The sequence below is a fragment of the Bombina bombina genome, chromosome 7 (assembly GCF_027579735.1).
Source record: "Bombina bombina isolate aBomBom1 chromosome 7, aBomBom1.pri, whole genome shotgun sequence".
NCBI lineage: Eukaryota > Metazoa > Chordata > Amphibia > Anura > Bombinatoridae > Bombina > Bombina bombina.
Genome location: NC_069505.1, coordinates 599,647,972 through 599,720,060, shown reverse-complemented (window position 1 = coordinate 599,720,060; position 72,089 = coordinate 599,647,972). Strand labels below are relative to the sequence as shown.

Here is a 72,089-nt window from a genome sequence, read left to right as displayed (position 1 = left end):
CCTCTTCCCACGGGGCTGAGGCTCTGGGAGGGGCAACTGCCGACTCTGACGAGTTCTCCTTGGAGATGTTGTGGGAAGAGTGGAAGGAAGAGTACTGGGACGACCAAGGTGAGGAGGAGAAGATGGCTGAGGAGGAGAAGATGGCTGAGGAGGAGAAGATGGCTGAGGAGGAGAAGATGGCTGAGGATTAGAAGATGGCCCGGCAGGAGGAGATGGCCCGGCAGGAGGAGATGGCCCGGCAGGAGAAGATGGGCCGGCAGGAGAAGATGGCCCAGCAGCAGGAGGCCCAGCAGCAGGAGGCGGACCAGGAAGCAGACCAGCATGCGCCTCCCGGAAAAAATTAAACATCTCTTGGTGTAGATTAATGATTCTGTTTTGCCCTTGTTCTATTCTATTAAGTATGTTTATTATTTGGTTTTGTCCTTCAATTATTTGGTTTTGTCCATCAATAATTCGAGTTCGGCCTTCAATATTTTGTATCCGGGAGTTACGCATCTGGTCTATGTAGTCCAGTAGAACCCGCACCTCCGCTATTTCCTCTTGTTGTGCTTGGCGGGGTACCCGTGCACGGCGGGGTGCCCGTGCACGGCGGTGTGCGGGTCCTTGAGGGGCCTCTGGTTCCGCGGCCTCCTCCTCTGCTTCCGGGGCCTCTTCATCTGCTTCCGTGCCCTCTTCGTCACGGGGGGCCTCTTCCCTCCGAAGTGGAAATTCCTCCCCACCACTCTCATCCCGGGGAGATGGAGGAGGCTGTATTTGTTGTGCTGCCTCCTCCCCAGACTCTGTATATTTGAAAAAGAAATAAATGTATATATTAGCATATTTCCAAATGAAGCTTTAAATGACTTAGCTTACGATACAATTACAAATGCAGAATAATTAATCCACTTTTAAATCTAACAATCAGTACGATTTCCGCATTTTGTAAAACGTGTTTGTGATATCTGTGGTCAATCTGAATGTTTTAGCGCGTTTGTTTTCAGTCTGTTTAAATGCACACCTAACCTATAGCCTAGATACTGATGTAACCGCAAAGTAATTGTGAATGGTTGTAAACAACGTTATAGCATTAATCTGATCCTTAAAGGGACATGAAACCCAATGTTTTATCTTTCATGATTTAGAAGCATACTTTTATAATCAACTTTCTAATGTACTTTTCTTATCTAAGTAGCTTCATTCTCTGGATATTCTTTGCTGAAAAGCATATCTAAATATGCTTAGAAGATGCTGATTGTTAGCTGAATATAGCTGCCTCCTGTGATCGGTTCACCGTGTGCATGGCTATTTCTTCATTAAAATATATCTCTTGAATGATTCAAATTAGGTAATATAAGTACATTAGAATGTTTTGTAAAATTGAATTCGCTACCTTAATCATGAAAGTAAAGGTTTGCGTATAGTGTCCCTTGAAATACATTCGTATGTGAATTTAGTCTTAAATGAGCTTACCGTCAGATGAGAATGGCAGGTTCCCGGTATCAATTCCTCCGATACCGACTACATCCACCTCGGAGATGCTGGGCCGCAACATTTCCTCCCATCGGCAGTACTCGATTTCCAGGGCAGGTCCGCCACCGGTTCCTGCGGCATGTCAGGCCTCCAGGCTTAACTTTTTCTTGAGATCCATCTTACAGTCCCGGTATCAATGTTTTATAGAGTCCATATCTCTATTCCGGCCACCCACTGCATTGACTGCATTCCTTATCTCATGCCAGAGCTTCCTCTTCTCAGTCGGGGTGGTCTTCTGGTGCTGCAGCCTCCTATACCTGGCCATATAGGCCTCGACGAGGGCCTCCTTCTCCTCCATCGAAAACCTCGCCTCCCTAGTCGCCTTGGCCTTCCCCTGTGACGATGCCCTCTGTTTCCCGGACTGTGAAGCCCTACTCTGTCCGCCACTGGGCCCAGCCACTTGTTCATCTTGAACCAAGTGGCTGGGTCCACCCACCGCTTCCACCCCCGCTTCCTGCCCCCCTTCCTGCCCTGTTCCTCTCCCCCTCCTCCCCCCTCTACCTCTCCCCTGCCTGCCCTCCATCTGTTCCCTAAACTAAACCCCAAATAATCAAACAAAAAGTGAGTGTGATGAAATGAAAGGGGTTCAAAATAAAGAACTAAAAAGACAAAATAAGTGCTGAAAGTGTGAGAGGGATCTAAAAAAACAAAGAGGGTAAGGAGTATTTAAATAAACAAAAAGAGGAAGACTAAAAGGAGGATATGTAAAATAAATGTAACTAGGGGATGGGTATGGGATGGGTATGGGGTATGGGATAAGAGTAAATGGGATGAAAGGGAATGGGACTACAGGGAATGGGGTATGGAGTGTAGTATGAGGGGGTATGGGTTATGGAGTGTATGTAGTGTTATTGATAAGTGTATGAATGTATTGAATGTGTTTGCGTGTAAATGTGTTAAGTGTACAGAAAAATCACTCGCTCGCTAACTCACACTACTACTAATTCTCACTAACTCACACTACTACTAATTCTCACTAACTCACACTCCCACTAACTCTCAATAACTCACACTAGCACTAACTCACGCTCCCACTAACTGACTCTCTCACACTACCACTAACTTTCACTAACAACTCCCACTACCACTAACTCACTCACGCTCCCACTAACTCCCACTAACTCACTCACGATAACACTAACAACTAACTCTCTCACACTAACACTAACTCACTGACAATAATGCACAAACTCTCTAATCTTAAACCTCCAATCTCCAAAGACCCACCAGCAACACAGTCAAAGAAGCCATGCTTGTGTGGTGCTTATATACCCTGTGTAAATGTTTAATGATGTACCTATTTGCGTTGTAAATTGTGTTCATGTGTACTTTATTAGCAATTATTATTTGTGCAATGTGTATTAGGTGTGTGAATTTGCGCATGCTCATTTTGAGTTAGTATTTGTGGAATGTGTAGAATGCGATGATGTCATAGTGCTCGTTTTCTATAACATTGACCAATAGTATTCTGTTTAAATGTGAATTTGCGATGGTGTGTTATTAGTGAAGTGTTGTATATGTATGTTTGTCCTAATATATAGTGATATTGAATGCGATTATTTTGCTAGTGTATGTATATTTTTTTTTTCCTTGTTGCTATTTAGCGTATTTCCGCATCTTAAAGTATATGCGTATTCCCTGTATTAAGTTTTATTAAAAATCCCCCCGCTTGTGAATGTGTAATGCTTGTGTGCTTTGTTGAGTGATTGTTGTTGTGACATTTGCGGCGTGTTATTGTTGTGCATGATGTGGTATGCGTCATATGACCGAGCTGTGCGTATTTCTCGCGAGATCGAATGTTAGGTGAAAAAGCTATTTATTTTGCTTTTCCATTGATCTCTATGGGAGACTGTCTAACGCGGGCAGGATTCCGCGTGTGAAATACACGCGTTAGGAGCATCGTTAGATGGTCTCTTTTGAACTCTAAATACCGGAGTCAAACAATGCCGTGCGTTAGACATAAACCACGCGTAGCGTTAGCAGCCCATCTACCGCCAAACTCCAAATCTAGCCGATAGTTTGTATATCTAAACAACGCTTTCTATCTATTTTTTATTTACATTCTTTACATTGCTTTATTATTTCTTCTAATTGCTGTTCTATTTGTATTATCCATGCAATTATTAGATATACTTTATCTTATTTAGTTGTGAGAACACTATTTCATTATCTCAATATTATTAATTTGAAATACTTTGAGCTAGCTGGTCATTTATTTTTTATTGATAACAATATTGTTTTCAATAGCAATTGATGTAATACTATTATAATTTTTTAAAAACAATGCATAAGATAGTAAAAAAAAGTTACTTGAAGAACTATCGACTAATTATAAATCAATATATTTGATTTATGTTATATAAGCTACGTTACCTATCTATCTCTGTTTTATATATATAATCCATTGCATCCTTTTTTTATGAAACAGCAGTGCTACCAATCTAATGGATGTAACCATTATATATATATATATATATATATATATATTTTTATTTTATTTTTTAAATTAAACCATATTGATGTAGTCATTAAAGTTTGAATCTAAATACTGGGAGCTAGCTGCTCATTTATGTTTTATATTTTTTTTTATTTATAACTAAAAACAAATCGATTATTACATTCCATGCTTCATTAGACTGACATTCTAGCTTACTGCAATAAAGTTAGACCAATTTTATTATAATATCTTATATGTAGTATATGTAATAAACCACTGCTAACTATACACTGATAAAAAAATTTTTTTTTTTAATTTATGTTTTAATAATAGCAGTTCTACAATTAAAATTATTAAAATCTATTTAAAAATTCATATTCCTTATAATTTGTTTTTGAAAGAAAACAAGAATCTATGGCCTAGATTTGGAGCTTGGCGGTAGCCGTGAAAACCAGCGTTAGAGGCTCCTAACGCTGGTTTTAGGCTACCGCCGGTATTTGGAGTCATTCAAAAAAGGGTCTAATGCTCACTTTTCAGCCGCGACTTTTCCATACCGCAGATCCCCTTACGTAAATTGTGTATCCTATCTTTTCAATGGGATCTTTCTAACTCCGGTATTTAGAGTCATGGCTGAAGTGAGCGTTAGAAATCTAACGACCAAACTCCAGCCGCAGAAAAAAGTCAGTAGTTAAGAGCTTTCTGGGCTAACGCCGGTTTATAAAGCTCTTAACTACTGTGCTCTAAAGTATACTAACACCCATAAACTACCTATGTACCCCTAAACCGAGGTCCCCCCACATCGCCGCCACTCAATTACATTTTTTTAACCCCTAATCTGCCGACCGCCACCTACGTTATACTTATGTACCCCTAATCTGCTGCCCCTAACACCGCTGACCCCTGTATTATATTTATTAACCCCTAATCTGCCCCCCACAACGTCGCCGCCAGCTACCTACAATAATTAACCCCATATCTGCCGAGCGGACCGCACCGCTACTATAATAAAGTTATTAACCCCTAATCCGCCTCACTAACCCTATAATAAATAGTATTAACCCCTAATCTGCCCTCCCTAACATCGCCGACACCTAACTTCAATTATTAACCCCTAATCTGCCGACCGGAGCTCACCGCTATTCTAATAAATGTATTAACCCCTAAAGCTAAGTCTAACCCTAACTCTAACACCCCCCTAAATTAAATATAATTTTAATCTAACAAAAATAATTAACTCTTATTAAATAAATTATTCCTATTTAAAGCTAAATACTTACCTGTAAAATAAATCCTAATATAGCTACAATATAAATTATAATTACATTGTAGCTATTTTAGGATTTATATTTATTTTACAGGCAACTTTGTAATTATTTTAACCAGGTACAATAGCTATTAAATAGTTAAGAACTATTTAATAGTTACCTAGTTAAAATAATAACAAAATTACCTGTAAAATAAATCCTAACCTAAGTTACAATTAAACCTAACACTACACTATCATTAAATTAATTAAATAAAATATCTACAATTACCTACAATTAAACCTAACACTAAACTATCAATACATTCATTTAATACAATATCTACAAATAACTACAATGAAATAAACTAACTAAAGTACAAAAAATAAAAAAGAACTAAGTTACAAAAAATAAAAAAATATTTACAAACATAAGGAAAATCTTACAACAATTTTAAACTAATTACACCTACTCTAAGCCCCCTAATAAAATAACAAAGCCCCCCAAAATAAAAAATGCCCTACCCTATTCTAAATTACTAAAGTTCAAAGCTCTTTTACCTTACCAGCCCTGAACAGGGCCCTTTGCGGGGCATGCCCCAAGAAGTTCAGCTCTTTTGCCTGTAAAAAAAAAACATACAATACCCCCCCCCAACATTACAACACACCACCCACATACCCCTAATCTAACCCAAACCCCCCTTAAATAAACCTAACACTAAGTCCCTGAAGATCTTCCTACCTTATCTTTACCTCACCGGGTATCACCGATCCGTCCTGGCTCCAAAATCTTCATCCAACCCAAGCGGGGGCTGGCGATCCATAATCCGGCTGAAGTCTTCTATCATCCGGCGGCTGAAGAGGTCCAGAAGAGGCTCCAAAGTCTTCAACCTATCCGGGAAGAAGAGTAGATCCGGACCGGCAACCATCATCTTCCAAGCGGCATCTTCTATCTTCATCCAATGAGGACCGGCTCCATCCTGAAGACCTCCACCGCGGACCCATCTTCATCCGGCGACGTCCAACTGAAGAATGACGGTTCCTTTAAGGGACGTCATCCAAGATGGCGTCCCTCGAATTCCTATTGGCTGGGGGGCTTTGTTATTTTATTAGGGGGCTTAGAGTAGGTGCAATTAGTTTAAAATTGTTGTAAGATTTTCCTTATGTTTGTAAATATTTTTTTATTTTTTGTAACTTAGTTCTTTTTTTATTTTTTGTACTTTAGTTAGTTTATTTCATTGTTTTTATTTGTAGGAATTGTATTTAATTTATTTATTGATAGTGTAGTGTTAGGTTTAATTGTAGATAATTGTAGATATTGTATTTAATTAATTTAATGATAGTGTAGTGTTAGGTTTAATTATAACTTAGGTTAGGATTTATTTTACCGGTAATTTTGTTATTATTTTAACTAGGTAACTATTAAATAGTTCTTAACTATTTAATAGCTATTGTACCTGGTTAAAATAATTACAAAGTTGCCTGTAAAATAAATATTAATCCTAAAATAGCTACAATGTAATTATAATTTATATTGTAGCTATATTAGGGTTTATTTTACAGGTAAGTATTTAGCTTTAAATAGGAATAATTTATATAATAAGAGTTAATTTATTTCGTTAGATTAAAATTATATTTAATTTAGGGGGGTGTTAGGGTTAGACTTAGCTTTAGGGGTTAATACATTTATTAGAATAGCGGTGAGCTCCGGTCGGCAGATTAGGGGTTAATAATTGAAGTTAGGTGTCGGCGATGTTAGGGAGGGCAGATTAGGGGTTAATACTATTTATTATAGGGTTAGTGAGGCGGATTAGGGGTTAATAAATTTATTATAGTAGCGGTGCGGTCCGCTCGGCAGATTAGGGGTTAATAAGTGTAGGCAGGTGGGGGCGACGTTGTGGGCGACAGATTAGGGGTTAATAAATATAATATAGGGGTCGGCGGTGTTAGGGGCAGCAGATTAGGGGTACATAGGGATAATGTAAGTAGCGGCGGTTTACGGTGCGGCAGATTAGGGGTTAAAAATAATATGCAGGGGTCAGCGATAGCGGGGGCGGCAGAATAGGGGTTAATAAGTGTAAGGTTAGGGGTGTTTAGACTCGGGGTACATGTTAGGGTGTTAGGTGCAGACGTAGGAAGTGTTTCCCCATAGCAAACAATGGGGCTGCGTTAGGAACTGAACGCGGCTTTTTTGCAGGTGTTAGGTTTTTTTTTTCAGCTCAAACAGCCCCATTGTTTCCTATGGGGGAATCGTGCACGAGCACGTTTTTGAAGCTGGCCGCGTCCGTAAGCAACTCTGGTATCGAGAGTTGCAGTTGCGTTAAAAATGCTCTACGCTCCTTTTTTGGAGCCTAACGCAGCCATTCTGTGGACTCTCAATACCAGAGTTATTTTAAAGGTGCGGCCAGAAAAAAGCCGGCGTTAGCTACGCGGGTCGTTACCGACAAAACTCCAAATCTAGCCGTATGTTTTATAAAATTTATAATCACAAATACTGTGAGCTATCAGAACATTTCCTATTTATTTTGCATACGATTTTACATATTTCAAATTTTAAGATCCATTTATTTCAAGTGGGAATAGGACTGTATCCAATTTTTATTTACAGTAATTTCATTTTACTATTTAAACTTACTGTGTATTAAAATTTAAATTAAAATATTAGTCATGTCTTCATGGATTACAGCCAAAAAATTTTTAAATTCCTTATATTACGCTTATCCATGTATTTTATCATTTCAGTTTGTAAATGAAAATAAAAAAATTATAATGCCACATCCATATTCAGTATACTCCCAAATTTATCTAAATTGTTTGCAAATATTGTCTCATTTAAACGGAAACAACGGTTAATTTAAATTTTCACGTTTCAGATGCAGCATGTAATTGTAAACAACTTTCAAATTTACTTAAATTTACATAAATGCGCACATTCTCTTATATTTACACTTTTTGAATCACCAGATCCTACTGAGCATTTTCAAGAATTCACAGACTATACGTATATCCATATGTGATTTGCTGTTTGCTATCACATGGTACAATTAAAATGGGAATATACATAACTTCGGAAATTTATTATTAAAATTTATTGTACTCATTTGAAGTTCTGACTAAGTGCTATTGCATTGTCTTGTAATCTTGCATATGTTGATTATGCAAATGTAATGTGTTGACTGGTCCTTTAATATTCTTATGTAATCAAACAGAATATATGTTAGCAATGTTTAAAATTAGAGATTATATTATCTTAAACATAAATACAAATTATTAGAACAATGGTAGTTGATGCAGCCTTTTGGAGATCAGTTGACTCTATCAAAATTACCTACTCTAAACCTCTATGTAAAAAGTTAAATATACATGATATCAGCACATCAATATTAACTAACTAACATTTTATTTATTAAATTTTAATTTTACAAAATTTGATTCTTTGTTTGAATAATAAAAATAGCAATTTCTATCATTTTAATACTTATTTACAATGAACTGATTTATGCTCAAAGGATACCTTTTTTAACACATTTATTTATCTGACTCTTATCAGTGTCTTTTTATAAAATGTATTCAAATGAAGGAGATATAAACTTAAAAGGTGGCCTATAGATAAAACTTTTTGTCGCTTAATCAAGTAATTGAATTTATTTCCAAACACATTGGTACACTGAACACAATAGAAATTAAGGATCAATAGTCATTTGATCAGGCTGATGGAATTAAAGGGACAGTCAACACCAGAATTTTTGTTGTTTTAAAAGATAGATAATCATTTTATTACCCATTCCCCAGTTTTGCACAGCCACCGCAGTTATATTAATATACATTTTACCTCTGTGATAAACTTGTATCTAAACATCTTCTGACAGCCCCCTGATCACATGACATTTTATTTATTATCTATTGACTTTCATTTTAGCCAATTAGTGCAGTGTCTGCCACAATTCACAGTCATGCTCACAATGTTATCTATATGGTTTACAGGAACTAGCTCTCCACTGTTGTGAAAAGCAAATACAAAAGCATGTGATTAGAGGTGGCCTTCAATGGCTTAGAAATTATCATATGAGCCTTCCTAGGTTTAGCTTTCAACTAAGAATACCAAGAGAACAAAGCAAAATTAGTTATAAAAGTAAATTGGATTTTTTTTGGACTTGACTGTCCCTTTAATTTTACATGTCCAATAAAATTGAACATGAAACACAGTAGATTGCCATTATTTACAAATTCAAGATAAGTAAAAGCATTTACTTTTAATTTCAGATTAATATTAAAAAATTCTAACAAAAATTTGATTTTTTTTTTTAAATTTACATTATCACTTGAAATATGTCATAGCAATCATAAAATCACTAATGCATATATGTATAGTCTGTCAATTCTTGAACATGCTCAATCTGAGCTGGCGATTCAAATTATTTTTATATTAAAAAATATGCACATTTATCTAAAGTACATTTGAAAGTGGATTAAAATTACATGATGTATCTGAACCATGGACATCTAATTTCACCAGAGTTTCCCTTTAAACACAGATGTAAAATTGTTAAACATTGTAAATGTGTACGTTAATTTTAAATTTTTAATTTCAAAAACAATTAAATTATATATAATGTAATAATTAACAAAATGTATATAATATATATAATTGAACACATTGAAATATGCTTTTGAGGAGTGTAAATATGACTATTACATTTTAAAAAAGAAAAAAAAATTGTATTATATATATATATACTATTGGATCATCTTTAAACTATTAATACAATTAAATGTAATGTTTTTTTTTTCTTTTATACAACTCTATTAGAATCAAAAAATGGCTGCCCAAGGAACAAATCAACAAAGAAAAACCTTGATGGAAATGTGCGATGAGGAGGTAGCTGAATTGGTAATATACAAATTTTAAATTTCATAAAGAAAATAAACAATATTAGGATATTTAATCACTTTGAATTAATAATTTAAAATTATTTTTACTTTTAAACAAATCTGAGGGCTCTATATCTCTCTCTATATATATATTTATATATATATATATATATATATATATATATATATATATGGATCCATATATACAAATATATTTATATATATATATATAAATCTCTATTAAAAACATCTATATCGATCAATATTTCCAAATATATACCTCTATATATTGATATATAAATATATATATATATATATATATATAGATAGATAATTATTATTTATATATATATATATTTTTTTATAGAGATATATATATGCATTTATTTATATATATATATATATATATATAGACATCAAAATAAATTTTAATGTACTTGACTTGTTCTGATTTTTATTTTGATATCTGAATAATTGGAGCGATAAGTTATCAACGCACATACATTTTTAATAATATGATTTTGTATAAAATCGAAGAATGATTTTTATACAAAAACTATATACAATTTTAAATATTTTTTTAGCCATGAAATTAACATATGTGGGACAATATGTCAATATGTTGTTTAGAAAGGTAATTGCTTACAAGTTTTTCACAATTAAAATCTTCATTTCTTTCTAAGGCACACTCGATCCTAATTAAACCTTCAATAGTCAATTATCAAAATTAATTATTAACAAATTTCAAAGTTAATGCAATTAACAGAATGTGAACAGTCTTCATATTTAATTACAATTAGATTCAATATATCCTAATGAGCATGTTAAAGAAAAATTGTGTATGCATTTGTGAAAGGGTGATGTCTGTCACATGCTACTTATAAGTATTTGTAATCCGATGTTGACTGTCCAAATTCTTAATTTTCTGAGTGTAAAAAGATCAGACAAAACAATAATTATAATAAGATACATAATAATCATTTGATTTTCATATTCAATGCAAGTAAATAGTATTGTTAACTTGTATTTGTTGATTACGGAAATCAATTTATTTTTATGTAACTTAGATCACCGTACCAAAGTGCTTGTGTTCTCATGACAGTGTAAGAAATTGTACATTAAAAATCTAAATATTATCATGATATTTTGAAGATTAAAAGCAGGAATGATTGTGCCTACTGCGTAAAATGACATTGTTAGGACCACTTCAATTGGTACACCTTGTCAGTTTGTACATTGTAAAGTTATTATTACTGTATTGTATAACTCAACTCATGTTTTTATAGTAAATAAATATTAATTTTATTTTTATCTTTTTTAATTCAATTTTTTAACGTTATGTATGAAAAGATGTTGTTCTTACGGTAACGGATGTGCGTGGATACCTTTTTTTTTTTATCTATCGTGTTATCAAATTATATATATATTTATAAATATATGTATATATTTCTATATTTATAAAGAAATATATAAAACAAACTATATATATATATATATATATATAGCAATATAAATGTATTATTGTTTTTATCAATATATATATTTAAATTTAATTAAATATATATATATATATATATATATATTTATATATATAAAATTAAATTGTTTTATTATCCAATTATTTTATTTAAAAAATAATCTATATATATTATTTATTGTTTAAGATGCGTGATTTCTTGGAAAAAAAGAAAAGGGAGACAAGCCAAATAGATGTCTCACAATCCCATCTATTCGATCCTTTGAGGGTTTTAACGAATTCTGAAAATGAAAATACCACTGAGTCGGAGTTACAAGCTCAAAGCACAGAAAATAATGAAGATGAGGAAAGACTGCAAAATCGTGATTGGTGTATATGTGGAAAATGTGAATTAATGCCTACCCTCATAGAATCATTTTGTTGCCGGGAAAATGATGATATAGCATGTCACATACCTGAAGGGAAATCATGCATTTGTAATCATCAATATCATATCCAAGAGACCAACAGTTCCTACAACATGTATATGATATAAGTTATAGTAATGTGCAAATGAGACCAGCAGCTGTCGATGTCATTACTCAAAGGTAAATATCTATCAATATATTTGTAAAATATGTATATGTATAGATCTCTTTCTCTCTCTCTCTCTCTCTCTCTATATATATATATATATATATATATATATATATTTATAAATAAATCGAAATATATATAATCATTCAATACATATCAATATATACATATAGATTATTATATATATATATCTTAATTATTTTTCTTTTTCTTTAAGCTAGATTTAGAAAAATTAAAATTAAAATTCTATGTTTATTTTAAAATTACAGAGAGACACATATATTAATAACATATATAGATTAAATGTTTAACTAGTAACTTAAAAATACACACACATAAACAACAATGTTGACATTTCAATTAAGAAATACCCTTTTATGAAATACTATAGAAGCTTCCAGTCACACACAGAAAATAAAATTTCATGTTGATTCTATTTATCCGTGCAAGAAAATAAATTTTAATTTTTGCAAGATTGAATATTATTATAAATCTATTTTTTATTTTTTATAGAGCTTATAGAAAATTGGCATATAGAGGTTTCTCTACCTGGATATATGGCCGATTGGGTCCCAAAAACAGAAGGCCAATACCTTCTTGTGTGGTGAATAGCATCCGGAGGGCTTTTCCGGCCCCTGATAACATTTATGTGGGCTTTCACTACCCTGAGGATGATGGACCAGCACTAGATATGATCTCTGACTAATTGTTTTGTGTTACAAATCAAACATTGTTTAATTTAATTTTTTTTTCTTTTTTAATATTTTATTTCTTAAAAATATTATATTTATATTAGTACTCAAAGTTTTCATTTTTAAAATTATTTCTTTTTATTTATTTTTTTGTTTTTAAGATTTTTTTTTAGTAAAATAATAATACTAATAATCATTTTATTTTACCCCAATTTTTTTTTTTACTTTATTTAAAAAAAAAACAAAAAAAAAAAACAGTGAAATAAAAAATATTTTAATGGACATCAAAAATGGTTTTAAAAAATCAACAACATTTACATCGACAAATTTGAATGCATGAAAACTGTAAACCTTATGTCCGTTTGAAACCCAATTTTATTGTTAAATAAAAATTGTTTTTTTCAATGCTATTAAAGAACAAAATCAAGAATAAACTTTTAGACAATAGTATACAATTGTGTATGGTTCATTGCTACAACATGTAATATATATACATTGGTGTTGTTAAATTTTTTCTTTAAAAATCTCCATTTGCAGGATAAAAACCATGAACTGTCAAAAAGGAATTTTTTAAAATTCAAAAACTAAATTGTAAACTATAAATTAGACAAATATTTAACAAATAAGTATCCAATTTAAAATAAAAAAAAAATTTAATTTAATTTTTCTTCAAGCCAAATCTAGATGTATGCTTCTGAATAAGTAATTTTTTGTCCGGCCTGGGGGTCGATGCGATGTTTGGTGGCAAGAGCTTGTTCTTAGACTCCTAGGTGTGAGTGGATTTTCCTTCCACTAGATCCAATACTTCTTTGTTCATTTGGTATATGTGATCTAGGTCCATGTCCTCGTACACCGGACGAACCATCCACTCCTTTTTACTTTTTGGGAAGTAGGGCAAAAATTTTAATTCACCGTAACTAGCACTTGTCGGAGTGGGGTTCTTTACCATTGCTTGTACACGATGTGAATTGCGATTATTGGCGAGTGCTGCCAATTTGGTCCGTGCCTCCATACCGTCCATCTTGAAATGTATCCTTTTCGGACGATATTTCAAAGCAAAACTGTGGAAAACTTCAAGTTTTCTGGTGTGGCAGAACAGATTAAGATGGCTTATATCTTGGATGGTTTGTGGATTAGTAATAATTTTTTTCTAATTCGTGAAAGGATTCTGATTGTTTTGTTAGCCACTTCCTTTCCCTTTCCTGATCGCACTGCAATTCATCATGATGACATCCATTTTGAATTCCATCTTCCGTCCATGTACGGATATTCAAAACATGATAAAGACAGGACTTCCATTTCTTTATCATTTTTTCTGTATCTCCCTCGCATGAAACACTACACGACCATAGATGGTTAGCTATAGATGGCACCCATTTCGAAAGTTCGGCACACGATTTTTTTTTGCTGACACTGTGCAATTTCTTTTTTAGGCTTTTGGTATAGTGCCATATATCATACTGATGGTCAATGTTTTTGTATTCTTCCCTTATGATTTTCCTGATACTAACGTGTCGATCTGTTGCTACAACCACTGTTAGTAGTCCTTGATTGACAAGGCTATTTATGGCACGTCTGAACCCTTTGGCCTCCATAGCCACTGAAGATGTTGTCTCTGTCACTTGGACAATTTGGATATCCAAAATTTTTTTAGTAAGATCCTCCATCATTGTGTATACACAATATTTAGCCGAGAATCCAGGGCTATCACACTGCCCATCGCCTGATACACTGATCGTTTGACCTTACAATAGAGAGAAATTTTTTCGACATTCTTCTTTCCAGAATGTATCTACTGTTGGAAACAGGAAGTTTTTCTGATAATTATAAAAAGTTTGTATAGATAAAAAGATGATTCCAAAATATTTGAAAAAATCGGATATCTTTTCAAATTGATTTCCAGTAAACAGTAGTGATGAGCAAGCCAAGATGTTGCCTAAAGGTTTACGGCCGATGGTAGGTTGGCTGCACCACAAAGTGGAATTGTGTCCATTTTCACATTCACCCGTGACTATCAGCATAGTACCAATCTCTCTTTTTTGGATGGACATCATCGGTGAATTGCAATTTTCGTCAAATCTACACGGTATTAGTTTGATAAGTTTATCAAGACATCTATCGAAAACTATGTATTTTTTTTCCATCACTATATCCAAGTTGCTCACTTCTTCGACAACTGAAAATTCTTCCTGAGTTTCCTCAGTTGTTTCTGGCAAATATGTCGGATCCTTTGAAGCGACATCCATTTCTTCAACTGCTGACAAATCGATATTTTCGTTGCTCGGTTCAATTAAAGACATGTCCACAATTTCATCAATTCTAATTCTCCTGTTTAATGTATCACTAACTTGTGGATCATTATTAGGAATTGAATCATCAATGCTACTCAATGGATTTTCAACTGTTGCATTAGTAGAAGCGTCATTACCTGAAGCTAAACTTGCATGCAGACTATTCTCTGTGGACATGTCTCCCATTGTCCATGTGTACTTATCCACAGACTTGAAGTAATCTCTAGTCGTTGTCCCTTTAACTTTATGTTTTATTAGATTGCCAGTTTGAACATTTGAACTTAAAGTTCCGTAGAATACATCAAAACTTGTTGCATTTTCTGATGTTTCTATTGTTTTTGTATTGGTGAAAGAATCTGATTTACTTACATTCAGCTTATGACCACAGGCATGACATACCGGAATTCTAACTTGGTTTTCAAGAATGAATGCAGTGGAGGTAGATGGTGTTGAATCAACTATAGTCAACGGTATTATTCGGGGATCTTGTCTGGAAGTATGCAAATCTGTTTCCAAATGAGTTATTCTCGATGGAAAAATGGTTGGAGCAGCATCTGGTTTTAGTTTTTTGTTCACTCCATGAGTATAATAACAATCACTATTAAAGTGTATTGAACACATTCTATACTTTATAGTCTTGTTTGTGTCATATATCCTTTGTACCATTTGTTCAATATTCTCTGGTGAATATTGATTAGTCTGTTGTAGCCAAATTCGTATTTTATCGTGTGTCTTTGGAAACACGTGGAAAGTTATATTTGGTTGTACCCTCCCTCTGCGAGTAGAACTGCTACATCCAATTACGATGCAATCCGGCATCTTGTTAAAGTTGAATCTGTAATAAATATTAATTTTAAATTTATAATTCATTTATAAATAATCAATTTGAAACTTATTTATTTTAAAATAGTTATTTTACATTTTTGTATTCAATCAACATTCAATAATAGAATAAATAGTGATTATTTTGATATAGAATTACATTTTTAAACCATTGATAATTTACTTCAATTAACAATTAAACATTATTTATATATGTTAAATTTTGAAATCAACATTTAATACTAAGCAATTTACAGAATAAGGGTCTATGCTTTTTTCTATAGTTGATTACTGTAACATTATATGCTTATACATTTGTGTTTGGCTGATGGCTGTCACATGGTACTGGTGGATCTTAAAAAAAAACGAACTTTTAGAATGTAGGGCCAATCTATTTAAAGTGAGTTTGAAGTTCAGAATAAGTGCTATTGTATTGTCTTGTTAATTATAATTGTTTGATTATTAAAATGTAATGTGCAGACTGTTCATTAAAAAATACAATTTATATCCATCAATTATCGTTTTTTAAATTATTACATAATGAATTATTTCATAGTTCAAATTTTTTTTATTTTAATATAAAATAGATAATTATTCTATTTGAAAGAATATCAGAATTATTAAAATGATTTATTAAAAATATATATATATATATATATAGAATTCGCTAATTAGAGACAAATTAAAGAATTAATATAAAGGAATAGGCAAAATGAGTGAATAGAAAATAAAAAATACACTACCGAGATAATGAGAGATAGTTAAATGTTAAAAATAATATAAAAAAGATTAGTGTAAAAAAAAATCTATAGAGAGAAAAAGGTTTGACTTTAAAATAGAGAATAATAGAGAGTAGATATATTGAAATAAACTGTTGTTAAAGATAATAAATGTTTGATGATATACATAATGCTATATTATATGTAATATATAGATATAGAAATTGTTTAAGAGAGGCACCCAACCAGGGCCAAAACTACAGGGTGGGAAGAGGTCGCAGGTGCGACTGTGGCCCAGTGGGTGGGTGCCCTGCATCTTACCCAAAAAAATAAAAATATTTTTTTTTTGTTTTTATTTAGATTTTATTTTTTTAATAAATAAATTTAAACGACAACTGCCTGAACTGGTATCATGTGTAGTTGTCATGAATACAGATGTTAGTATTCCTGTTTTACAAATTGCTGTTTATGTGTGTTAGTGAATGGTGTGTGTGTGTGTGTGTGTGTGTGTGTGTGTATGAATGTGTGTGTATTTATGCATGTATGTCTTTTTGGGTATGTTTGTTGAAATAGCAAATTTCATACCTTGTTACTACAGCATGGGGGGTGGTAAACAATGTGTCACTATACAGTACCACTATATACAGTGTGGTGGCTGGACAATTTCACAGACTACTGTGTTCACTTTATAAAATACTGGGCGGGTAGTGTCAGTACAGCCATCTCAAGGGCATATTACAGACTGTGTCACTAAATTAACATATACAGTACTGTGTGGTTAAATAGTTTCAATATAGGGGGTCAGATCGTCTCACAGACTATAGGGAATAGGGTACATCCTTTTTCAGACATGTAATATCATTCACATTTTTTAATGTGATAAATGTAAAATATAAAAATAAAATATGTATTAAATTCACCTTTTTTTTTTTTGGGTTGATGGGTGGTGGTGGTTGGCGGTGCCCTTCTTCGATTATTACACCTGGCCCCTACGGTCTCTAGTTACGCCTCTGCAGCCAACTGATAGGAATATACAAAATTTAAAAATAGTTTATAGATCTTAAAAAAAAAAAAATTAATAGTTATAAATATAGGGTGGTTAAAGAGATGGATAAACACGGAATTGAGTTAGCTGAGCATAGTGTGAGTGAGATTTAGAAAAAGAGATTGAGAGAGAATAGAGAGAGGGGAGAGAGAATAGAGAGGAAAGAGAGATCTCGAGAGAGAGAGAGAGAGAGAGAGAGAGAGAGGAAAGAAAGAGGGGAGAGAATAGATACAGGAGTGAGAGAGATAGAGCGGAGAGGCGAGAGATTTTTGGCAATTGAGAGAGAGTAAAGATAGATGAGAATGAGGCGACAATGTAAAGGTTGATATATATATATATAAAATTGAATTAAAGATATAGAGAGAGATGAGTAGAGAGAGAGAGATAGAGAGTAGAGAGAGATAGAGAGTAAAGAGAGAGATATAGAAGAGTGAGAGGAGATAGAGATAATAGATAAAGTAGAGCGAGCTGAGAGCGAGAGAAATAGAGAGAGAGAGAGGATAGAGAGAGTATAGAGTTGAGAGAGGAGAGAGAGAGTATATAGAGAGAGTATAGAGAGAGATATAGAGAGGAAACACAGAGAGTGAAGATAGTAAAGAGAGAGTTTAGTGCGACAGAGAAATCGAGACATATATAGAGAGAGAATAGAGATAGGAGAGAGGATATTGAGAGTATACATAGAGAGGGGAGAGAGTATAGAGAGGAGATTGAGATTAAGAGAAATAGAGTGTGAAGAGAGAGTAAATAGAGGATAGAGGAAATAGAGAGGAGACAGAGAAAGGGGAGAAACTATAGAGTGGATATTGATATTGAGATAAATTGAGATACAGGAGAGCGGAGAGAGATATATAGAGAGAGAGGTAACAGAGGAGAGAGAGAGAAAAAAATAAAGAGAGAAAGAAAGTAGATAGCTAATAAAAATGTATAATAAAGAGAGAGGAGGGAGATGTTATAGAGTAGAGAGTGTAGAGATAGAGACAAATATATACATAGATAGAGAGACATTGAAATAAAGTTGATACAGTATAGTGAGGGGAGAGAAAGAGAGAGAGAAGAAAGAGAAGATTGAATGGATAGATTAGACAGAGGTGAGTGAGAGAGAGGAATAGAGAGATAGAGGGAGATAAAGAGAAAGAGGAGGGATAGTCAAGAGAAGAGAGAGAAAGAGAGAGGAGAGAGTTATGAGAGAGTAGAGAGAGAGCGAAAGAGAGAGGATACAGAGAGAGGGGAGAGAGAGAAAGATAGAGAGAGAGAGGGAGAGAGGAGAGAGAAGAGAGGGAGAGAGGGGAAAGAGTAGAGAGAGGAGGGTAAAATAGAGAGAAAGATGGATATAGAGGAGGGAGAGAGAGAAAGAGAGATGTAGAGAGAGAGAGATGAGAGATAGGAGAGAGATTATAGAGAGGAGAGATAGATTTATATATTTACATAAAGATTTTTATATATAGAGAGCGGAGAGAGTATAGAGAGAGAGAGAGATAGAGAGATAGAGTGGAGAGTGGTGAGAGAGTAGATAGAGCATAGTGAGAGAGAGATAGAGAGATAGAGGAGAGAGAGTTTACAGATTAGAGAGAGTAGAGAGAGAGATAGAGATTATAGAGAGATGATAGAGAGAGTGTAGAGAGAGAAAAAAAAGGATATAGTAGAGAGACGGTATTGAAAAAAGATAATAGAAAGAGAGATAGAGAAGAAAGATAGAAAAGAAAGAGAGAGAGGAGTGAGTATAGAGAAGAGAGTGATATAAACTTTGAGAGAGAGGTAGAGATAGAGAGTTGAAAGAATATAGATATAGAAAAAGAAATAGAGATAGACTACAAAAAAGAGATATAAAGAGATAGATTTAAAAAAATAGGACCGTTATATAATCAATAAAATTAGTTTGTAATTTATAACAAATACAAATTAAAAAGAGGGTTGAAAAATTGATCAAGCATAATCGGTGATATAAACATGTTTAAAAATTATTAAAATGATAAATAAAGATAAATTTGATCTTGAGATAAAAAACGTGTATATATATATATATATATATATATATATATATTTCAAATGATATATAAATTATACATGATATACATAAAGTAAAAGCGATTGAAGACAGAGAACAAAGAATTATGTATCTCCATTTTTACTATTTGAAAAATCAGATCAGCTAATTGAAGATGCTTTATAATTTTTTATATATATATATATGTATATAGAGATATATACATTTATATATATATATATATATATATATATATATATATATATATAAATAAAAATCGATTTGTTCTATATATATATATATATATATATATATAAACAAATATATATATATTTATTTAAATTTTAATGTAAATTTATATATATGTATAAATATATATATTGTATATAATAGATGTATAAATACATATATAGATTTAGATACATATATATATATATTTCGAATTATATCTCTATCTTTATATATATATATATATATATATATATATATATATATATATATATATATATATATATATATATGTGTGTGTGTGTATATATGTATATATATATATATATATATATATATGTATATAGTTATATGTATATATAATTTTGATATCATTGTCAGTAACAATTCGTTGATATCTATAATTTTGATTTATACTTATAGAAATATAGATCTATATATTTAGAATTGCAAGTGATCTCAAATTGAACTTTGAAAGAGTATTGAATTACGCGGTGAACCAGGACAAAAGAATAATGCTAGCAATGCATTCACTGAAGCCAACGAGATTATAAAGTGTTATGGCCTTGAAGAATGTGCCGTTGCTTAGCAACCTTATCTATGGCCCTTCTTTCTGAGTAGGACAAAAGAAGCAATTTTACATATCACACTCAAATTGTAAAACTAAAATTTATCTTTATATTTTTTGAGTGCATAAAAACTAGTAAGAAATGATATTTATAAAGAATAAAAGTGTGCATACATTATCCAATCGTGATAATGTACATGTCAAATCATTGATATGTTTTAATATTATTACATTTTTAAATCAGAGTAATATATGTTATAGTTATTGATTACGAAAATGTCAATATTTGTATCAAATCGAAGACATACATAATTGACAATAAAAGAACATGGAGTTTATTGCATTGATGTAAAATCTTTTACTATTTAAAAATTGCTGATCGCCAAAAAAAAACATATATATTGCGTTTTTTTTTTTTTTTTTAATACATTTATAACATTATACTTACTGATTGCCATATAAAATTGAATTGCAAACATAAAAATACCAAAAAAAATGTATGTATTGCAAGATTGAGATATAGATATATATATTATCGATAGTATATAAATAAAATAATGTCTATATATCTAACATTATATAATTATATTTCAGACTGTGATCAAATAACAGAATTAATATTATTACAAATAAATACCTCAAAATTAATGCAGAAAATACAGTAAAAAAGTCACTCTGGAGATCGTTATAGATGCTGCTGCTTTTGCTTGCTGCCGATAGTGTAACATAGACTAAATACAATGTTGCAAGATACAATTAGGAAACGAAAGACACGCAGGCGCAATAGCTTGGACTAACGGAACAAGCCACGCAAGCGCATATTGAAATCCAAGTTGAAACGCATGCGCAGATTGATTTGCCCGCGGGAGCGCGCTCCAGTAATATGTAATCGAGCGTGAGGGAATGGTCTATAACGAAAGGACCTTTCAAGCCGGAAATCATGGATGGGAGGAGTTGGACCTGAAATCGGAGCTAAGTATTATTTGAAAATAAAAGATAACAGCATGATTTAAAAAAAAAATAAAGATTGCAGTTTTTTGTGCAAGCGTATTGACAATCAAAATATTTGATTAGAAAGAGGAAAATTGACAATCACTTTAATAACTTTATTATAGTAGCGGCGACGTTGCGGGTGGGGGATTAGGGGTTAATAATTGTACAATTTATTATAGTGTTTGCGAGGCGGGAGTGCGGCGGTTTAGGGGTTAATACATTTATTATAGTGGTGGCGATGTCCGGTCGGCAGATTAGGGGTTAATAAGTGTAGGTAGGTGGCGGCGACGTTGGGGGGGGGCAGATTAGGGGTTAATAAATATAGTATAGGTGTCAGCGATGTTAGGGACAGCAGATTAGGGGTTCATAGCTATAATGTAGGTTGCGGCGGTGTCCGGAGTGGCAGATTAGGGGTTAATAATATAAAGTAGGTGTCAGCGATAGCGGGGCGGCAGATTAGGGGTTAATAAGTGTAAGATTACGGGTGTTTAGACTCGGGGTTCATGTTAGGGTGTTAGGTGTAGACAGGGCCGGATTTACATCTCAGGAGCCTGTAGGCACAACAATCTGAAGCGCCCCCCCCCCCCAAAAAAAGAGGAAAAAAACAACTTTAGGAAAAAAAATTATTATTATTTAGGACAAATAAAAATAAATATTAGATTAAAACATTAAAGCTTAAGGTAACAAGGTAAGTACAGTATTACTTTTAACTCTGTGCAAAATCACAATAAAGAAAATACAATATGTAAACTTACAAACATAAATTAACAGGTCATAACCTCTACAGTGCGCTCTCGTGGGCTAAAGAGGTATGAGTGAGTACACCTGAGGAAAGTGCTGTAATACTTTGAAATCAGTGCAAAATCAAACTAAATCACATACCTTTAAATACAAATAAAACACAGAACTAAATAAATGCCGTGTCTTGTAAGTTTTAAAACATCTACAATAATATGTAAACTTAAAACATAAATCTAAGGGTCATTCTAAGCGGCATTGTTTTGATGCCAGAAGTGTCCAGTTCTCAGCCAATGTATGTATATATAGTCTACGGGCTTGATTTAATTCTTTTGGATATGCTTTTTAAATGATTCAAATAGGTTACAAAAATCACCACAGACTATAATGGTAATTGTTGTAGATAAATCTTTTGAAAACTTTTTCTAACAGATTTAAATGATTTGAAAAGAATATCCAAAAGGAATTCAAATGAGCCCTAAATCTGGTATGAATTGGCATGATCATTTTAAAGTATGAACTTCCACTTTATCATAGCAACTTAGACCAGAGGGACTGTCAGTACCAAAGACAGCAAGGTGTCAAACAATTTGTAAACATTTTAACAAATTACTATAGTTGAGCTCCCAGGGTGGGAGGGGGGCAACTGGTACCAAAATCACTACAGCTCATTGTAGTGGTTATGGTGCTTAGATTTAACCTTTAAAGTGCTGTTACCTTTTAAATATCAACCAAAATACTATGGCCTAGATTTAGAGTCCTCCTAACGCTGGTTTTAGGCTACCTCCGGTATTTGGAGTCACTCAAAAAAGGGTCTAACGCTCACTTTTCAGCCGAAACTTTTCCATACCGCAGATCCCCTTACGTCAATTGCGTATCCTATCTTTTCAATGGGATCTTTCTAACTCCGGTATTTAGAGTCGTGTCTGAAGTGAGCGTTAGACATCTAACGACAAAACTCCAGCCGCAGGAAAAAAGTCAGTAGTTAAGAGCTTTCTGGGCTAACGCCGGTTTATAAAGCTCTTAACTACTGTACTCTAAAGTACACTAACACCCATAAACTACCTATGTACCCCTAAACCGAGGTCCCCCCCACATCGCCGCCACTCGATTAATTTTTTTTAACCCCTAATCTGCCGACCGCCACCTACGTTATACCTATGTACCCCTAATCTGCTGCCCCTAACACCGCCGACCCTATATTATATTTATTAACCCCTAATCTGCCCCCACAACGTCGCCGCCAGCTACCTACACCTATTAACCCCTAATCTGCCGACCGCAAAGCGCCGCCACCTACATTATAGCTATGTACCCCTAATCTGCTGCCCCTAACACCGCCGACCCCTATATTATATTTATTAACCCCTAATCTGCCCCCACAACGTCGCCGCCACCTGCCTACACTTATTAACCCCTAATCTGCCGAGCGGACCGCACTGCTATTATTATAAAGTTATTAACCCCTAATCCGCCTCACTAACCCTATAATAAATAGTATTAACCCCTAATCTGTCCTCCCTAACATCGCCGACACCTAACTTCAAACATTAACCCCTAATCTGCCGACCGGAGCTCACCGCTATTCTAATAAATGTATTAACCCCTAAAGCTAAGTCTAACCCTAACACTAACACCCCCCTAAGTTAAATATAATTTAAATCTAACGAAATAAATTAACTCTTATTAAATAAATTATTCCTATTTAAAGCTAAATACTTACCTGTAAAATAAACCCTAATATAGCTACAATATAAATTATAATTATATTATAGCTATTTTAGGATTTATATTTATTTTACAGGTAACTTTGTATTTATTTTAACCAGGTACAATAGCTATTAAATAGTTAAGAACTATTTAATAGCTAAAATAGTTAAAATAATTACAAAATTACCTGTAAAATAAATCCTAACCTAAGTTACAATTAAACCTAACACTACACTATCAATAAATTAATTAAATAAACTACCTACAATTACCTACAATTAACCTAACACTACACTATCAATAAATTAATTAAATACAATTCCTACAAATAAATACAATTAAATAAACTAGCTAAAGTACAAAAAATAAAAAAGAACTAAGTTACAAAAAATAAAACAATATTTACAAACATAAGAAAAATATTACAACAATTTTAAACTAATTACACCTACTCTAAGCCCCCTAATAAAATAACAAAGCCCCCCAAAATAAAAAAATGCCCTACCCTATTCTAAATTACTAAAGTTCAAAGCTCTTTTACCTTACCAGCCCTGAACAGGGCCCTTTGCGGGGCATGCCCCAAGAAGTTCAGCTCTTTTGCCTGTAAAAAAACCCATACAATACCCCCCAACATTACAACCCACCACCCACATACCCCTAATCTAACCCAAACCCCCTTAAATAAACCTAACACTAAGCCCCTGAAGATCTTCCTACCTTGTCTTCACCTCACCGGGTTCACCGATCTGTCCAGAAGAGCTCCTCCGATGTCCTGATCCAAGCCCAAGCGGGGGGCTGAAGAGGTCCATGATCCGGCTGAAGTCTTCATCCAAGCGGGGCAAGAAGAGGTCTTCCATCCGATTGAAGTCTTCATCCAAGCGGCATCCATCCGGAGCGGAGCGGCAGCATCCTGAAGACCTCCACCGCGGACCCATCTTCATCCGGCGACGTCCAACTGAAGAATGACGGTTCCTTTAAGGGACGTCATCCAAGATGGCGTCCCTCGAATTCCGATTGGCTGATAGGATTCTATCAGCCAATCGGAATTAAGGTAGGAATATTCTGATTGGCTGATGGAATCAGCCAATCAGAATCAAGTTCAATCCGATTGGCTGATCCAATCAGCCAATCAGATTGAGCTCGCATTCTATTGGCTGTTCCAATCAGTGGGTTGTAATGTTGGGGGGCTTGGGTATTGTATGTTTTTTTTTACAGGCAAAAGAGCTGAACTTCTTGGGGCATGCCCTGCAAAGGGCCCTGTTCAGGGCTGGTAAGGTAAAAGAGCTTTGAACTTTAGTAATTTAGAATAGGGTAGGGCATTTTTTTTATTTTGGGGGCTTTGTTATTTTATTAGGGGGCTTAGAGTAGGTGTAATTAGTTTAAAATTGTTGTAATATTTTTCTTATGTTTGTAAATATTTTTTTATTTTTTGTAACTTAGTTCTTTTTTATTTTTTGTACTTTAGCTAGTTTATTTAATTGTATTTATTTGTAGGAATTGTATTTAATTAATTTATTGATCGTGTAGTGTTAGGTTAATTGTAGGTAATTGTAGGTAGTTTAATTAATTTATTGATAGTGTAGTGTTAGGTTTAATTGTAACTTAGGTTAGGATTTATTTTACAGGTAATTTTGTAATTATTTTAACTATTTTAGCTATTAAATAGTTCTTAACTATTTAATAGCTATTGTACCTGGTTAAAATAAATACAAAGTTACCTGTAAAATAAATATAAATCCTAAAATAGCTATAATATAAATATAATTTATATTGTAGCTATATTAGGGTTTATTTTACAGGTAAGTATTTAGCTTTAAATAGGAATAATTTATTTAATAAGAGTTAATTTATTTCGTTAGATTTAAATTATATTTAACTTAGGGGGGTGTTAGTGTTAGGGTTAGACTTAGCTTTAGGGTTTAATACATTTATTAGAATAGCGGTGAGCTCCAGTCGGCAGATTAGGGGTTAATGTTTGAAGTTAGGTGTCGGCGATGTTAGGGAGGGCAGATTAGGGGTTAATACTATTTATTATAGGGTTAGTGAGGCGGATTAGGGGTTAATAACTTTATAATAATAGCGGTGCGGTCCGCTCAGCAGATTAGGGGTTAATAAGTGTAGGCAGGTGGCGGCGACGTTGTGGGGGGGCAGATTAGGGGTTAATACTATTTATTATAGGGTTAGTGAGGCGGATTAGGGGTTAATAACTTTATAATAATAGCGGTGCGGTCCGCTCAGCAGATTAGGGGTTAATAAGTGTAGGCAGGTGGCGGCGACGTTGTGGGGGGGCAGATTAGGGGTTAATAAATATAATATAGGGGTCGGCAATGTTAGGGGCAGCAGATTAGGGGTACATAGCTATAATGTAGGTGGCGGCGCTTTGCGGTCGGCAGATTAGGGGTTAATAGGTGTAGGTAGCTGGCGGCGACATTGTGGGGGGCAAATTAGGGGTTAATAAATATAATATAGGGGTCAGCGGTGTTAGGGGCAGCAGATTAGGGGTACATAGGGATAATGTAAGTAGCGGCGGTTTACGGAGCGGCAGATTAGGGGTTAATAATAATATGCAGGGGTCAGCGATAGCGGGGGCGGCAGATTAGGGGTTAATAAGTGTAAGGCTAGGGGTGTTTAGACTCGGGGTACATGTTAGAGTGTTAGGTGCAGACGTAGGAAGTGTTTCCGCATAGCAAAGAATGGGGCTGCGTTAGGAGCTGAACGCGGCTTTTTTGCAGGTGTTTTTTTTCAGCTCAAACAGCCCCATTGTTTCCTATGGGGGAATCGTGCACGAGCACGTTTTTGAGGCTGGCCGCTTCCGTAAGCAACTCTGGTATCGAGAGTTGAAGCTGCGTTAAATATGCTCTACGCTCCTTTTTTGGAGCCTAACGCAGCCATTCTGTGGACTCTCAATACCAGAGTTATTTTTATGGTGCGGCCAGAAAAAAGCCAGCGTTAGCTACGCGGGTCGTTACCGACAAAACTCTAAATCTAGCCGTTGGTAAACAACATGTGAACCAAAATTAAAGGGATTAAATCCCTTTTCAATAAGAACAGTGGAGATTAGTATTCATATTTGTAAAATAAATGAGGTAGATCCCAAACTTGCAGAGTCTTAAAAGCTGAAGATAATAGTTCAATGCTACAGCATATGCTTTCTTCTTGATTTCTGCTCTGCAAAGGTATCAATAATATCTTCACAACCCAGATTTTTCACAAGTTCTCCTTCAATAGCCAAAAGGGAGAGTGCGTTTAACCTTTCTTGAGCCATTGAACCCCGCAGATAATTTTTTACTCGTCTTAAGGTAGAAAACGACCTTTCACCAGAACAATTAGTTGCAGGAGATGTCAAGAAAAGTCTTAATGCAATGTGTACATTCGGATATAGGTCAGATAAGTCTTCCTCATGAAACAGTCTGCATAGTCTTGACAGTGGGATAGTTTTGCACTCAGACTCCATTAAACACTTTAGATGTCCGCTCAGTTGGATGCACTCTTCTGTTATGTCATCTTCTAAGTCATCATTAAAATATTTTAAAAGATTAGCTGCACTTGTAGAAATTTCTGGCAGTGTCAAATTGTGAACCTTTTCAAGAAAACTGAAACAATTAAAAAGTGCTGTGTAAGACTCACTTCTTCGCCCTAACTCAAAAAGTATTTCGTCCATAAGAACATTAAAAGTATTTATGCGAAAAACGTCTTTTCCAGTCTCAATTACATAGCTCTCTTTACTTTCATCAAATCTAGGGTTGTGTTTCTTCTTTCGTTTAATGTCATGCTGATACTCCTCAATTTCACACATTGCCTTAGAAAGCTGTTCATAGTGTTCAAAATTGTATCTTAAGTTTCTTATTAATTCTGCAAGAGAGCTGTACATTTGAACGACTGTTCCCAGGTCAATATGGACACTCTGCAACTTCATGCTGACTACTTTAAATCTCTTCAGTATAATTCCCCACACATTTGTCATTATTGCAGTCTCCAGACGGTTTAAAAGATTAAAAATACTTTCAGCTTCATTTCTTGTTTTTTTTTCTCTCTTCAACATTATCTGCTATTTGTTCAAGGGCTTTTAAAATGTCCACCCATCCTTCTTTTAGAGCTTGGCATGCATCTTGTCTTGCTGACCAGCGTGTTTGGGATAAACTCTTGACAACAGGTGTTCCAGGGCTCAGACAGGACATCAACACACTCCAACGATTAGTGGAAGCTGTAAAAAAGTTATACAACAGTTGCAAAGATGAAAAAAATGTAGATGATTCCTGACAGCACTCTGCAGCAACTGATGCCACAAGGTTAAGAGAATGCGCTGCACATGGCACATATAGGGCTAATGGATTTATGTTCTTAATCCGGGCTTGAACACCGGAGTATGCACCTGGCATGTTGCTTGCATTGTCATAAGATTGACCTCGACAATCCTTTATGTCAAGACCACATTTTTCTAAAGTGCTCAATATGATATCTGTAATTTGTTGAGATTTGTGTCCTACGTTTGCTATAAAACCCATGAACCGTTCCACAGCGATACCATCAGGTCTAATGTACCTTAAGATAAAGGTCAGTTGGTCCACATGAGATATGTCAGGTGTAGAATCAACGCTTATGCCATAATATTTAGCTTTTTTTGCTTCACTCACAATTTGTGTGATCAATGCATCACTTATTAATTTTATTTTTTCTTCATAAACTGTTTTAGAGAGGTACGATGTATGTCTACTCCCTACTTTTCCATATTCTTTTAGATGTTGCAGTAAAAATGGATCAAACTCTGAAACTAGTTCCAACAAACCAAGGTAGTTGCCATTATGTAGACTACCTAACTCTTCATCAGTACCACGAAACGGCAATCCACGTGTAGCAAGAGTTTTAACAGTGGCACATACACGTTTTAAAACATTCCTCCAATATTGCCTCTCTTCTTCCATCTACTCCACCATTAGTCTATCAATTCGTCCTTTGGCACTTCCTCTAACTTTTAGTGCAACAACAGATGATCTGTGGTGCTGTGAAGATTCATGTTTATGAATTCTCCCTGCAGCATTTACCCAGTCATTAAAACCAGATGAACTTGAAAATGCATTGAGTTGATCACCAAAAAGTAGATACTACCATTGTTTTCTGAATAAACCAACCAAGATCTCTTTTGCAACTCTCCATTTTCATCTTCCTTTTAAAAAGGTCTTCTGTACAAAATCGAACATTATCTCCATACACTCTTTTTGATTTGCTGAAGTCTACACTAGTATTTTGCTGTATTCCATGAAGTGCAATATGATCTCTAATTTCTTCGTTAATAACCCACATGGCTGGGTCACCAGAAAATGGAGCTGGTGTACACATATCCACTTCAACCACAGGTTCAGAACTAGATTTTGCTTCGCCAGATTTAGACACAGAAGATGTACTAGGTGTTTGAATGGAGTCATCATGCATTTCAACATCTTTATTAACATCACTGTGCATCACATGTTCTTCAACAGTGTCATCACTGCATTTATCTTCTTCTGCAATCGATACATCAGAAGATTTTGAACCGCTTGGACCACCAAAATAAGACTGTATTTTTCAAACTTTTGATAAGAGTTGATCTGTCTTTTTTTGTTTTTCTTCTCTCAGTCTTTTAAACTGATAGCCACTCTTTTTCTTTTTTGGTTCACTCATGGCTGGCACGTGCAATTTGCCTAAAAAAAAAAAAAATACCAAATGGGTATGGTAAATGGAGGCTTAAGGCTTGGTCTCAATTTTTTGTTAAAACATTTTGTAATGGTCTGACTAAAAATGGGACACCTGCCCTGCCACCAACAGCCCATCCTAATATAATATGGGCACAGCTTTTCTTCCTCTTTATAGCGCAAATTCTTAGGGGCAAAAATTACTTTTGAAATTTTGCACCCCTAAAAATGTTGTGCCTGTCCTGTGCACCCTCCTCTACGCTGATGCCATTAACCCAGTGGCAGCCAGAGCACTGCAACACAAACCCACTTTTATTATTTGTGCCTTTCATGTTAGTACTTGGTAGGCTAATTTAACCCTCATCAAAAGGACACAAATACATTGTTGATAGGGAATGCCTGGCAGACTTTCCAGCAAATGAAAGGTTAAAACTATAAGGTAAACATTTTTCTAATTTACTTCTATTACCAATTTTGCTATATTCTCTCTGTATCCTCTCTTGAAGGAGCATCAGTGCACTTCTGGAAATTAGCTGAACACATTCGTAAGCCAATTTCAAGAGACATATATATGCAGCCAACAATCAGCAGCTAGCTCCCAGTCCCTGAACCTATATAGATATGCTTCTCAACAAATGACAACAAGAGAATAAAGTAAATTATATAAAATAAGTAAATTGGAAAGTTGCTTAAAAATGTATTCTCTATCTAAATCCGGATTGAAAAATGTTGGGTTTCATGCACTCTCAGGATAGATAGAATATGATATATATATATATATATATATATATATATATATATATATATATATATATATATATATATATATATATATATATATATATCAATGTAAAAGCCCTACATGACTGAAAACTGGAGCTCACCAGAAATAATAGTTTATCATAGACACTTAAAGGGACATAATACTCATATGCTAAATCACTTGAAACTGATGCAGTATAACTGTAAAAAGCTGACAGGAAAATATCACCTGAGCATCTCTATGTAAAAAAGGAAGATATTTTACCTCACAATCTCCTCAGCTCAGCAGAGTAAGTTTTGTGTAAAAAGTTATACTTCACCTGCTCCCAGCTGCAGGTAAAAATAAATAAATGAAGAAATGAACAGCAGCCAATCAGCATCAGCAGTGCTGAGGTCAGGAACCTTTACTGTGATCTCATGAGATTTGACTTAACTCTCATGAGATTTCATTGTAAACTTCCTTTACCTGATTGGTGAAATAATATGAGAGTGCACGAGGCTCATCCCTTCAGCTGTCCTAGGACATACATTCTAATATGCTGCTTAGAAATCCTTTACAATGGGAGGTGGCTACTGAGGAACTTTTGAGGTAAAATATCTTTCTTTTTTACATAGAGATGTTCAGGTGATATTTTCTAGTGAGCTTTTTACAGCTATGCTGCATCACTTTCAAGTGTTTAAACATTTGGGTATTATGGCCCTTTAAGGCCCTGAGACCCTTTATACAGAAGTTCAAAATGTATGTGCATATAGTGACTGCACAGGTGGAATTAGTCACTATCACACTATCACATTTTATGTTTGCCCTCACAGCACCCTTAAAATCAATAAGGGTGGTTATAACATAGCAGATTTGAGTACAAATGATTCACGCTATTTTATATAATCAGCTTATCTGATTCAACAAGTACTTTAATAAAGCAGACTTCCAATTGTAAAGGGACAGTCAAGTCCAAAAAATCTTTTATGTTTCAAATAGGGCATGTAATTTTAAACAACTTTCCAATTTGCTTTTTTATCTCGGTATTCTCAGTTTAAAGCTAAACCTAGGAAGGCTCATAAGATCATTTCTAACCTCTTGAAGGCCGTCTCTAATAACTTGCTTTTTAAATTTCCTTATCACAACAGGGGAGAGCTAGTTCATGTAACCAAATAGATAGCATTGTGATCATGCCCGTGGATTGTGGCAGACGCTGCACTAATTGGCTAAAATGAAAGTCAATAGATAGTAAATAAAATGTCATGTGATCAGGGGGCTGTCAGAAGATATCATAGAGGTAAAAAGTATATTATTATAACTGTGTTGGTTGTGCAAAACTGGGGAATGGGTAATAAAGCAGGGATTATCTATCTTTTAAAACAACAAATATTCTGGTGTTGACTGTCCCTTTAAAATTAAATTGTACAAAAAAAGGCAGCGAAAGCAATCTTTTAGAGCAAATAAAATATTTTTGCAATACAACTTAAACCATAAGGCCTTTTTATGGAGATACACTAACACACATACACCTATTATTGCTATATTTGTTGTAATTAAAGCTACACCAAAAATTAATATACACGTAAAGGGACATTAAACCTAAAAAAATATTCCAAGATTCAGATAGAGAATACAATTTTAAACAAAATTCCCAGAATTATTTTATCTAATTTGCTTCATTCTTTAGATATCCTTTGTTGGAGAAATAGCATTGCACAGGGTTGAGCCAATCACATGAGGCATATATCTGCAGCCACTAATCAGCAGCTACTAAGACTATCTAGATATGCTTTTCAACAAAGGATATCAACAGAATGAAGCAAATTAGATAATAGACCTAAATTGGAAAGTTGTTTTCAATTGTATTCTCTATCTGAATCATGAACAAATAATTTTGGGTTATGTCCCTTTAACTTAACTCAAATGGCCATATAATTGAAAACTTATCAAAAATGGATGGAACATTACATATACACCTTTTTAAATGTATGTATTGCAGATATCTCTGGTAATTTATTTTGTTTATTTATTAATAGGAGCTCCCAGGACAGGACTTATTCAGCATCTTGGGGTTACATTTTGTACCCCACCCTCACTGACAGGAGGACAAGAAACATTTTTGTGGTTTAAACCTAGTGATGTCGCGAACATAAAATTTTACGTTCGCAAACGGCGAACGCGAACTTCCTCAACTGTTCGCGAACGGGCGAACCGGGCGAACCACCATAGACTTCAATAGGCAGGCGAATTTTAAAACCCACAGGGACTCTTTCTGGCCACAATAGTGATGGAAAAGTTGTTTCAAGGGCACTAACACCTGGACTGTGGCATGCCGGAGGGGGATCCATGGCAAAACTCCCATGGAAAATTACACAGTTGATGCAGAGTCTGGTTTTAAGCCATAAAGGGCATAAATCACCTAACATTCCTAAATTATTTGGAATAATGTGCTTTAAAACATCAGGTATGATGTTGTGTTGATCAGGTAGTGTAAGGGTTACGCCCGCTTCACAGTGACAGACCAAACGCCCCGTTTAACGCACTGCAAACAACCGCAAACAGTCCATTTGCACAACCGCAAACTCCCCATTTGCACAAGGTTGGATACCAAGCTAGCCATGTCCCGTTCCTTGTCCTCACTGATGTCATTAAAGGTCTCTTCCTCCACCCAGCCGCGTACAACACCAAGGGTCCCCGAAAGGTGACAACAAGCCCCCTGGGACGCCTGCTGTGTTTGGTCTTCCACCTCCTCAAAGCCACCTTCCTCCTCTCACTCCTCTTCTTCAGACTCCTCTCTCTGCGTTGCCTCTCTCTGCGTTATTATAAGGTGTGTTAAGTAGTACTATTCCTATCAGTTTAATCCCTGTTACGTCCCCTATCAGGGGACGTGTATATGGCATCGATTTTAGGAACTGGGAGATGGAAAAAGATGCTTGGTCGGTCCTCCTACTTCAAATTTGGGGCACTGCGCGTGCAATCTAATGTGCCACCAGATAGGAGTGGTGTGTTAAGTAGTACTATTCTTAACAGTTTAATCCCTGTTACATCCCCTATCAGGGGACGTGTATATGGCATTGATTTTAGGAACCGGGAGATGGAAAAAGATGCTTGGTCGGTCCTCCTACTTCAAATTTGGGGCACTGCGCGTGCAATCTAATGTGCCACCAGATAGGAGTGGTGTGTTAAGTAATACTATTCTTATCAGTTTAATCCCTGTTACGTCCCTTATCAGGGGACGTGTATATGGCATCGATTTTAGGAACCGGGAGATGGAAAAAGATGCTTGGTCGGTCCTCCTACTTCAAATTTGGGGCACTGCGCGTGCAATCTAATGTCCCACCAGATAGGAGTGGTGTGTTAAGTAGTACTATTCTTATCAGTTTAATCCCTGTTACGTCCCCTATCAGGGGACGTGTATATGGCATCGATTTTAGGAACCGGGAGATGGAAAAAGATGATTGGTCAGACCTCCTACTTCAAATTTGGGGCACTGCGCGTGCAATCTAATGTGCCACCAGATAGGAGTGGTGTGTTAAGTAGTACTATTCTTATCAGTTTAATCCCTGTTACGTCCCCTATCAGGGGACGTGTATATGGCATCGATTTTAGGAACCGGGAGATGGAAAAAGATGCTTGGTCGGTCCTCCTACTTCAAATTTGGGGCACTGCTCGAGCAATCTAATGTGCCACCAGATATGAGTGGTGTGTTAAGTAGTTCTATTCTTATCAGTTTAATCCCTGTTACGACCCCTATCAGGGGACGTGCATATGGCATCGATTTTTTGGAAGCGGGAGATGGAAAAAGATGCTTGGTCGGTCCTCCTACTTCAAATTTGGGGCACTGCGCGTGCAATCTAATGTGCCACCAGATAGGAGTGGTGTGTTAAGAAGTTCTATTCTTATCAGTTTAATCCCTGTTACGTCCGCTATCAGGGGACGTGTATATGGTATCGATTTTAGGAACCGGGAGATGGAAAAAGATGCTTGGTCGGACCTCCTACTTCAAATTTGGGGTACTGCATGTGCAATCTAATGTGCCACCAGATAGGAGTGGTGTGTTAAGTAGTACTATTCCTATCAGTTTAATCCCTGTTATGTGCCTTTTTTTTGGATTGGTTTTTGAAGCCACAGTGCAGCACCAGAGGCCAGAAAAATTAGGCATGTACACATGCCTAAAAAATTAGGTATTGTTGCAGCCGCTGCTGTAGCAGCGGCCAGAAAAATTGATGTTTGTTTCCCAGGCAGAAAGTGCCCTAAAACATTGCGGCTTGAACCTAGTTGGTGGCGGATAAGTCACGCAAGTCATCATCAGGCCTTTTTTAGTTGAATGTATCGCCCACTGTCAGTCTCTTCGGGATCCATCCCTCATTCATCTTAATAAAGGTGAGGTAATCTAGACTTTTTTGACCTAGGTGACTTCTCAGTGACAATACCTCCTGCTGCACTGAAGGTCCTTTCTGACAGGACACTTGAAGCGGGGCAGACCAGAAGTTCTATCGCAAATTGGGATAGCTCAGGCCACAGGTCAAGCCTGCACACCCAATAGTCAAGGGGTTCATCGCTCCTCAGAGTGTCGATATCTGCAGTTAAGGCGAGGTAGTCTGCTACCTGTCGATCGAGTCGTTCTCTGAGGGTGGACCCCGAAGGGCTGTGGCGATGCGTAGGACTTAAAAAGCTCTGCTTGTCCTCCATCAACAACACGTCTGTAAAGCGTCCTGTCCTTGCCGGCATGGTCGTGGGAGGAGGAGGATTACTTTCACCTCTTCCCCTGTTAGATTCCCATTGTGCTGTGACATCACCCTTATATGCTGTGTAAAGCATACTTTTTAATTTATTTTGGAACTGCTGCATCCTTTCCGACTTGCGGTAATTCGGTAACATTTCAGGCACTTTATGCTTATACCGGGGGTCTAGTAGCGTGGACACCCAGTACAGGTCGTTCTCCCTCATCCTTTTTATACGAGGGTCCCTCAGCAGGCACGACAGCATGAAAGACCCCATTTGCACACGGTTGGATGCCGAGCTACTCATGTCCCGTTCCTCGTCCTCAGTGATCTCACTGAAGGTATCTTCTTCCCCACAGCCACGTACAACACCACAGGTACCAGATAGGTGACAACGAGCACCCTGGGATGCCTGTTGTGGTTGGTCTTCCTCCTCCTCCTCAAAGCCACATTCCTCCTCTGACTCCTCTTCCTCACAATCCTCTTCCAGTGTTGCCGCAGGTCCAGCAAGCGATGCTGATAAGGCTGTTTCTGGTGGTGATGGTGACCACAACTCTTCCTCTTCCTCTTCACGCTCATCTACGGCCTGATCAAGCACTCTTCGCAGGGCACGCTCCAGGAAGAAAACAAATGGTATGATGTCGCTGATGGTGCCTTCGGTGCGACTGACTAGGTTTGTCACCTCCTCAAAAGGATGCATAAGCCTACAGGCATTGCGCATGAGCGTCCAGTAACGTGGCAAAAAAATTCCCAGGTCCGCAGAGGCTGTCCTAGCACCCCGGTCATACAAATAGTCATTAACGTCTTTTTCTTGTTGGATCAGGCGGTTGAACATTAGGAGTGTTGAATTCCAAAGTGTCTGGCTGTCGCAAATCAAGCGCCTCACTGGCATGTTGATTCGCCGCTGGATATCTGAAAAGTGTGCCATGGCCGTGTAGGAACGCCTGAAATGGCCACACACCTTCCTGGCCTGCTTCAGGACGTCCTGTAAGCCTGGGTACTTATGCACAAAGCGTTGTATGATCAGATTACACACATGTTCCATGCACGGCACATGTGTCAACTTGCCCAAATTCAATGCCGCCACCAAATTTCTTCCGTTGTCACAAACCACTTTGCCGATCTCTAGTTGGTGCGGAGTCAGCCACTGATCCACCTGTGCGTTCAGGGCGGGTCTGGTGTGACTCTCTGCTTTCAGGCAAGTCAACCCCAAGACGGCGTGACACTGCCATATCCTGGATGTGGAATAGTACCTGGTGAGCTGGGGGGGTGCTGTTGATGTGGAGCAAGACGCAGCAGCAGAAGAGGACTCAGCCAAGGAGGTTATGGAAGAGGATGGAGTAGTAGGAGTAGAGGAGGTGGCAGCAGGCCTGCCTGCAAGTCATGGCGGTGTCACCAACTCCTATGCAGAGCCACGCATTCCATGGTTGTCAGCCGTCAGCAGGTTTACCCAATGCGCAGTGTAGGTGATATACCTGCCCTGACCATGCTTTGCAGACCAGCTATCAGTGGTCAGATGGACCCTTGCCCCAACACTGTGTGCCGGACATGCCATTACTTCCTTTTGCACAATCGAGTACAGGTTGGGGATTGCCTTTTGTGCAAAGAAATTTCGGCCGGGTACCTTCCACTGCGGTGTCCCAATAGCTACAAATTTTTGGAACGCCTCAGACTCCACCAGCTTGTATGGTAAAAGCTGGCGGGCTAAGAGTTCAGACAAGCCAGCTGTCAGATGCCGGGCAAGGGGGTGACTTTGTGACATTGGCTTCTTTACACTCAAACATGTCCTTGACAGACACCTGACTGTGGGCAGATGAGCAGGAACTGCTCAGGGCAAGACACGGAGTGGCGGATGGTTGAGAGGGGGCAAGGAGGACAGCAGTGGTTGACGTGGCTGAAGATGCTGGACCAGGAGGAGGATGGCGGCTTTGAGTTTGTGTGCTGCTTGTACTCATGTGTTGATCCCATAGGCGTTTGTGATGTGCGATCATGTGCCTTCGCAAAGCAGTTGTACCTAGGTGGGTGTTGGACTTCCCACGACTCAGTTTCTTTTGGCACAGGTTGCAAATGGCATCGCTGTTGTCAGAGGCAGACACACAAAAAAAATGCCACACTGCTGAGCTCTGCAATGATGGCATTCTGGTGGTGGCAACAGCATGCGTTGATTGGCGTGCTGTCTGGCTGACCCCGGGTGCCGATGCATGCTGTCTGACTGTGCCACTAGCTCCTTGCGACGACCTCCCCCTGCTTCCAACTCGTCTCCTCCTCCTCTCTGTCTCCCCATCTGAACTTTCCCCCTCTTCTTCTTCTCTTCTAGCGGGCACCCACGTGACATCCACGGACGCATCGTCATCATCAACCGCTTCAATTGTATCTGACAACTCAGCAAAGGAAGCAGCAGCGGGTACAACATCATCATCATCATCACACCGTACGTCCATGTGTGTAATGCTGCCTGACTGAGACATATCCCTGTTATCTACATCCTCTGGCAATAATGGTTGCGCATCACTATCACTCATTTCTTCCAACTGATGTGTAAATAACTCCTCTGACAGATCAAGTGAAGCGGCTGTGGTGTGCTAGTGTTGGTGGTGGCGGCAGGCGGGCGAGTGGTAACTTGAGAGGTGCCCTAAGCTAAGCTGGAGGAGGATGGTGCGTCAAGGTTCCGAGCAGAAGCTGTAGAAGATTGGGTGTCCTCACTGTCCTGTGTTAGCCAGTCAACTATGTCCTCAGAGTCAGAACTTTTCGAGTTCAGGGTACGTGGCCTCTGAACACTGGGCATTATTCTAGGGCCAAAGGGAATCACATCACCACGACCACGACGGCTCCTGCGGGGTGGCCTGCCTCTGCCTGTCATTTTTTTTTTTCGATTGGTGGTACTATGCGTGCAAGCTACTGTGACAACAGATATGAGTGGCACTGTGCACTGGCAGAAGTTGGCAGAGTAGACGCTGTAGGCCTGACACACACGCTTGCAGACAACTAACTGCTATTCAATCTATTACAGTCAAAATTGTATTTTTTTTTTAAATGTACACTACTGTTACACCAGATATGAGTTGCACTGGTGTGACACTGTGCCCTGGCAGGCACTGAAATGCACACGTGTGAAGGAAACTGACTGCTATTATTTCACAGTCAAAAAAGTGTTGTTTTTTTTAAATGTACACTACTGTTACAACAGATATGAGTGGTGGCACTGGGGTGACACTGTGCCCTGGCAGGCACTAAAACGCACACGTGTGAAAGAAACTGACTGCTATTATTTCACAGTCAAAAAAGTGTTGTTTTTTTTAAATGTACACTACTGTTACACTAGATATGAGTTGCACTGGTGTGACACTGTGCCCTGGCAGGCACTGAAATGCACACGTGTGAAGGAAACTGACACTGCTATTATTTCACAGTCAAAAAAGTGTTGTTTTTTTTTTAAAATGTACACTACTGTTACACCAGATATGAGTTGCACTGGTGTGACACTGTGCCCTGTCAGGCAGGCACTGAAACGCACACGTGTGAAGGAAACTGACTGCTATTATTTCACAGTGAAAAAAGTGTTGTTTTTTTTTTAAATGTACACTACTGTTACAACAGATATGAGTGGTGGCACTGGGCAAGTGGGCACAGTATAAGCTGTGAGTCTGACACACACGCTAGCAGGCAGGCAACTGCAATTAGATTACACAGGAAAAAAAAAAAAGCAGACTGATGTTCTAGCCCTAAAAAGGTCTTTTTGGGGTGCTGTCCTTACAGCAGAGATCAGATGAGTCCTTCAGGACTGTAGTGGACACTGAATACACTAGCCTAGCTATCGATTTCCCTATTAAATCAGCAGCAGCTACACTGTCCCTCCTCTCACTAAGAATGCAGCTTACGAATGAATCTAAAATGGATGCTGTCCAGGAGGTGGGAGGGTCTGGTAGGGAGGGTCTGCTGCTGATTGGCTGTAATGTGTCTTCTGACTGTGAGGTACAGGGTCAAAGTTTACTCAATGATGACGAATAGGGGGCGGATCGAACATCGCATATGTTTGCCCGCCGCAGCGTACACGAACATGCTATGTTCGCCGAGAACTATTCGCCGGCGAACTATTCGCGACATCACTATTTAAACCGTTTGGGTGAGAAATGAACGGTTCACTATAAAACAGTGTATTTGTTTAGTAATTACTATGCTATGAAGCTGACACTGGTCTCAAAGTTTACTATAGGAAGAAAAAAAATTGGACATTGTTTTGCACAAGGAAGTGTTTGAATACATTATTCTGAGTAATTTACTCAGACACTTTTCTTTCTGAAAAACAATGTCCAATTTTTTGCTTCCTATAGTACACTTTGAGACCAGTGTCAGCTTCATAGCTTAGTAATTTACTCTGAGATAGAGAGATGAATGATTCCAGACACTAATTTTTTTAATTACCCCCTGGAAGCCAGAGAAAGGGGCTTTGGTTTCCTGCGTCACAGACAGTCAGATAACTTTTACTGGTGTTAGTCACTGACTGTCTGTAGTACTAGTCTACAGCACAGAAGAGTAGACAGAGTTCATAAAGTTAGTTACAGAGAGAGTCAGACAGGCGGCTGTGAAATGGATGATCATGTTTGTTTCAGACCTGAGACCAGACCCTATTTTTTATATTTAATTACCCTCTGGGATTGGGAACAGCCAGAGAAAGGGGCAGGCAGGCTGTTTGGTTTGCTGCGTCACAGACAGTCAGATAACTTTTACTGGTGTTAGTTACTGACTGTAGTAAAAGTTATCTGACTGTCTGTGATGCAGCAAACCAAACAGCCTGACTGCCCCTTTCTCTGGCTGTGTTCCCAATCCAGAGGGTAATTAAATAAAAACATGAGGGTCTGCCTGGTCTAAGGTCTGGAACAAACATGATCATCCATTTCACAGCCGCCTGTCTGACTCTCTCTGTAAGTTGTAACTTACACAGTTAGTAGTAAACTATTTCTGTGCTGTAGACTAGTACTACAGACAGGTCAGTACTAACACCAGTAAAAAAGTTATCTGACTGTCTGTGATGCAGCAAACCAAACAGCCTGACTGCCCCTTTCTCTGGCTGTGTTCCCAATCCAGAGGGTAATTAAATAAAAACATGAGGGTCTGCCTGGTCTAAGGTCTGGAACAAACATGATCATCCATTTCACAGCCACCTGTCTGACTCTCTCTGTAAGTTGTAACTTACACAGTTAGTAGTAAACTATTTCTGTGCTGTAGACTAGTACTACAGACAGGTCAGTACTAACACCAGTAAAAAAGTTATCTGACTGTCTGTGAAGCAGCAAACCAAACAGCCTGCAGTGCCTGCGCCTTACTCTGGTGCCTGTTCCCAATCCAAAGGGTAATTTAAATAAAAAAAATTAGGGTCTGGTCTCTGCCTCTGGAAAAAACAATCAACATGATCATCCATTTCAAATCACAGCCTGTCTGACTCTCTCTCTGGCTACTGTAACTTACAGTTACTAAACACTACTAGTTCTCTGCTGTAGAATAGTACTATACACAGTCTCAGTCAGTAACTACTAACACCACCAGTAAAAGCATTCTGACTGTCTGTGACGTAGCAAAACAAACAGCCTGCCTGCCCCTTTCTCTGGCTGTTCCCAATCCAGAGAGCGTAATTAAATAAAAAAATAGGGTCTTGTCTCAGGCCCTCAGGTCTGGAAACATCATCCATTTCAGACTGTCTAATCACTTTCACTTAACTAACCGTTTGTTTACTAAAATTATTTACTAAAGTAACTAACGAGTTCTGCTTCTGTCTAACTGTGAGTGCTGTAGAGACACAAGTAGTCTGTACTACTACTAGGTTTTATTTTGATGCTGCGTCACAGACTACTCGCTGACAGACAGTTAGATAACTTGTTTGTTTACTGTATTTGTTACAGGCAACACGCTCATAACTAAGAGTGTACTGTTGTACATACATCATTCATCTTCATTCATGAATCATTATTATTTATATTCATCATGATTCCTCATTCATGATTGATCATGATTCATTCACTAATCAATAATAATAAATGTAAAGCAATTTAGCAAGCAAGCCACCCTAAATAATACAGAGAAGATTAGAGGACTGTCTGTCACTCAGTGTCACTGTCACAGCCAGGCGCTAACTAAGTTGATCACTCTGACCTCACTTCAATTAAACTAAGGCCTAAGGCTGCAGACATGTGTCTAAGGGCGGGCAGCAGGGCAGGCGACAGCCTCCGCTTTGACAGAGTCAGCTCAGGCTCAGCAATAGGAGGTGGACTGCCCAGTGAAATGTGGATTGAGGTCGGACTCAGAGGCGCAAAACTTCAGTCACTCCGGCCAGCAATGAGCACGCACGAGTCACGACGCACTCCTCCTCCCTCAGATCACTGTCTTTCCCGCCACTCTGCCCGCCCGCCAGCCCCAAACAAAAATTAGCAGTGAATCACTATGAATGGCATTGGTGCGCATGATGCGCAGCGCATACCAATACAGAAGAGAAGCAGCAGGCAGGCGCCAGCACACACAGCAACCCAGCCAGGCAGCCAGCACAGTAACTCTGACTCACCTACCTGGGGACTTGTTGTCACTGAAGTCTCTTGACTTGTTGCAGCCAGCACAGTCACTTCTGCCACTGCCGAGTGCCGACTGGAGACTAGCGAGGGTGGAGTCAGGGTGGGAGGGACTCAGGAGTCAGCCTAGGTGGAGACGGAGTCGGAAGAGATCACTGCACTGCAGAGCAGACGTGCTTACTCGTCTCTACTTGCTACAGTTAGTTCATTGTTCCTGATAAAGTTGTTAAGCACTAGCCTAGCCAGTACATATTAAACACTGTCTTCTACACAGTAAGCCCAATCATAAAAAATAAATAAATAAATATATATATATATTTTTTTTTTAGAAAGATTTTTTTTTCAAAAAATAAAATAAAAAAAAACACGGACTCTGTGGCGCCCCCTGCTTCAATGCGCCTGTAGGCACATGCCTACTGTGCCTAATGGCAAATCCGGCCCTGGGTGTAGACTTAGAAAGTATTTCCCGATAGGAAACAATGGGGCTGCGTTAGGAGCTGAACGCTGCTTTTTTGCAGGTGTTAGGTTTTTTTCTCAGCCAGCTCAGCCCCATTGTTTCCTATCGGGAAATAGTTTCTAAGTCTACACCTAACATGCTATCGTGCACGAGCACGTTTTTCCAGCTTACCGCTACCGTAAGCAACGCTGGTATTGAGGGTTGAAGTGGCGCTAAATTATGCTCAATGCTCCCTTTTCTGAGCCTAACGCAGCCATTCAGACAACTCTAAATACCAGCGTTGTCTTAAGGGTGCGCTGGAAAAAAAAGCAGCGTTAACACCGCGGGTCTTTACCGACAAAACTCTAAATGTAGGCCTTTGTTTCCTCGGTAACAAAACAAATATATTAGTAAAAATGTCATTAGTTGCAAATCCACAAAGGCTGTGTATTTAATAAAATGCAGCTGCAAAATACAGTATTTAGGACAAACAGATCATGGAGTACTAATTCACTGTAATCAATGTACATATTTCAATCAAAAGGGCCATAACTTAGAATGGGTCGGCATAGGTGAATCAACTATGGAGGGGTGGTAACTTACGCATAGATTTAGAGTTTTGTCCGTAAAGACCCGCGTAGCTAACGCTACGTAGCTATTTTAGGATTTATATTTATTTTACAGGCAACTTTGTATTTATTTTAACTAGGTACAATAGCTATTAAATAGTTATTAACTATTTAATAGCTACCTAGTTAAAATAATTACAAAATTACCTGTAAAATAAATCCTAACCTAAGTTACAATTAAACCTAACACTACACTATCATTAAATTAATTAAATAAATTAACTACCAATAACAACAATTAAATACAATTAAATAAACTAAACTAAATTACAGAAAATAAAAAAAATTACAAGAATTTTAAACTAATTACACCTAATCTAAGCTCCCTAATAAAATAAAATAAAACCAAAATAATAAAAGTCCCTACCCTATTCTACATTACAAGTAATCAGCTCTTTTTCCAACCCTTAAAAGGGCTTTTTGCGGGGCATGCCCCAAATTAATCAGCTCTATTGCCTGTAAAAAAAATTACAACCCCCCCAACATTAAAACCCACCACACACATACCCCTACTCTAACCCACCCAAACCCCCCTTAAATAAACCTAACACTACCCCCCTGAAGATCTCCCTACCTTGAGTCGTCTTCACCCAGCCGGGCCGAAGTCTTCATCGGATGGGCCAGAAGAGGACATCCAGACCGGCAGAAGTCTTCATCCTATCCGGGCAGAAGAGGACATCCAGACCGGCAGACATCTTCATCCAAGCGGCATCTTCTATCTTCATCCATCCGATGAGGAGCGGCTCCATCTTCAAGACCTCCGGCGTGGAACATCCTTCTTCACCGATGACTACCCGACGAATGAAAGTTCCTTTAAGTGATGTCATCCAAGATGGCCTCCCTCGAATTCCAATTGGCTGATGGGATTCTATCAGCCAATCGGAATTAAGGTAGGAAAAATCTGATTGGCTGATCCAATCAGCCAATCAGATTCAAGTTCAATCCGATTGGCTGATCCAATCAGCCAATCGGATTGAGCTGGCATTCTATTGGCTGTTCCAATCAGCCAATAGAATGCGAGCTCAATCCGATTGGCTGATTGAATCAGCCAATCAGATTTTTCCTACCTTAATTTCCTATTGGCTGATAGAATCCTATCAGCCAATCGGAAATCGAGGGACGCCATCTTGGATGACGTCACTTAAAGGAACCTTCATTCATTGGGTAGTCGTCGGTGAAGAAGGATGTTCCGTGCCGGAGGAGATGGAGCCGCTCCTCGTCGGATGGATGAAGATAGAAGATGCCGCTTGGATGAAGATGTCTGCTGGTCTGGATGTCCTCTTCTGCCCGGATAGGATGAAGACTCTGCCGGTCTGGATGTCCTCTTCTGGCCCATCGGATGAAGACTTCGGCCTATTAAAAATAACTATTTAATAGCTATTGTACCTAGGTAAAATAAATACAAAGTTGCCTGTAAAATAAATATAAATCCTAAAATAGCTACAATATAATTATTCGTTATATTGTAGCTATATTAGGGTTTATTTTACAGGTAAGTATTTAGTTTTAAATAGGAAGACTTTAGTTAATAAGAGTTAATTTATTTCGTTAGATTAAAATTATATTTAACTTAGGGGGGTGTTAGTGTTAGGGTTAGACTTAGCTTTAGGGGTTAATAAATTTATTAGACTAGCGGTGAGCTCCAGTCGGCAGATTAGGGGTTAATGTTTGAAGTTAGGTGTCGGCGATGTTAGGGAGGGCAGATTAGGGGTTAATACTATTTATTATAGGGTTATTGAGGCGGGAGTGAGGCGGATTAGGGGTTAATACATTTATTATACTGGCGGCAAGGTCCGGTCGCAAGATTAGGGGTTAATAAGTGTAGTTAGGTAGCGGCGACATTGGGGGGGGCAGATTAGGGGTTAATAAATATAATATAGGGGTCGGCGATGTGCGGTCGGCAGATTAGGGGTTAAAAATATTTATTAGAGTGGCGGCGATGTGTAGGGACCTCGGTTTAGGGGTACATAGGTAGTTTATGGGTTTTAGTGTACTTTAGAGCACTGTAGTTAAGAGCTTTATATACTGGCATTAGCCCATAAAGCTCTTAACTACAGCCTTTCCATGGGCGGTAGGAGTCTTGTCGGTAGAGGGTCTACCGCTCACTTCAGCCAAGACTCTAAATACCAGCGTTAGGAAGATCCCATTGAAAAGATAGGATACGCAATTGGCGTAAGGGGATCTGCGGTATGAAAAGTCACGGCTTGAAAGTGAGCGTTAGACCCTTTCCTGGCTGACTCTAAATACCAGCGGGCGGCCAAAAGCAGGGTTAGGACCCCTTAACGCTGCTTTTGACGGCTAACGCAGAACTATAAATCTAGGCGTTAGAGATTTAGAATCTCTGCTCTTGAAAAGGGAAATGTGATGGATCTTTAACCTAAAAACTTTTGGAGAGTGGGGTCTTAAAGACACAAAAGTAGCAGTATTTATTTAGCCATAAATTATTTTATATTTAAATAAATGACGGTAGTAAATCACGTTTTGTTCACTTATATCTTTAATATTTTCTTTTGGGAATCTTTATTGTTACAAATTTAATATTGAGTCACTGCCTAATTTAATTTTCACTAATATTGTAATGTTTTATGGAAGTCTTTCTATATTGCAGTCCAATTATTGATTCTAATGTCTGGCTTTTTTGCCCTGACTTACTCTATAGTTTTTTATCATGTAAAATGGACAAATAAGAAATATCGTTCAAAGTATAAATGACAACAAAAGATATCGTCACAGTAAAGGTTGTACAGATAGCTCAACACTGAAATTCAAAGGAATATTCCAATTGGTTAACAAATAAAAAGAAGCCACGTGTCCCGTCAACATCACGTACCTGTTTGGAAACTATACGGACCGGACTAGAAGCAAAGCTCAACTGGTTGGATAATAGTAATTACATGTCTTTTACTTTGCAAGTCCCTATTGGTTTAACAATCACATCTGTTTTTGTTTTGTGAATACTACCATGACAATGTAAATCGCTTGGATTGAGATTTTGATAGATGTATTCCTAATTTAGGTTATAAGCCATTTCTTTCAACAAGTGATGTGTTAAACTTCCTATGGCATTCTTGATTTTAATTTTATATATGGATCACTTGATAAAAGAACGGTCAGATCTTCCCTGATATAAACCAACTCAACACACCTGATTTGGGTGTGTGTCAAGAGGAAGGTAGGCAGGGTTAAGAACACTTTAAATAGGATTCATTCCATTGCTAGGCTATAACAGCTTGTTACAAATTGTTTTATGTGCTCTTGAAAAAAGGCTATGTTTAGCTGAAACGCGTAGTGTTTTTATTCTGCTTTTAATAAATGATTTAAGCTGTACCATGTGGATGTCCTGCTGATCTTTAATAAATGCACATTCTTCATTTGAACTCTGTGAGTATACACGGTCGAAAGAAACTGACAAGCAGGACACCTGCACAGCTGTTTATTCCTTGAGTGATACGGCGGCGCTTACTTTGCAAGACACATTCTGTTATACGGTTTGGGAGAACTGGGGCTGGCTGCGACCACTAAAGAGGGAAGTGCTCTAACATTGTTTACTTTATTAAGTCCAAGAGGCAGCCGCACCATAACAATAGTAACTTTATTGGGTTAATACAAAAGCATAAAAATGCAACGTTTCGAAACACACAGGTTCTTAATCATGCATATACAAATGCCCACTGAGCTCAGCCTTATATTATAACAAACAACTCCTCCCCATGACATCATCCAGGTTGCAGAGGTGATTATTAATTGCTATTGCACTCATCATTGGCTTCAATAGTGACAAAAGTACTTTCTGTGCTATATATGAGCAATTATGTTGTAAAAATCATAATTTACATCAAAAAATCATTTCAAAAAGTCATAATGATAACATATCCATTAAATTTGTGAAGACTCCATAATCATTTAGAACAACTGCAACAATATATATAGCTCCCATCAGTTTTAATATAACAAATAAAACAGAGATCTATTGAAATACTGAGAGATCCCAATCTATATTCATACCTAGATGCATTCTGGTCTCTTAATAATAGATACAGAATGCCTCTCTCTGTTTCAATTTTTTAACCCTATCCCCCCTCGCCTATCAACTGGAATATGCTCAATAATATGATATCTGAGTTGGCTCACGGTATGTCCAGCCTCTTTAAAATGACATGCAACAGGTGACTTTGCGTAGGCTGTTCTAATATTTTACTTATGTTCCGTGATTCTATCACAGATGCGTCATTTTGCCTACATAAAATCTCGAACATGGGAATTTTAGTATGTATATTACAAAGTTTGTGTTACATGTAAAGAAGCCATTAATTGTAAATTTCATGCCTGTTTGGGGATGGTAAAAGTTACGGCCTTTTATTAAGTTGTTACAATTGCTGCATCCCAAACAGGGAAAGCATCCATTTTTATTGGGGCCTATCAGTGTTTGCCTACTTCTTTTCTTAGTTCCTAAATCAGATCTGACCAATTGGTCCCTGGTGTTTTTAGGCCTCCTAAAAGCAATCATTGGGGGTCTATTAAATTCCACTATTTCAGGGTTACTATGTTTTAGAATGTTCCAATGTTTGTGAATTATATGTGCAATTTTACTACTTTGTCTATTGAATTGGGTAACAAAAACTGTCCTATCTTTGTTTGTTTTTTCTTTTTCGTTATACAGATTGTCTTTAGATATTTGTAGGATATGTTCTCTTTCTTTCTTAATTAAATCACTAGGGTATCCTCTTGCCCTGAACAAGTTAGACATCTCTTCTAGTCTATTGTTAACTATTTTCTCATCAGTAACAATCCTCTTAACTCTTAGGAGTTGGCTCCTAGGTAATGAGTTTTTTAAGGCTCTAGGATGAGCACTATCATAGTGTAATAAGTTGTTACGGTCAATTGTCTTCCTATAGAGGTCTGTTTGAAGATTTCCATTCACTTTGTATACCGTAGTGTCTAGGAAGTTAATCCTTTCTTCACTGTATTCAATGTTAAATTGAATGTTTTTAGTAGCTTGATTGAAAGAGAAAACAAAATCCAATAGGGTCCCAACGTCGCCCATCCATATGCCAAATATATCGTCAATATAGCGCCACCATGTGGCGCCATATTGAATAAATAAAGGATTTTCATAAACATAACATTCTTCAAAAATATTCATGAATATATTGGCATAGGTAGGAGCGACGTTGGAACCCATAGCTGTACCTTGTAGTTGCAAAAAATATTGGTCCTGAAACAGAAAAAAGTTGCAGTGCAAAATAATTTCTAAAAGTTTCAAAATTAAACCAACTTCTGATTGACAATATGTCTTAGAGTGGGTCAGCACAAATTCTATTGCACCCATACCGCTAGAATGTGGGATGGACGTATAAAGGCTTGATACGTCTAAACTGAAAATCAAATATTTCTCAGAGGGTAAATCCAATAATTGCAATTTGCCTAGATAGTCATTTGTATCTTTTAAGAAAGAATTAGCTATTTCTACAAATGGTTTTAAAAAAAATTCAAGGTAAATTGCAATATTGGAAAAAATAGACCCCATCCCCGAGACAATAGGTCTCCCAGGTGGTTCTTGTGCATTTTTATGCACCTTCGGCAGGGTGTAAAAAATAGGGATTCTAGAATGATTGACAGTTAAGAATGTTGCTGTTTCATTAGTAATGAGGTCTCTCCTTAAAGCCTGTAAGATACAGGCATCTATCTCACATTGTATCTTAGACAGTGGATTACTATTAATGGGTAAATATACCTCTCTATTGGCTAATTGCAGCTCAATTTCTTTTATATAGTAATCCCTGTCCAATGGCTCCACCCTTGTCAGCTTCTTTAAGAAGAATATTGTTGTTATTGTGCAGTGATTTTACAGCCAATTTGTTGCATGCAGTGAAATTCTTGCTAGTAAGATTTTTACTATGCTTGTTTTTATTTTTACGTAAGTTTTCAATATCATGACATACTAGTTTAGAGAATACATCAATGCTAGGATCATACTGCATAGGAACAAAAATCACTTTTGTTTCTTAAGCCCACTTTTTTTTAATAGACAGATTGTTAAACCTAGGAATAACATCCCCCATCTCTCCACTCTTGTGTACACTATTAGAAATCTCATTCGTCCTATTAGAAAAAAATGACTTGAGTTTCAGTGTTCTAAAAAATTTGTATAGTTCTTGCTGGAGATTGAAATAGTTACAGTCTGTCTCGGGGCAAAAAGAAAGTCCCTTCATTAGCATATTAGTCTCTTCATTTGAAAGGCCGTATTGGGAAATATTTACCACTAGTTCTTCTTCTGATTGCGTCTGGATCAGGTCTCCCGTTTGGCAGCTCCTGCTGCCGAAGTTGTATTTCTTCCTGTGTCGCTTCCCCCCTCTTCTGAGAGGGTGTCGGGTTCTGAGTCCCCCACCGATGATCCTGTTGTGCTTTCAGATGTCTCCACATTCTTTGTAGGGCAGCGATTTCTTCTGTGACCCCAACCGGAAGTACCTCGTCTCTGACTTCCGGTATTGTCAGTGCGCCACTGATATACTTCCCCCAACGAATAATCTTGTGCATCTCTCTGAAACTTAGAGCATTTACGGTCCTGAATAATCAACTTCAGGTCAGCAATGTTTTTGTTTACTTCCTTCAGGAATTTGTCCATGGCCTCCATAGACATGTTGTTACGCAATTCACCCTCCATACGTGCCAGGTCTGCAACAATTAGTGTCAGTTCTTTCTGTAAATATTCTTAGCAGTTAGCACAATAATATAATAATATTCCTTGTTATTACACATAAGGGTTGGTCTGGTATGCATCCTAAGGCCTCTGGGAATTCTGGCCACCCGGTGATACTCAGATAGAGTGGATGAATGTAGTTCAGATGCAATTTGCTTCTTAGCTAGTTTCTCATAGTCTTTACTCACTGTCATAGATGGAGAAGTTTTGAGAAAGTCTCTAGTTCCACGAGCCAGCATGGTAATCCGGGCTGCATCCATGTCTGAGTAGACGTTCTTTTGTGACAAACCTTCTTGTAATTCCATGTCCAAATAAACACTGTGCACGAACAGAGTGTGTTCAATTTACTACAAACAGAGTAGTTCAGCACAAATGTCAGGGATGTGCCTGCTGCAGGGTTCACACTCTAAGACCCTCAATAACAGTATAAAGTCCAAGAGACAGCCGCACCATAACAATAGTAATTTTATTGGGTTAATACAAAAGCATAAAAATGCAAAGTTTCGAACCACACAGGTTCTTAATCATGCATATACAAATGCCCACTGAGCTCAGCCTTATATTATAACAAACAACTCCTCCCCATGACATCATCCAGGTTGCACAGGTGATTATTAATTGCTATTGCACTCATCATTGGCTTCAATAGTGACAACAGTACTTTCTGTGCTATATATGAGCAATTATGTTGTAAAAATCATCATTTACATCAAAAAATCATTTCAAAAAGTCATAATGATAACATATCCATTAAATTTGTGAAGACTCCATAATCATTTAGAACAACTTCCATATATCTATCTGAATCATACAAGTTTAATGTAGACTTTCCTCTCCATTTAATTTACCTGCAAGTATTTGTTTATCCCAAGAAACAGATATTTATTTAAATAACAAAATTCTTAGGCCTAGATTTGGAGTTTTGCGTTAGAAGGGGTGCGTTAGCTACGCGTGCTTTTTTTTGGCCGCACCTTTTAAATACCGCTGGTATTTAGAGTTCACAGAATGGCTGCGTTTTCAGTGTGTTAGGCTCCAAAAAGGGAGCGTAGAGCATAATTTACAGCCACTGCAACTCTCAATACCAGCGGTGCTTACGGACGCCGCCAGCTTCAAAAACGTGCTCGTGCACGATTCCCCCATAGGAAACAATGGGGCAGTTTGAGCTGAAAAAAAACCTAACACCTGCAAAAAAGCAGCGTTAAGCTCCTAACGCAGCCCCATTGTTTCCTATGGGGAAACACTTCCTAAGTCTGCACCTAACACTCTAACATGTACCCCGAGTCTAAACACCCCTAACCTTACACTTATTAACCTCTAATCTGCCGCCCCCGCTATCGCTGACACCTGCATATTATTATTAACCCCTAATCTGCTGCTCCATACACCGCCGCAACCTACGTTATACCTATGTACCCCTAATCTGCTGCCCCTAACACCGCCGACCCCTATATTATATTTATTAACCCCTAATCTACCCCCCACAATGTCGCCTCCACCTACCTACAATTATTAACCCCTAATCTGCCGACCGGACCTCACCGCTACTATAATAAATGTATTAACCCCTAAAGCTAAGTCTAACCCTAACACTAACACTCCCCTAAGTTAAATATAATTTAAATCTAACTACATAAATTAACTCTTATTAAATAAATTATTCCTATTTAAAGCTAAATACTTACCTGTAAAATAAACCCTAATATAGCTACAATATAAATTATAATTATATTGTAGCTATTTTAGGATTAATATTTATTTTACAGGCAACTTTTTAATTATTTTAACCAGGTACAATAGCTATTAAATAGTTAATAACTATTTAATAGTTACCTAGTTAAAATAATTACAAAATTACCTGTAAAATAAATCCTAACCTAAGTTACAATTAAACCTAACACTACACTATCAATAAATAAATTAAATAAAATACCTACAATTATCTACAATTAAACCTAACACTACACTATCAATAAATTAATTAAATACAATACCTACAAATAAATACAATGAAATAAACTAACTAAAGTACAACAAATAAAAAAGAACTAAGTTACAAAAAATAAAAAAATATTTACAAACATTAGAAAAATATTACAACAATTTTAAACTAATTACACCTACTCTAAGCCCCCTAATAAAATAACAAAGACCCCCAAAATAAAAAATGCCCTACCCTATTCTAAAATTAAAATAGAAAAGCTCTTTTACCTTACCAGCCCTGAAAAGGGCCCTAATAATTATAGGTATTTTATTTAATTTATTTATTGATAGTGTAGTGTTAGGTTTAATTGTAACTTAGGTTAGGATTTATTTTACAGGTAATTTTGTAATTATTTTAACTAGGTAGATATTAAATAGTTATTAACTATTTAATAGCTATTGTACCTGGTTAAAATAATTACAAAGTTGCCTGTAAAATAAATATTAATCCTAAAATAGCTACAATATAATTATTATTTATATTGTAGCTATATTATGGTTTATTTTACAGGTAAGTATTTAGCTTTAAATAGGAATAATTTATTTAATAAGAGTTAATTTATTTAGTTAGATTTAAATTATATTTAATTTAGGGGGGTGTTAGGGTTAGGGTTAGAATTAGCTTTAGGGGTTAAAAAATGTATTAGAGTAGCGGTGAGGTCCGGTCGGCAGATTAGGGGTTAATGCTTGAAGTTAGGTGGCGGCGATGTTAGGGAGGGAAGATTAGGGGTTAATACTATTTATTATAGGGTTAATGAGGCGGGAGTGAGGCGGATTAGGGGTTAATACATTTATTATAGTAGCGGTGAGGTCCGGTCGGCAGATTAGGGGTTAATAAGTGTAGGTAGGTGGAGGCGATGTTGGGGGCGGCAGATTAGGGGTTAATAAATATAATATAGGGGTCGGCGGTATTAGGGGCAGCAGATTAGGGGTACATAGGGATAACGTAGGTGGCGGCGGTGTGCGGTTGGCAGATTAGGGGTTAAAAAAATTTAATAGAGTGGCGGCGATGTGGGGGGACCTCGGTTTAGGGGTACATAGGTAATTTATGGGTGTTAGTGTACTTAAGAGCACAGTAGTTAAGAGCTTTATGAACCGGCGTTAGCCCAGAAAGCTCTTAACTCCTGACTTTTTTCTGCGGCTGGAGTTTTGTCGTTAGATTTCTAACGCTCACTTCAGCCACGACTCTAAATACCGGCGTTTGAAAGATCCCATTGAAAAGATAGGATACGCAATTGCGGTATGGAAAAGTCGCGGCTGGAAAGTGAGCGTTAGACCCTTTCCTGACTGACTCCAAATACCAGCGGGCGGTAAAAACCAGCGTTAGGAGCCTCTAACGCTGGTTTTGACGGCTACCGCCAAACTCTAAATCTAGGCTTTAGAATGAACAAATAGTTGCAGGTAAATTAAGTACAAACTATTCAGGTATTTATTGTCCACAAACACCAGGAGTCCAGGAGTGGCAGGGAACCAACTTGTAAAGAGAGATGCAGGTTCAAAAGTAAAGTCTTTCTCAAGTCTAGGAATCTGGATCAGGCAGGTTCTAGTCAAGGCAGGTAATGTTCTGGCTTGTGACAAAACAGAATCAATGTGAAGACCCTGTACAGCCTAACAGCCAGCCTTAAATAGGGAGGCTTTGCACAGAGTTGGCTCTGAGTAAATATAAAATTGAGAGCAGCTGTGTTTTGCAAAGTAAGACAAATAGGGGCCAATTAATCATGCTCCGTTCAAGTTATAAAGCAGCGGAAATCAACCTGATCCAATACGATTGGGTTGATTAACACCCCCCTGCCAGCGGCCGATTTGCTGCAAATCTGCAGGGGGCAGAATTGCTATCTTTATTTGCAAAGCAAGAATGTAAGTTTAGAAGCCAACCCATTTTTGGTTCACAACCTGGGTTGTGCTTGCTGATTGGTGGCTAAATGATAAGCAATAAAATTGTCTGGCTCCTTAGCTTATATGCCATCTTTTTAAAATAAAGATAGCAAGAGAACGAAAAAAAATGGGTTTAGTATTAAGTGTAATCAGAATTGAAGGGACGTTCTAGTAAAAAAATAATTCTGTTATAGCATCTTATTGTAAAAAAAATTCCTTTCTTTTAAATTGCATTTAACCCTTGCTAATGGGTAAAATACATAAATAAAGTTGTACTCCTAATATTTCATGTGATGTCATCAGATACACAAATTACTGAGCGCTACAGAACATTTATCAGAGTTTACAAACCTGCCCTGGTCACAACAGTCTGAGACATAAAGAGTTAACAGGCAGAGCACATACAGTTACGTAACCGCCACGCCCTTGTGCTGAATAGGAAGATAATGTAAGTTTCGTTTCCTGCTGCTGAATACAAGAATGGCGACTGCTGATCTGAGAGAGGAGCTAACCTGCCCCATCTGCCTGAGCATTTATACAGATCCTGTAAATCTCAGCTGTGGCCATAACTTCTGCCTGGGCTGTATTGAGAGTGTGCTGGGTACCCAGGAGGGGTCTGGGGTTTATACCTGTCCTGAGTGCAGAAAGGAATTCTGCAACCGACCTGAGCTGCAGAGGAACATAGCGCTGTGTAATGTAGTGACGCATTTACAGATTACTCAGCCAGAGCAAAAAGACACCGGGGTCTTCTGCACTTACTGTGTTCACTCTCCTGTACCTGCTGCTAAATCCTGTCTGCTGTGTGAGGCTTCTCTGTGTGACACCCACCTGAGGGTACACAGCAAGTCTGAGGAACACGTCTTAACTGAACCCACCACTTCCTGGGGTAACAGAAAATGCTCCATACACAAGAAGCTCCTGGAATATTACTGCACTGAGGATGCTGCCTGTATCTGTGTGTCCTGCTCCCTGGCCGGAGAGCACAGGGGACACCAGGTGGAGCTGCTGAATGAGGCTTCTGAGAAGAAGAAAAAGAAACTGAAAAATGTTCTGCAGAAACTGACCACAAAGAGAGAGAAGACTGAGAAAAGAGTCCAGAGTCTGCAGAAGCACAGGAGAGGGGTGCAAGAGAAAGCAGCTGGTGTAACAGAGCGACTCACTGCCCTGATTAGAGACATCAGGAAACAGCTGGAAGACCTAGAGAAGCGAGTCCTGAGTGACATCACCCGGCAGCAGGAGCAGGTTTTACTCACAATCTCTGATCTGATCCAGCAGCTGGAAAAAGAGAAGGACGAGCTGACCAGGAAGATGTGTCACATTGAGGAGCTGTACAACATGACTGACCCATTAACTGTCCTACAAGAACAGGAATCACACAGAGATGACTTTTATGGTGCTGAGAAGGGAGATAATGAGGTCACACAGATAGGTGATAAACAGGTCCCTGCTGGGGGGGATTTAGATGAGGGTCTGATCTCAGTGACCTTATATAGAGGTTTAGCTGATATTGTGACTGATGTAAAGAGAGAGATATATGTGCAGGTGACATCAAACATATTACTGGATATAAACACAGCTCATAATTATGTTATTGTATCAGGTGACCTGAAAACTGTATCCTGGTCACGTATAAACCAGCAGCGACCAGAAACACCAGAGAGATTTACATATAAGCCTCAGGTATTGAGCACCAGGAGCTTTTCCTCAGGACGACATTACTGGGAAGTGCAGATCAGTGAGTCAGGGTGCTGGCGTGTAGGGGTTTGTTATACCAGTATGGGGAGGGGAGGACGTCAGTCTGGGATAGGAAATAATAACAAGTCCTGGTGTTTGAGGGGTTATAATAAAGATCTTTCAGTGATACATAACACAATACTCACCTCATTATGCCCCCCTCTATCATGTGACACAGTAGGAATACTGCTGGACTATGAGGCTGGGCGTCTGACCTTTTATGAGCTGTGTGACCCGATCAGACACTTACACACCGTCACTGTCACCTTCACTGAGCCTCTTCATGCTGCATTCGGTGTATGGGATTATGGTGACTGTGTGAGAATCCTGCGCTAGATACAGATGCTGCATTCTGTGTATATAAAGATGGTGCCTGTGTGAGAATCCTGCACTAGATACACTGTCACATAATAATAATGCTGCATTTTGTGTATATAAAGATGGTACCTGTGTGAGAATCCTGCGCTAGATACAATGTCACATAATAATAATGCTGCATTCTGTGTATATAAAGATGGTGCCTGTGTGAGAATCCTGCACTAGATACACTGTCACATAATAATAATGCTGCATTCTGTGTATATAAAGATGGTGCCTGTGTGAGAATCCTGCACTAGATACACTGTCACATAATAATAATGCTGCATTCTGTGTATATAAAGATGGTGCCTGTGTGAGAATCCTGCACTAGATACACAGTCACATAATAATAATGCTGCATTCTGTGTATATAAAGATGGTGCCTGTGTGAGAATCCTGCACTAGATACACTGTCACATAATAATAATGCTGCATTCTGTGTATATAAAGATGGTGCCTGGGTGAGAATCCTGCGCTAGATACACTGTCACATAATAATAATGCTGTATTCTGTGTATATAAAGATGATGCCTGTGTGAGATCCCTGCACTAGATACACTGTCACATAATAATAATGCTGCATTCTGTGTATATAAAGATGGTACCTGTGTGAGAATCCTGCACTAGATACACTGTCACATAATAATAATGCTGCATTCTGTGTATATAAAGATGGTACCTGTGTGAGAATCCTGCGCTAGATACAATGTCACATAATAATAATGCTGCATTCTGTGTATATAAAGATGGTGCCTGTGTGAGAATCCTGCACTAGATACACTGTCACATAATAATAATGCTGCATTCTGTGTATATAAAGATGGTGCCTGTGTGAGAATCCTGCGCTAGATACACTGTCACATAATAATAATGCTGCATTCTGTGTATATAAAGATGGTACCTGTGTGAGAATCCTGCGCTAGATACACTGTCACATAATAATAATGCTGCATACTGTTTATATAAAGATGGTGCCTGGGTGAGAATCCTGCGCTAGATACACTGTCACATAATAATAATGCTGCATTCTGTGTATATAAAGATGGTACCTGTGTGAGAATCCTGTGCTAGATACACTGTCACATAATAATAATGCTGCATTCTGTGTATATAAAGATGGTGCATGAGTGAGAATCCTGCGCTAGATACACTGTCACATAATAATAATGCTGCATTCTGTGTATATAAAGATGGTGCCTGTGTGAGAATCCTGCGCTAGATACACTGTCATATAATAATAATGCTGCATTCTGTGTATATAAAGATGGTGCCTGGGTGAGAATCCTGCACTAGATACACTGTCACATAATAATAATGCTGCATTCTGTGTATATAAAGATGGTGCCTGTGTGAGAATCCTGCGCTAGATACACTGTCACATAATAATAATGCTGCATTCTGTGTATATAAAGATGGTGCCTGTGTGAGAATCCTGCGCTAGATACACTGTCATATAATAATAATGCTGCATTCTGTGTATATAAAGATGATGCCTGTGTGAGAATCCTGCACTAGATACACTGTCACATAATAATAATGCTGCATTCTGTGTATATAAAGATGGTGCCTGTGTGAGAATCCTGCGCTAGATACACTGTCACATAATAATAATGCTGCATTCTGTGTATATAAAGATGGTGACTGGGTGAGAATCCTGCACTAGATACACTGTCACATAATAATAATGCTACATTCTGTGTATATAAAGATGGTGCCTGTGTGAGAATCCTGCACTAGATACACTGTCACATAATAATAATGCTGCATTCTGTGTATATAAAGATGGTGCCTGTGTGAGAATCCTGCGCTAGATACACTGTCACATAATAATAATGCTGCATTCTGTGTATATAAAGATGGTACCTGTGTGAGAATCCTGCACTAGATACACTGTCACATAATAATAATGCTACATTCTGTGTATATAAAGATGGTGCCTGTGTGAGAATCCTGCACTAGATACACTGTCACATAATAATAATGCTGCATTCTGTGTATATAAAGATGGTGCCTGTGTGAGAATCCTGTGCTAGATACACTGTCACATAATAATAATGCTACATTCTGTGTATATAAAGATGGTGCCTGTGTGAGAATCCTGTGCTAGATACACTGTCACATAATAATAATGCTGCATTCTGTGTATATAAAGATGGTGCCTGTGTGAGAATCCTGCACTAGATACACTGTCACATAATAATAATGCTGCATTCTGTGTATATAAAGATGGTGCCTGGGTGAGAATCCTGCACTAGATACACTGTCACATAATAATAATGCTGCATTCTGTGTATATAAAGATGGTGTCTGGGTGAGAATCCTGCACTAGATACACTGTCACATAATAATAATGCTGCTTTCTGTGTATATAAAGATGGTGCCTGTGTGAGAACCCTGCACTAGATACACTGTCACATAATAATAATGCTGCATTCTGTGTATATAAAGATGGTGCCTGGGTGAGAATCCTGCTCTAGATACACTGTCACATAATAATAATGCTGCATTCTGTGTATATAAAGATGGTGCCTGGGTGAGAATCCTGCACTAGACTGTCACATAATAATAATGCTGCATTCTGTGTATATAAAGATAGTGCCTGGGTGAGAATCCTGCACTAGATACACTGTCACATAATAATAATGCTGCATTCTGTGTATATAAAGATGGTGCCTGTGTGAGAATCCTGCGCTAGATACACTGTCACATAATAATAATAATAATGCTGCATTCTGTGTATATAAAGATAGTGCCTGGGTGAGAATCCTGCACTAGATACACTGTCACATAATAATAATGCTGCATTCTGTGTATATAAAGATGGTGCCTGTGTGAGAATCCTGCGCTAGATACACTGTCACATAATAATAATACTGCCTGTGTATATAAACATGATGCCTGTGTGAGAATCCTGCACTAGATACACTGTCACATAATAATAATGCTGCATTCTGTGTATATAAAGATGGTGACTGTGTGAGAATCCTGCGCTAGATACACTGTCACATAATAATAATGCTGCATTTTGTGTATATAAAGATGGTGCCTGTGTGAGAATCCTGCGGTAGATACACTGTCACATAATAATAATGCTGCATTCTGTGTATATAAAGATGGTGCCTGTGTGAGAATCCTGCGCTAGATACACTGTCACATAATAATAATACTGCCTGTGTATATAAAGATGATGCCTGTGTGAGAATCCTGCACTAGATACACTGTCACATAATAATAATGCTGCATTCTGTGTATATAAAGATGGTGACTGTGTGAGAATCCTGCGCTAGATACACTGTCACATAATAATAATGCTGCATTTTGTGTATATAAAGATGGTGCCTGTGTGAGAATCCTGTGGTAGATACACTGTCACATAATAATAATGCTGCATTCTGTATATATAAAGATGGTGCCTGTGTGAGAATCCTGCACTAGATACACTGTGACATAATAATAATGCTGCATTCTGTGTATATAAAGATGGTGCCTGTGTGAGAATCCTGCGCTAGATACACTGTCACATAATAATAATGCTGCATTCTGTGTATATAAAGATGGTGCCTGTGTGAGAATCCTGCGCTAGATACACTGTCACATAATAATAATGCTGCATTCTGTGTATATAAAGATGGTGCCTGTGTGAGAATCCTGCGCTAGATACACTGTCACATAATAATAATGCTGCATTCTGTGTATATAAAGATGGTGCCTGTGTGAGAATCCTGCGCTAGATACACTGTCACATAATAATAATGCTGCATTCTGTGTATATAAAGATGATGCCTGTTTGAGAACCCTGCACTAGATACACTGTCACATAATAATAATGCTGCATTCTGTGTATATAAAGATGGTACCTGGGTGAGAATCCTGCGCTAGATACACTGTCACATAATAATAATGCTGCATTCTGTGTATATAAAGATGGTGCCTGGGTGAGAATCCTGCACTAGATACACTGTCACATAATAATAATGCTGCATTCTGTGTATATAAAGATGGTGCCTGGGTGAGAATCCTGCACTAGATACACTGTCACATAATAATAATGCTGCATACTGTTTATATAAAGATGGTGCCTGTGTGAGAATCCTGCACTAGATACACTGTCACATAATAATAATGCTGCATTCTGTGTATATAAAGATGGTGCCTGGGTGAGAATCCTGCGCTAGATACACTGTCACATAATAATAATGCTGCATTCTGTGTATATAAAGATGGTGCCTGTGTGAGAATCCTGAGCTAGATACACTGTCACATAATAATAATGCTGCATTCTGTGTATATAAAGATGGTACCTGGGTGAGAATCCTGCACTAGATACACTGTCACATAATAATAATGCTGCATTCTGTGTATATAAAGATGGTACCTGGGTGAGAATCCTGCACTAGATACACTGTCACATAATAATAATGCTGCATTCTGTGTATATAAAGATGGTGCCTGTGTGAGAATCCTGCGCTAGATACACTGTCACATAATAATAATGCTGCCTGTGTATATAAAGATGGTGCCTGGGTGAGAATCCTGCACTAGATACACTGTCACATAATAATAATGCTGCATTTTGTGTATATAAAGATGGTGCCTGTGTGAGAATTCTGCACTAGATACACTGTCACATAATAATAATGCTGCATTCTGTGTATATAAAGATGGTGCCTGGGTGAGAATCCTGCACTAGATACACTGTCACATAATAATAATGCTGCATTCTGTGTATATAAAGATAGTGCCTGGGTGAGAATCCTGCACTAGATACACTGTCACATAATAATAATGCTGCATTCTGTGTATATAAAGATGGTACCTGTGTGAGAATCCTGCGCTAGATACACTGTCACATAATAATAATGCTGCATTCTGTGTATATAAAGAATTAGGATTCTTTTCTTAATAGTCCATTCAGAATAGTTAAGGAGTCATTTAAGTACCTAGGGATCTTAATACCTAGCAAACCAAACGATCTGTATAATCTTAACATTCCTCCAATTCTGACAAAAATTAAGGATTAACTCAGATGCTGGGAAAACCTACCACTTTCTATCTCAGGACGGATAGCTTTATTTAAAATGGTCCTTCTTCCTAAATTATTGTATGTGTTACAGAATACTGCATTAATACTATTAGAAAGGGATATTCTAGCTCAGAAGCTTTATATGGCAGAAGAGGAAACCCAGGATAGCCCTGAATAAATTAACACAGGCCAAAGTATTTGGAGGTTTTGCGTTACCCGACATACGGCTTTATAATTTTGCTTTCTGAGCTCGAATCGTGGCAGATTGGGTTTTCGGTAAGAATTATGTCTTGAACAATGCCTTAGAGGAGAGTGTCTGCGACCCATACCTCCCATGCGCACTGCTGCACTTTGAACCAAAAGGACTGCCAACTAGAATTAAGAAAATTAGAATGATCTCTAACCCATTAAAGGCATGGTGGAGGATAGGGAAGCGTCTCTCTATAAATTGCAAGGTCTCTAAGTACCTTCCTCTTACAGGGAACCCACTATTTCAAGCCGGGTTGGATTCACCAATTTTTAAGAATTGGCAGTTAGCAGGGCTGAAAAGGATCACACAGCTCATTGATGGGGAAAAAATGTATTAAAACATTCGAAGAAATTAAGAACAGTTTCAATCTCTCTAATAGTGAGTTTTTAGCTTATTTGCAAGTGAGGCACTATGCTTTAGAACTAATGAGGGAGGCAAAGTGGCAGTGGGAACTAGGAGGTCTAGAGGATTGGTTTGTGTTAGTTAAGAAAGGTTGTATGTCCATCTCTCACTGTTACTATCTTCTAGGAGCTGGAAAAGGGAGACAAACTCTTGAGAGAATTGCTCAAGACTGGAGCTCAACTTTGGCGCAGGATAGTATTGACCATAAACTCATACAAAAGTCTATACACAAAGTGGCACAGGCTACCTTTTTAGCAACATGGAGAGAAGCACATCTTAAATTATTACATAAATTTCACTTTACCCCGGAAAAAGGCCATAAGCTTCAGAATATGAATTTTCATAAATGCCCCAAATGTTCCTTGGTCGCGGCGGATCTTCTGCATATGCTGTTTTTCTGCCCTCTGATTAGGCAATTCTGGCATAAGCTAGAATTCTGGATGAATACTTCCCTTAAGATCTCCCCTCTGGTGTTGTCGGTAAGTCTGATTATGTTTTGTTTTGAAAACCAGAAAGAACAACACCCAAATGAAAGATTAATAGGTGTGTCTATCTTGGCAGCTAGGTATTTAATTTTTTAAAAATGGAAGACTAGAGAAATACCTAGTGTGGCAGAGATAAAAAACTATCTTAAAAAACAATGTATTTTAGAACAGCGAGACCCAATATAAATAATGAGTCTGATATCAGAAAATTCTTCGGTAAGTGGGCATAATTTATTAGGTCCCTCCCAAATACTGAGATAGATTACATTATATTTCCCTTTCAGAATACAGAATTAGTACTCTTGGGGAAGAGAGGGAGGCAACTTTGCCCCCCCCCCTTTTTTTTTCCTTTTTCCCTTTTTTTTCTCTCTTTTCCTAGGTTGGTCTAGGAACTAAAAATGGTTCAGCAATATATATTAGATATTAGAAGGACTAATGGGAATGGATGTGAGTTGGATCACACTATTATTATCCCTATACCAATTTTTTTTGGTTTTTTTTTTTTGTTTGTTTTTTCTTGATGATCTAATTTTTTGCGATTCTAAGCGCATTAATAATATAACAATGCAGTCATAATTTGTGATTAATAATTGATTTGTTTTAAGGTTGATCTTAAGTGCATTAATAATATAATCATGCAGATATAATTTATGATTATTGTTTGATTTGTTGAAGGTGTGCCTTGCATGGCATCAATATTATGTTAAAATCCTTTTGATGTTGAATATATTTATATGCTGAAACAATAATAAAAAAAAAAAAAAAAAAAAAATGGTGCCTGTGTGAGAATCCTGCACTAGATACACTGTCACATAATAATAATGCTGCATTCTGTGCATATAAAGATGGTGCCTGTGTGAGAATCCTGCGCTAGATACACTGTCACATAATAATAATGCTGCATTCTGTGCATATAAAGATGGTGCCTGTGTGAGAATCCTGCGCTAGATACACTGTCACATAATAATAATGCTGCATTCTGTGCATATAAAGATGGTGCCTGTGTGAGAATCCTGCACTAGATACTCTGTCACATAATAATAATGCTGCATTCTGTGCATATAAAGATGGTGCCTGTGTGAGAATCCTGCGCTAGATACACTGTCACATAATAATAATGCTGCATTCTGTGCATATAAAGATGGTGCCTGTGTGAGAATCCTGCACTAGATACACTGTCACATAATAATAATGCTGCATTCTGTGCATATAAAGATGGTGCCTGTGTGAGAATCCTGCGCTAGATACACTGTCACATAATAATAATGCTGCATTCTGTGTATATAAAGATGGTGCCTGTGTGAGAATCCTGCAATAGATACACTGTCACATAATAATAATGCTGCATTCTGTGTATATAAAGATGGTGCCTGTGTGAGAATCCTGCACTAGATACACTGTCACATAATAATAATGCTGCATTCTGTGTATATAAAGATGGTGCCTGGGTGAGAATCCTGCACTAGATACACTGTCACATAATAATAATGCTGCATTCTGTGTATATAAAGATGGTGTCTGTGTGAGAATCCTGCACTAGATACACTGTCACATAGTAATAATGCTGCATTCTGTGTATATAAAGATGGTGCCTGGGTGAGAATCCTGCACTAGATACACTGTCACATAATAATAATGCTGCATTCTGTGTATATAAAGATGGTGCCTGTGTGAGAATCCTGCACTAGATACACTGATAATAATAATAATGCTGCATTCTGTGTATATAAAGATGGTACCTGGGTGAGAATCCTGTGCTAGATACACTGTCACATAATAATAATGCTGCATTCTGTGCATATAAAGATGGTGCCTGTGTGAGAATCCTGCACTAGATACACTGTCACATAATAATAATGCTGCATTCTGTGCATATAAAGATGGTGCCTGTGTGAGAATCCTGCGCTAGATACACTGTCACATAATAATAATGCTGCATTCTGTGTATATAAAGATGGTTCCTGTGTGAGAATCCTGCAATAGATACACTGTCACATAATAATAATGCTGCATTCTGTGTATATAAAGATGGTGCCCGTGTGAGAATCCTGCACTAGATACACTGTCACATAATAATAATGCTGCATTCTGTGTATATAAAGATGGTGCCTGGGTGAGAATCCTGCACTAGATACACTGTCACATAATAATAATGCTGCATTCTGTGTATATAAAGATGGTGCCTGTGTGAGAATCCTGCACTAGATACACTGTCACTTAATAATAATGCTGCATTCTGTGTATATAAAGATGGTGCCTGTGTGAGAATCCTGCGCTAGATACACTGTCACATAATAATAATGCTGCTGCCTGTGTATATAAAGATGGTGCCTGTGTGAGAATCATGCACTAGATACACTGTCACATAATAATAATGCTGCATTCTGTGTATATAAAGATGGTGCCTGTGTGAGAATCCTGCACTAGATACACTGTCACATAATAATAATGCTGTATTCTGTGTATATAAAGATGGTGCCTGTGTGAGAATCCTGCACTAGATACACTGTGACATAATAATAATAATGCTGCATTCTGTCTATATAAAGATGGTGCCTGTGTGAGAATCCTGCACTAGATACACTGTCACATAATAATAATAATAATAATAATAATGCTGCATTCTGTCTATATAAAGATGGTGCCTGCGTGAGAATCCTGCACTAGATACACTGTCACATAATAATAATGCTGCATTCTGTGTATATAAAGATGGTGCCTGGGTGAGAATACTGCACTAGATACACTGTCACATAATAATAATGCTGCATTCTGTGTATATAAAGATGGTGCCTGTGTGAGAATCCTGCACTAGATACACTGTCACATAATAATAATGCTGTATTCTGTGTATATAAAGATGGTGCCTGTGTGAGAATCCTGCGCTAGATACACTGTCACATAATAATAATGCTGCATTCTGTGTATATAAAGATGGTGCCTGTGTGAGAATCCTGCACTAGATACACTGTCACATAATAATAATGCTGCATTCTGTGTATATAAAGATGATGCCTGTGTGAGAATCCTGCACTAGACACACTGTCACATAATAATAATGCTGCATTCTGTATATATAAAGATGGTGCCTGTGTGAGAATCCTGCACTAGATACACTGTCACATAATAATAATGCTGCATTCTGTATATATAAAGATGGTTCCTGACACTACATTGCATACACTTACACATGCAGATACACAAACACTACATAGCATACACTTACACATGCAGATACACAAACACTACATAGCATACACTTATACATACAGATACACACACTTCATAGCTTACATTTATACATGCAGACACCCACACTACATAGCATACACTTATACATGCAGATACACACACACTACATAGCATACACTTATACATGCAGAATACACACACACTACATAGCATACACTTATACATGCAGATACACACACACTACATAGCATACACTTACACATGCAGATACACACACACTACATAGCATACACTTATACATGCAGATACACGCAAACTACATAGCTTACACTTACACATGCAGATACACACAGACACTACATTGCATACACTTACACATGCAGATACACACACACACACACACACTATATAGCTTACACTTATACATGCAGATACACACACACTACATAGCATACACTTATACATACAGATACACAAACACACTACATAGCATACACTTATACATGCTGATAAACACACACTACATAGCATACACTTACACATGCAGATACACACACACACACTACATAGCATACACTTACACATGCAGATACACACACACACTACATAGCATACACTAACACATGCAGATACACAAACACTACATAGCATACACTTATACATGCAGATACACACACACACACACACACTTATACATACAGATACACACACTTCATAGCTTACATTTATACATGCAGACACACACTACATAGCAGACACACACACTACATAGCATACACTTATACATACAGATACACACATTTCATAGCTTACATTTATACATGCAGACACACACACTACATAGCAGACACACACACTACATAGCAGACACACACACTACATAGCACACACACACACTACATAGCAGACACACACACTACATAGCATACACTTATACATGCAGACACACACACACTACATAGCATACACTTACACATGCAGATACACACACACTACATAGCATACACTTATACATGCAGATACACACAGACACTACATTGCATACACTTACACATGCAGATACACACAGACACTACATTGCATACACTTACACATGCAGATACAAACACACACACTACATTGCATACACTTATACATGCAGATACACAAACACTACATAGCATACACTTATACATGCAGATACACACACACTACATAGCATACACTTATACATGCAGATACACACACACTACATAGCATACACTTATACATGCAGATACACACACACTACATAGCATACACTTATACATGCAGATACACAAACACTACATAGCATACACTTATACATGCAGATACACACACACACTACATAGCATACACTTATACATGCAGATACACACACACCACATAGCATACACTTACACATGCAGATACACACAGACACTACATTGCATACACTTACACATGCAGATACACACACACTACATAGCATACACTTATACATGCAGATACATAAACACTACATAGCATACACTTATACATGCAGATACACACACACACTACATAGCATACACTTATACATGCAGATACACACACACACACACTACATAGCATACACTTACACATGCAGATACACACACACACTACATAGCATACACTTATACATGCAGATACACAAACACTACATAGCATACACTTATACATGCAGATACACACACACTACATAGCATACACTTATACATGCAGATACACACACACACTACATAGCATACACTTATACATGCAGATACACACACACACACTACATAGCATACACTTACACATGCAGATACACACACACACTACATAGCATACACTTATACATGCAGATACACAAACACTACATAGCATACACTTATACATGCAGATACACACACACTACATAGCATACACTTATACATGCAGATACACACACACTACATAGCATACACTTATACATGGAATACACACACACACTACATTGCATATACAGGGAGTGCAGAATTATTAGGCAAGTTGTATTTTTGAGGATTAATTTTATTATTGAACAACAACCATGTTCTCAATGAACCCAAAAAACTCATTAATATCAAAGCTGAATAGTTTTGGAAGTAGTTTTTAGTTTGTTTTTAGTTATAGCTATTTTAGGGGGATATCTGTGTGTGCAGGTGACTATTACTGTGCATAATTATTAGGCAACTTAACAAAAAACAAATATATACCCATTTCAATTATTTATTTTTACCAGTGAAACCAATATAACATCTCAACATTCACAAATATACATTTCTGACATTCAAAAACAAAACAAAAACAAATCAGTGACCAATATAGCCACCTTTCTTTGCAAGGACACTCAAAAGCCTGCCATGCATGGATTCTGTCAGTGTTTTGATCTGTTCACCATCAACATTGCGTGCAGCAGCAACCACAGCCTCCCAGACACTGTTCAGAGAGGTGTACTGTTTTCCCTCCTTGTAAATCTCACATTTGATAATGGACCACAGGTTCTCAAAGGGGTTCAGATCAGGTGAACAAGGAGGCCATGTCATTAGATTTTCTTCTTTTATACCCTTTCTTGCCAGCCACGCTGTGGAGTACTTGGATGCGTGTGATGGAGCATTGTCCTGCATGAAAATCATGTTTTTCTTGAAGGATGCAGACTTCTTCCTGTACCACTGCTTGAAGAAGGTGTCTTCCAGAAACTGGCAGTAGGACTGGGAGTTGAGCTTGACTCCATCCTCAACCCGAAAAGGCCCCACAAGCTCATCTTTGATGATACCAGCCCAAACCAGTACTCCACCTCCACCTTGCTGGCGTCTGAGTCGGACTGGAGCTCTCTGCCCTTTATCAATCCAGCCACGGGCCCATCCATCTGGCCCATCCTTCTGGCCCATCAAGACTCACTCTCATTTCATCAGTCCAGAAAACCTTAGAAAAATCAGTCTTGAGATATTTCTTGGCCCAGTCTTGACGTTTCAGCTTGTGTGTCTTGTTCAGTGGTGGTCGTCTTTCAGCCTTTCTTACCTTGGCCATGTCTCTGAGTATTGCACACCTTGTGCTTTTGGGCACTCCAGTGATGTTGCAGCTCTGAAATATGGCCAAACTGGTGGCAAGTGGCATCTTGGCAGCTGCACGCTTGACTTTTCTCAGTTCATGGGCAGTTATTTTGCGCCTTGGTTTTTCCACACGCTTCTTGCGACCCTGTTGACTATTTTGAATGAAACACTTGATTGTTCGATGATCACGCTTCAGAAGCTTTGCAATTTTAAGAGTGCTGCATCCCTCTGCAAGATATCTCACTATTTTTGACTTTTCTGAGCCTGTCAAGTCCTTCTTTTGACCCATTTTGCCAAAGGAAAGGAAGTTGCCTAATAATTATGCACACCTGATATAGGGTGTTGATGTCATTAGACCACACCCCTTCTCATTACAGAGATGCACATCACCTAATATGCTTAATTGGTAGTAGGCTTTCGAGCCTATACAGCTTGGAGTAAGACAACATGCATAAAGAGGATGATGTGGTCAAAATACTCATTTGCCTAATAATTCTGCACTCCCTGTACTTACACATGCAGATACACACAGACACTACATTGCATACACTTACACATGCAGATACACACACACACTACATAGCATACACTTATACATGCAGATACAAAAACACTACATAGCATACACTTATACATGCAGATACACACACACTACATAGCATACACTTATACATGCAGACACACACACACACTACATTGCATACACTTACACATGCAGATACACACAGACACTACATTGCATACACTTAAAGATGCAGATACACACACACACTACATTGCATACACTTACACATGCAGATACACACACACACTACATTGCATACACTTACACATGCAGATACACACAGACACTACATTGCATACACTTATACATGCAGATACACACAGACACTACATTGCATACACGTATACATGCAGATACACACACACACTACATTGCATACACTTATACATGCAGATACAAACACACACTACATTGCATACACTTATACATGCAGATACACACACACACTACATTGCATACACTTATACATGCAGATACACACACACACTACATTGCATACACTTATACATGCAGATACACACACACACTACATTGCATACACTTATAAATGCAGATACACACACATACTACATAGTATACACTTACACATGCAGATACACACACACTACATAGCATACACTTACACATGCAGATACACACACACTACATAGCATACACTTATACATGCAGATAAACACACACACTACATAGTATACACTTACACATGCAGATACACACAGACACTACATTGCATACATTTACACATGCAGATACACACACTACATAGCATACACTTACACATGCAGATACACACAGACACTACATTGCATACACTTACACATGCAGATACACACACACACATAGGATACACTTATACATACAGATACACCATACTTCATAGCTTACATTTATACATGCAGATACACACACTACATAGCAGACACACACACTACATAGCATACACTTATACATGCAGATACACACACACACACTACATAGCATACACTTACACATGCAGATACACACACTTCATAGCTTACATTTATACATGAAGATACACACAGACACTACATTGCATACACTTGCAGATACACAAACACTACATAGCATACACTTATACATACAGATACACACACTTCATAGCTTACATTTATACATGCAGACACACACACTACATAGCAGACACACACACTACATAGCATACACTTATACATGCAGATACACACACAAACACTACATAGTATACACTTATACATGCAGATACACACACACTACATAGCATACACTTATACATGCAGATAAACACACACACTACATAGCATACACTTATACATGCAGATACACAAACACTACATATCATACACTTATACATGCAGATAAACATACACACTACATAGCATACACTTACACATGCAGATACACACAGACACTACATAGCATACACTTATACATGCAGATAAACACACACACTACATAGTATACACTTATACATACAGATACACAAACACACTACATAGCATACACTTATACATGCAGATAAACACACACTACATAGCATACACTTACACATGCAGATACACACACACACACTACATAGCATACACTTACACATGCAGATACACACACACACACTACATAGCATACACTTATACATGCAGATACACACACACACACTTATACATACAGATACACACACTTCATAGCTTACATTTATATATGCAGACACACACACTACATAGCAGACACACACTACATAGCATACACTTATACATACAGATACACACACTTCATAGCTTACATTTATACATGCAGATACACACACTACATAGCAGACACACACACTACATAGCAGACACACACACTACATAGCACACACACACACTACATAGCAGACACACACACTACATTGCATACACTTATACATGCAGACACACACACACTACATAGCATACACTTACACATGCAGATACACACACACTACATAGCATACACTTATACATGCAGATACACACAGACACTACATTGCATACACTTACACATGCAGATACACACAGACACTACATTGCATACACTTACACATGCAGATACAAACACACACACTACATTGCATACACTTATACATGCAGATACACAAACACTACATAGCATACACTTATACATGCAGATACACACACACTACATAGCATACACTTATACATGCAGATACACACACACTACATAGCAAACACTTATACATGCAGATACACACACACTACATAGCATACACTTATACATGCAGATACACAAACACTACATAGCATACACTTATACATGCAGATACACACACACACTACATAGCATACACTTATACATGCAGATACACACACACCACATAGCATACACTTACACATGCAGATACACACAGACACTACATTGCATACACTTACACATGCAGATACACACACACACTACATAGCATACACTTATACATGCAGATACATAAACACTACATAGCATACACTTATACATGCAGATACACACACACACTACATAGCATACACTTATACATGCAGATACACACACACACACACTACATAGCATACACTTACACATGCAGATACACACACACACTACATAGCATACACTTATACATGCAGATACACAAACACTACATAGCATACACTTATACATGCAGATACACACACACTACATAGCATACACTTATACATGCAGATACACACACACACTACATAGCATACACTTATACATGCAGATACACACACACACACTACATAGCATACACTTACACATGCAGATACACACACACACTACATAGCATACACTTACACATGCAGATACACACACACACTACATAGCATACACTTATACATGCAGATACAAAAACACTACATAGCATACAGTTATACATGCAGATACACACACACTACATAGCATACTCTTATACATGCAGACACACACACACACTACATTGCATACACTTACACATGCAGATACACACAGACACTACATTGCATACACTTATAGATGCAGATACACACACACACTACATTGCATACACTTACACATGCAGATACACACACACACTACATTGGATACACTTACACATGCAGATACACACAGACACTACATTGCATACACTTATACATGCAGATACACACACACACTACATTGCATACACTTATACATGCAGATACACACACACACTACATTGCATACACTTATACATGCAGATACAAACACACACTACATTGCATACACTTATACATGCAGATACACACACACACTACATTGCATACACTTATACATGCAGATACACACACACACTACATTGCATACACTTATACATGCAGATACACACACACACTACATTGCATACACTTATAAATGCAGATACACACACACTACATAGTATACACTTACACATGCAGATACACACACACTACATAGCATACACTTACACATGCAAATACACACACACTACATAGCATACACTTATACATGCAGATAAACATACACACACTACATTGCATACACTTACACATGCAGATACACACAGACACTACATAGCATACACTTATACATGCAGATAAACACACACACTACATTGCATACATTTACACATGCAGATACACACACACTACATAGCATACACTTACACATGCAGATACACACAGACACTACATTGCATACACTTACACATGCAGATACACACACACACATAGGATACACTTATACATACAGATACACCATACTTCATAGCTTACATTTATACATGCAGATACATAAGGGATTAAATGCCATATCCTCCTCTGTGGAAAGAATAACTT

At 37.5% G+C, this 72,089-nt stretch overlaps 1 protein-coding gene across 1 annotated transcript; it reads left to right on the top strand.

The window, feature by feature from the left end:
* Positions 1–53,681: 53,681 nt before the first annotated feature.
* LOC128667204 (E3 ubiquitin/ISG15 ligase TRIM25-like) lies at positions 53,682–55,448 on the top strand. Its single transcript, XM_053722139.1, has one exon. It carries the CDS (start codon positions 53,697–53,699, stop codon positions 55,284–55,286), a length of 1,590 nt encoding a protein of 529 aa, XP_053578114.1. The 5' UTR covers positions 53,682–53,696; the 3' UTR covers positions 55,287–55,448.
* Positions 55,449–72,089: the final 16,641 nt, after the last annotated feature.

Bases quoted from the DNA above. Each gene is read 5' to 3' on its own strand.
- LOC128667204 (XM_053722139.1), top strand. From the start codon at position 53,697: ATGGCGACTGCTGATCTGAGAGAGGAGCTAACCTGCCCCATCTGCCTG.